Source organism: Lonchura striata, chromosome 6 (genome assembly GCF_046129695.1).
Source record: "Lonchura striata isolate bLonStr1 chromosome 6, bLonStr1.mat, whole genome shotgun sequence".
Lineage (NCBI taxonomy): Eukaryota > Metazoa > Chordata > Aves > Passeriformes > Estrildidae > Lonchura > Lonchura striata.
The window spans coordinates 46,869,584-46,939,719 of NC_134608.1; the positions used below are offsets into that span (position 1 = coordinate 46,869,584).

General features: G+C 48.2%; 3 protein-coding genes across 3 annotated transcripts; all 3 read right to left on the reverse strand.

Annotated features, from left to right (window-relative positions):
• Positions 1-205: 205 nt before the first annotated feature.
• On the reverse strand, positions 206-16,002 carry IGF2 (insulin like growth factor 2). The gene is made up of 4 exons (XM_021526741.2): positions 15,489-16,002; positions 7,831-7,993; positions 1,014-1,180; positions 206-567 (listed from the first exon to the last, which is right to left on the reverse strand). The coding sequence occupies exons 1-4, from the start codon at positions 15,591-15,593 to the stop codon at positions 325-327; spliced, it is 678 nt and encodes a 225-aa protein (XP_021382416.1). The 5' UTR covers positions 15,594-16,002; the 3' UTR covers positions 206-324.
• Positions 16,003-35,366: 19,364 nt separating this feature from the next.
• On the reverse strand, positions 35,367-38,511 carry INS (insulin). Its single transcript, XM_021526777.3, has 3 exons — positions 38,460-38,511; positions 37,733-37,936; positions 35,367-35,503 (listed from the first exon to the last, which is right to left on the reverse strand). The coding sequence occupies exons 2-3, from the start codon at positions 37,917-37,919 to the stop codon at positions 35,367-35,369; spliced, it is 324 nt and encodes a 107-aa protein (XP_021382452.1). The 5' UTR covers positions 37,920-37,936; positions 38,460-38,511.
• An 8,485-nt stretch (positions 38,512-46,996) lies between these two features.
• On the reverse strand, positions 46,997-69,661 carry TH (tyrosine hydroxylase). Its single transcript, XM_021526742.2, has 13 exons — positions 69,534-69,661; positions 64,924-65,127; positions 61,947-62,121; positions 61,043-61,131; positions 60,761-60,828; positions 58,932-58,982; positions 58,001-58,146; positions 57,533-57,668; positions 57,329-57,398; positions 56,983-57,039; positions 56,310-56,405; positions 56,013-56,146; positions 46,997-53,795 (listed from the first exon to the last, which is right to left on the reverse strand). The coding sequence occupies exons 1-13, from the start codon at positions 69,621-69,623 to the stop codon at positions 53,636-53,638; spliced, it is 1,476 nt and encodes a 491-aa protein (XP_021382417.1). The 5' UTR covers positions 69,624-69,661; the 3' UTR covers positions 46,997-53,635.
• Between the last annotated feature and the right edge of the window lie 475 nt (positions 69,662-70,136).

Consider the following 70,136-nt stretch of genomic DNA (forward strand, 5'->3'; position numbering starts at 1 on the left):
AGTTCAAGTGCCAGACTGTCCCTTCGCAAGTACAGGTTTGGAAATACCGGGGGCGCGGGGAAACGAAACAGGTGTGGGAAACGAAACAACCCTCCCCCCCACCCCAAAAGGAAGATGCCGTGGGAGCGGTGCTACTCGCCACCGCCGCCGCCATCCCCTCCTTGCTGTGTCAGTTGTTTGGTTGGGGCCGGAGCGGCGTGAGGGTGCCCCGCCGCCCTGCTCCTCGGCTCAGCGGCCCTGGGGACGGAGGGGCTTGGGGGTCGGGAATCGCCAGTCCTCCCGCCCTCCCCCAGGAGATCAAAAATCGAGACAGCTGGTCAGGGTTCATTTCTGGGGGCCAGCCGCTTCCGGGGAGGCTCGCGCCGCCGGGGGCCTCTGGCTGGGCAGGGAGATGAGGGGACGGTGCAGCGCCTTGGCTTCCTCGGCCGCCTGCAGCCCCTCCGCCTGCCACCGGTACCGGCGAGCCCGCAGGATGTTGGGCGCATCCCGCTGCCGCCGCTGGGAGCTCTTCTTCTGCCACACGTCGTACTTGGAGTACTTGCCGTGCGAGGGCTTCTGGAAGCTCTCCTGCAAGGAGAGGGATAGCAGTGTTAGCCTCCACTCAAGCCTGCCCGCTCTCCAGATGGGGATTCCCTTCTTGGACCTCCATCCCTCCCATGGAAATATTGCCTCATCCCTGGAAACAGTCACAGAGAGGTTGGACAGGGCTCTGAGCAACCTGATCCAGTAGATGCTTATTGCAGGGCAGTTGCACTAGATGACCTTTAAAGGTCACTTCCAACCCAAACCATGCTATGACTCTGTGACTCAGCCCACCTCTGGTTCCCCACCTTACTAAGAGCTGACTTTTGGCAGGCTATTTGGCATGACTTGCCAGTGGTGGCTGTTTCTCAAAAGCTCTGCAGAAACATCAGACCCTGCAGCTGGGGTTTGTTCTCTCCACCCATGGCCTTCCCGTCTTTTCTCTCTCTGTTTATTTCAGAGGAGGGCCACCATCCTTGCAGCCTCCTCACCTTGCTGAGTGCTGGCAGGCCCGCCAGGGAGGTGGCAGAGAGGTCACGCTCCGACTTGACGGATTTGGCACAGTACGTTTCCAGCAGAGCCAGGTCGCAGCTCCGAAAGCAGCACTCCTCCACGATGCCCCGGTTGAACCGCCGGTTATTTCGTCCCACTGGTCTACCTGCAACAGCAGAGACCCTGGCATTAGTCACCAACCTGGGCTGGACCCTCTCCCCAGTTCTTTGTAGGCATCCCTCCACCACCAGCAACCAGAGACTGGTGGGCTCCACATCCTTCAAACACAGCAGCGCTTCTCCCAGACCAGCTGACACACGCCCGCCAACCAGCCAAGTCTCACGTTAAGACTTTCCCAGACAAATGCTACTGATGCCAACACGTGCCTCCAGCAGCAGTTTAAAGGCACTTTAAATGAGGGGGGTTTATCTCCCTCCTCTATCTCTGGCACAGGTGGCCTTCTTGGGCCCAGCTGAGGTGAGGAAGCTCAAGCCCAGCCTGACCGCCAGCGCTGTGCCAATTACTGCGACCGTCTCCGATGCTGATCCTGGCAAGCAAATTTTATTAGAAAGAAGCAGCACAGCATTGTGGCTGCCAACCTCCCTCCGCTGGATCAACACTCAGGCAGGTGAAGCGAACCAAGGCGGCTAAATTTTACCAGATGGGACAGCTCTGAGACAGCTGCAGAAAGAATACAGGCTTCCACACCCGCCAAGAATAGCTATTAAACTTAATCTTTTAATAAGGGTTCCTCTCCCATTTCTGCCTGCGGAAGGATGCAAAAGCCCATGTCTGGTGCAGCAATGACCAAGTGCATTTCATATCAATGCTTAATGATGGCCAAACTGCTCCAGAGGAAAAGCTTACATCAGTTTTACCATATTTCCTCTCCCTGTCAAAATAAAAGAGACGGGTAAAGTTGAATTTCTGATGCAAAGCAAGTTTTCTTGGGAATTGTGCCTTCCAGAATGTAAACTGGCCCAAAACAAAAGGATTTTCTCCATGCTTTTGCATGTAGCATGTTATGCTCTTGTGCTGTTGTGGGGTTTGCAGCCAGGCTTCTGCACACTGCCACGAGCACCTCTTCCCAGTGCAAGGTGCTCCGAGGGAAGGAAGCAGAGGCCAGCAACAGTAGGGCTTTCAAACAGGATCCAGTACCACATCTCAGCCAGGAGATGTTGGGCACAGGGGGAATTGAGAGCGAGTGATGTAAGCACAATGCCTGGCACTGCTCACTGTGGCATGCTGAGCCCTCACCTCCCAGCTGGCCTGCAGGAACACACATCATTGTCCACACCAGCCCTGTGTATGACACATGATCCACACCCCTTGCACTCCTGATGAAGCAGGCACTCGAGTCTTAGGCCTTGGCAAAGACCTAAGCCTAGCTTACATGGAGCTGACCACATTCCCTGGAGGGTGTCCCACCCTGGATGCCCACCCCAAGTGCCTTAGGACAAAGGCTGTAAAGCACAGTTCTCTATGCATACAGTGCAAACCCACATATGAGAAGCAGCCCCAGATGTGCAACACAGATGTGCTTGTGGGATGGGGTTTTGTGCATTCAATGCAGCCCCACATGTGCAAGGCAGACATGCATATTCAATACAGTTCTCCATGCACAACAGAGCCCTATGTGTACAATGCTGGCATGAAAACACTGCAAAAACACCTTGCTGCTGCATCTGTAATAACCTGGCAGCAGAGCACCTGTTCTCTGTTAAAATCAATCATGTTCCCATAGGCCAGGAGCCCTCTGGTCCATGCTGGTGCATTTCCACCATGCTCAGAGGTCACACAAACAAACACAACATCAGTGTGCTGGTTGATGGGGCAGCTGACCCATACCATGAGACCTGCCTGTGGGAGTCACTCCAAATGCTTTGTTGTCCACATTCATCCCCCTTGTGCCACCACCTTCCTTTTCTTTTTCTCTAGAAGAACTTTGGCATGACCTTTAACCAGCCCCACAGGGAGATGACAAGATTGGTTCACCCTTGGCAAAGGTTCATTGAAGGGATCACTTTTAGGAGTTTAATTTTCTCTCTTGTGGTCAATAAATACTGGATTGGGCTCTCCCTTGAAAGGTAGGGCAGATGTGTTGGGTGCCCACAGCTCAAGTGATGCCAGAGTAGCAGTCTGGGTTGTGATAGCCAACGGAGAAAGGGATAGGAGCCAGTTTAGGGACAGCTGCATGTTTTCTTCTCTGTGCATGCAATACCTAGTGAGCTACATGGGACAGGTGCACTCCAGCAACACCCCACACCACACTTAGCCCCTGCTTAGGTCCTATCAATTCCAGTGCCCAGCTCAATCCATGGCAGGCTGCTGAAGCATTAAAGCTGCTCCACAAAGGCATCCTGATATGGGCAGAAGGAGAGAGTTCAGAAGGGAAAGAGAAAAAATTAAAGTCACCCCCTCTTGCTAGCACATTCCCTAAGGGCTACATTCACACTCCCGCTGAACAGAAGGTTGCACAAGTGATGACACACATGGTTTGAGGAGAAGTTGAGGTTTTCAAAGGTTACATATCTCCTCTCAAAAACAGAAGTTTCCCACTTGCAGCTATGTGTTTGTTTGGAAAGAAGAGGAGAGGAGAAAAACAGTAAGGAAAGCGGGATTATATTCACCACTGCGCCTTCAAGGGCAATTTCTGGTGTAGGTACACATGGGAAGATCACGACAGCGTGTGTTTGCAAATGCCCAGGTGTGCCACCACCAGGGTGAGCTCCCAGCAGGGACCACCACAGTGACAAAGCCTCTTCCTCCTTGATTGCTGCCCCTGCCTGCAGCTCCAATGTGCTACCCTTTCTCTCCTGCACAAAACTGCTGCAAGCGGCTCCCCTTGCCGGCACCACTGCCAGCTCCACCGTGACTCTCCGATAGGGCACGTTTCCATTACATAATTGTCCGTGTGGACCTTGCCAAACGCCACTACAATCCTCCAGGGGAGAGTTACTTTAGGAAAAAAAAATAAGCAAACATAACAAACAGGGATTTAGTCTCAGAAAGTACCTGGAGACAACAGGACATTGCTGGCTAACAGCAATATTGCTGCTGACCTGGATTGGGAAGAGCGCTTGTTCTGTAACACAATTTACACAGGGACTAAAGGTTGAATTTCCTGGCTTTTGCCCATGGGTGGCATCTCACTGTACCACCACTGCCAAACTCAGGGAGGGTTTTGCCACTCTGTCTCTTGCCCGCAAGGGCTGTGTGGGCAGCAGGCTGCGGCATTGCTGGGGCACGCGAACCACTTCCTATCACAGCAACGACCTCCTCCTGCTGAGGAAATGCGCTTCCTCTCGGCCTTCAATGAATGGCTAGGCTCCCTTTTTCCCAAAACTGTGCTTCGCCGAAACCTTCTACAGCACTGCTGAGGGGACAAGCCCTGAGATGCAAAGTCCTGTGATGCAAACCCTGGCAGCGTGAAGCCCTCCAGCTGCCTGGGGTTATTCCTGCCTAGGTACAGGCTCTCTTGACAGGGCATCCCAGGAGTGGCACAAAGCCAAACCCATTCCTGGGAAAACCCAGAGGCCGTGTACCTGCAGCTCAGCTACGCCAGAGGAGGCACAGTGCCCGCTGCCATGGGGAACAGGAGGGTCCCTTCCCTGGCATGAGCACCCCACTGCTCCTGGTTCCCCACCCTCAGCGCGGTTGCACAGATGCTGCGGGGAGGGTGCACGGTGCTGGTGCCACCCTGGCTGGGTCCCCTCTCCTCCGGTCAATCAGGCGGTCAGCCGAGTGGAAGGGGACTTTGGGTGTAAACAGTCCCCGTGCCCCTGTCGCAGGAATGTTGGGAGCAACAAGGGGGCCTTTGTGCAGCACCAGGCCCCGTCCCAGTGCCCCCGGCCTGGCCCTCCCCCACCCCGGCTCCGCACTTTCCCCCCTGCTTTTTCCTAGTATTATTCGGAGGAGCGGCGGGTGCGCAAGAATGTGCCCCGTCAGCACAAGCGGCTGCAAAGAGCTAAATTCTTATCAGCTGTTGGAAAGGAGGAAACAGGAGCTGTTGTTTACAGAGAAGTCGGCCGCCTCTCCCCCTGCAGCCCCTTCTCCCTCCCTGCCAGCTCTTCATGACAGCAACTTCAGGGCTGAGGCTTCCTCTTGACCTGCCCTGCTTTTCACTCCAGGCTGGACTCAGCATCCCTCCGTGGGCTGTGCCGCTGTCCCCGGGTGGGTGCTGGGGTGCAGGGGTACCAACCAGTGTCGTGGCAGGAAGCCACCACCTTGAGAGCAGCTGCCAGCCAAGCCAAAAGACTTAAAAGTCACAGGGAGGAAGCATCACCAGTGCAGAGCAAAGTGTGCTCAGATTCAGCTCTAGCTTGCCCATGCATGCCTGGGCTAGATACAGAGCTGGCATCACCATGTCCACCATGTCCCACTGCTAGATAACCTCAGTGCTGATGGCCCTGCTCCTGTTAGTGCAGCTCTTCTTCAGCCCCAGCTCCTGAAGGCAGCCTCAACACTCTCAGCCCCAAGAACCTGCCAGCCGTGGTGCCTCCCAGGACACTATCCATGCGTGCATCCCCCTTGCACTGATGCAAAGATCACTGTATTCCACAGCCAGTTTCACTAGCTAAGTGCTCTCTTGCAAGAATGCAGAGCATCACAAGATCTTAAATAATTGCTTCAGCAAAAAAAAGCAATAATGGATTTTCATACCATTTTTGGTTTTTTTCAGTATTACCAGCCTGTCCAGCAAGGGGACCCTCAGATACGCACAGGATGAGGTTCCCCAAGTCATTCCTTTCCTGTGTGAACAACTGGTTTAGCACAGGCTGCTCATCAGGTCACACATCCCAAGCTGTGAGATGCTCAATACAAACCCAAGGCCCAGTTTTAAGATGTAAGCCCACAATGGTGCAACACAATTGTGCCCTGGTGACAATAGTGTGGTTTAGGAGTGAAGATGAACAGGGTCAGAAATAACCACTAATGAGACCAACTGATGGAGGTAGAGAGGAAAAAAATAAGTGAAATGGGGATGTCCAAAACCTTCATCAAGTAGAGGCATTGCCCAAACATCTTCAGCCATGCATGGCACAGGCTGGTCAGATCCTGAAAAGGTTAAAATATTGGACTGCGTTTCACCCCCAGTACCTGGTCTCACCAGAAATATTCAAAAAGGTGAGGACTAGAGAGGACAAAAATAAATAAAGTAAGAACCCCCTTGCAAGCACCCAACTGGCTACTTGGCACCAAGAGACTTGTCTGCCTTCAAAAGTGTTTTTATTTTGGCCTGGGCAGCTGGGTTATTTGAGGTGAAAGGAGGTCAGTTTGACCTTAAAACAAAAGCCCCATTCCCTTTCATCCCCAGAGAGAGGGAGGAGGGAAGAGAAAGCAGGGAGGGAGACAGATGCTCCTCTACATATAGAGGGAGAAGGAGAGCTGTGAGAGCAGGAGAGGCACTTGCCTCCTTGCCATGCTGGTAAGGGAAGGGGAGATGAAGAGAGGAAGGGCAGCTGCCACGCAAACCCTCGCTGCTTGGCTCCATCACAGCAAGGAAGTGCACCCAGAGCACCCAAAGGCACTGCCTGCCAACACCACCCAGAGAGCCATGAGAAGATCCCGCTGCTCAGCCGGGATGGGGCAGGGGGATTGCCCCCAGAGGGATGCAAAGCCACCTGCAGCCTGACCCACTGCCCAAAACTGAACCTGAAACCCTTCCCAACCTGAACCCTGCTGTGCCTGGGTGTGGGATCCCTGCGCCTCTCTCTACTCAATATCAGCAGGCAGCAGGAGACAAGTCTAGTGAAGCATCCAGGTTGGGAAGGGACATCCAAGTTGGAGAAGGACGTCCAAAATCATTCCCTGCACAATCAGACTGTAACAAGAGGGAGGCTGGCTCTCAACCCTACTCCTCCAAAAAACCACCCTGTTTACTTGAAAGTGACTTTTAAATTCCTTTTCCCAAGGCAGAGACAAGACTGCCAAAAGCATCATGTGCATCTGGTATCTCCATCCTCTTCCCCTCCATTTAGCTTTGCAACTTTCCTGTAGTCAGTCACCCTGTGGCTCAGTCCTAAGTGGGGAGCAAGATACAGTGTCTTCCCACTCCCAAGCAGAGCAGGGCACCGAAACACCAAAACAAGGTTTTCACACTTTAGCCACCTTTGCCTGTAGATTACTGAGCATCCATTGTCACTGGTTTACTCCTCACCCTCCCTGTTTACCAGCCAATCCATTGTACTACCAATGGTCCAAAGACCCAAAGCACCCTGGTGGAAAGCCCGCTGCAGTCAGCTGGTCTGAAGCCATCTGCACGATGCACACAACAGCTGTGCTGCATTTTTTTGCATTAGCTGCCCTGCAAAGGTGTAAGACATCACTCTTCAACAACAACTTCACCAGTGGTAGCTGGGAAGCCACAAAGCATTGTCACAAAGTTTTGGGAACAGCCTAGAATGTACTGCTATACCCAAGCAAAGCCTACCCGGGAGGGGAGAGTGCTCAGCTTCCTTCCTGCTATCAGGATGCAATGCTTAGGCAGCAAAGTTTCAAAATAAACCAGGACCCAAGCTCAGCAGAGCACTGGCTGCAGACATCCTCATTATTATAATGACTTGCCCTTATCTCACTGGGGAACCAGCCACATACGGTTCCCCAGAGACATTTGACTATCCCAAGCACCATATGCGGGACCCAGCTTCCCCGTGGTACCAGACAGTCCCCAAAACCAGTGCCAAGCGCATGTCCATTTTCTTGCTCCTCTCCAGGAAATCAGGAAAGGCATGGGGCTGGGAAACCCTTCCTTTCCCTCCCGGCCTGACTCTGCGGAGGCAAGGTGTGGGGTGGGGGCAGGTGCCCAGCACTTACTGAAGTAGAAGCCCCTGTCCCCGCAGACGAACTGCAGCGTGTCCACCAGCTCCCCGCCGCACAGGGTCTCCGCCGTGCCGTAGGCGGCGGCCGAGTCCAGCGCGTAGGCCAGGAAAGCCAGGAGCAGCAGCAGCATCCGCCTGGCCGCGCACATCCTCTGCACCTGGGGACAGAGGGACAGCGTTAGCACCGCGGGACAGACCCCTCCGCCACCTCCCCGGCCCTGCCCCTGCCCGCAGCGCGCCGCCGAGGTGATGCCCAGCCGTGTCGGGATGCTGCTGCTGCTGCAGGGAAGGAGCGGCAGCGCTGCGACAGCCGCGGGGTGAGCCCAGCTCCCTGCGCTCGGCCCTCCGGGCAGCAGCTCTGGGCACACAAGGTGTGCATTGAAGCGCTTTTTCCATTGGAAAATCCCGCTTCAGCCTACCTCTTAAAGGTTTTTATTTCCCCTGCTCTTTCAACAGTGTGATTTTTTTTTTTTCCTCCTTTTAAAAGGGAATTCATTCAAATACTATCAGTAGGTGGTTTTTTTTCCTCTTCTGATGACAAGTTTTTGTGTCCTGTCTGAAAACATGTCCATGCAAAGCGAAATCAAGTGAAGCTTCGACCTGTCCTAGAGCTGCTTTTGAGGAAAGCTGGGAAGAAGAGCTTTTATCCCGGGCATGAGAGAGATGAGGCTCAAGCAATCAAGAGGCTGATTGCACAAGCTGTGTTTGCTGACAAGAGGAGAAGACATCCCCCAGGAATAATATGGTCCCATGGGAAACACACCTGAGGCATCACTGGGGAGAGTAAAGGCAGTGTCAGACAGTGCACAGCGTTAAAAAAAAAAGCTCCCTGGATATTTGCTAACTAACCCAAAGACTCAGCTCCAGCAAGCAGCTTTACCTCCGTGTCAACCTCTGCAGGTGTAAAGCAAGAGTGCTATCGCCCCACTGGATGGGGCAAAACCCATGAATGGCTCAAGGCATAATGGTCCTTCAGTGATGAGCCTCACAGTTCACGTACAGCCAAATAACACTGGGTTTTGACCAGACATGTAAGCTCAAAATGAAGAGATGTACATCAAAATAGCAGACGGTGGGTGGCAACCCTAATCTCAAGCAGAGCACCCTCTCTCCTTGCTAATATTCAACCAAGACACTAGGTCTCACATCCACCTTTCATCACCATAGCATCTGAGCAACTCGAGAATAATATCAGTTAATGAATATTACCTCACCCCCCCGGGATGCTCGGAGATGGAGCCGAAGCCCAGGATAGATTAAATGACTCACCCAAGGTCACAGGGGAAGTCTGCAGCACAGCCAGGAAATTAGCCCAGGTCCCCCGAGGCCCCACTATGGTCCTGCCAGCAATAAAGACACCCTTGCTCCCGAATTTTTAGTAGCACGTAGCTCAAATTGTCACTGCTATAAATGCATCATGCTTACAAGTCATGAGCTCTTCTGAGCAGCAGGAGGACAGGGAGCAGCAGCAGGCAAAGCCAAAACAGAGGTTTCAAGGTCTGGGTGGGCTGTGGGGGACGTTCCTCCTACTTGAGTTTTGATGGCCATAGTATTGCTCAGCCTGCGCTGATTGAGATCAGCGCTGGCAGAAACTCTCCAAAGCTCTGGACAAGAGAGGCAGCAGCCCTGGGAACAAGCTGGTCTCAAATCAGCAACTGATGGGACCAGGACCAGGTTTTCCAGTCACAATGGTCCCTTCAGCACACTGCAGGGACTTTGTTCTGTATTACAGTAGGAGCAGAGGGATGGCACCAGCCTCTGACACCATGCTGCCAAGCTGCAGTGTTTTACCACCAGCACCTTTTCACCTCGATTTTTTTATCAAGTGGCCCACAGTTGTTTATTGGGCCTCTCCAACATGAACACAGCATCACTTTCACTGCTGGAGTCATGCCCCTGGTGCTGCAGCGTCAGGAATCAGACCTCCACCTGACAACAGACCAACCACCCTCCTGTCCCTTTTTCAGCCCCTTTTTTACATGCAATTGCTGGTGCCCCCAGGTCTCAGGTAGTGCCAGCACTCATTGCCGGGGTGACAGATCTGCCACCAGCCAGTGTTGCCATCAAAGGCATCATATGGGACTTCAGGACACCCAAACAATCCCATGCCCTCAGTTAGGCTCATGCTGGCTGTGGGCACTGTGGCTAATGAGCAGGCTGCATGCTGACCTCCCCAAGCCAGAGCCAGACCCGACACGAAGGAGTTGATTGGTGGCACAGGTGACAAATACCATTTTTCCTCCACATTCAGTCTGAAGTAAAGGGTGAGATGCTCTAAAGCAAGGGGAGAGAGAGATTTTGTCAGCAGGTGATATTTGATGCTGGGGAGACCTGATACCTTCTGTGGAAAAACACTTGTGCTCCTCAGAAAATACCTGCTCCTGCACAAGCCGCACTGCAAGCCCCTGGCAGCCTTCCCTGCCTCCACTACAAGCTCTTTCCAGGTGCCCACACACCCCTTAACTCCAGCCAGGAAATGCCCCTGAAGCAGCAGGAAAAGGGAGATCCCCAGTGCTATCATCCAGAGCATGGCAAACGTGGAGGTGTGAAATGCAACTAAGTCCACCTTTGCCCACACAGCAGCCACCAGCCCTTTCCCTCTGCTGTCACCTTGGAGTCTCCCTGCTCCTTCCAGTAGCTGTGTAATGAGAAACCAGGTGGCAAAGCAAAGAGCATCTTTGTTTACTACCCAGTGCTGCAGTTTCTCTCCAGTTTGATGGAGCTGCAGCCCAACTCAACCCCATAAACCCTTCCTTCTCCCTTTGGCCCTACTGACTTTGCAAATAAGAAGCCCCCAGACTTCTCACAAAGGCTATAGAAGCTCCCAGGGTGCCATCACTGGCTCAACATGTCCCAGTAATCTTTCAATTGATCCTTCACTCCCTCACAAGCAGGGATGAGCAGACCCATGCAGGAAAGCTTGCACCTGCCTTGCCATGTATACAAAAGAGGGTGTCATGGCACAGCTGGGTACCTGCAGCCCACCACCTGGTTAGTGCAAGCATCATGCCAGCTGCACTGGTGGCAGGAACTGAACGGCTGCTCAGCATGATGAGTCTAAGCCCTGTGAATACCTCCAAGACTTCATTCTCCACTGGAAACATGAGACAGCACAGCTTTCGGTTTCTAGTCCCACGCATCAGAATAGGCATGGTCTCCTCAGCTGCTGAACAGGAGCAAATTCAGCAAATTCACACCAATGGTTGGAAGAACCTTCATGTTTTATTAGAAAGCCTCTCTTAAAAGAAATGGAACAGGAATAAGGCAGCACAAGGGAAGTGGGACACTTCCCTAAAGGATAATGTCCTATCTCTGCTAGAAGAGAGGCTACAGCTACTACTGTCCCATTCTTGCCAAAGCAGGTTCAACCAGCCATGCTGACTGCTATTGCTCCTCATGTGCCCAGGTAGAGCTCAAAGGCTTTAGGATGAAGTGGGATGGCAGTGAGATGTGCCAGATGCCCAACAACCTGAGCACCAAATTCCTCCTGAAGAGGGCTTGGACCCCACACAGTGTGCAAGGGGATGATGCAGGAGGAATCTCTTGGTTGCACAGGTGACCTGTACCATCCTGGGAATCACACCTGAAGCTCCTCTGAGTAACTCACATCTGAAGCAGCATGATCAGTGCAGAAAGGCTCAGACAAGGTATCAGCACACACTGCTGGCCTCTCCCTCCCTGGAAAGGGTCTGCTTTGCTCTCCATCCTTCATGCCCCTCTCATGCCTTTCCTGGCATCCCCAGCACCACACACAAAGCCAGGCTGCCACTAGAACCAGTTCAGCTGCAGGCTGCCATGTGCAGGATGTTCCTATCTTGGAACTCCTGTGCCTTGTGGCACACGTCACTGCACCCATAGCCAGGGACCCCCAAAAACCTCTTGGCAGCCCCTAGCCAGCAGAGAGGGTTCTCTCTGAGTGGCTGTGGTGTGCTGGGAGTGAGCCCAAGGGCAGGTCTGCAGTGCAGTCACCCTCCCACCCGAGACTGTTAAAGGATTTTTTCAGGATCTGCTGCTGAATCAGCTGGATCGACAGTTTCTGTCCAGCTGCTGGGGAGTCAGGGGCCAAGAGGCCACAATGTGCTAAAAGGCCCAGTTGCCAAGTCTCAGAGTACAGCTCAGGCATCCCTCGCATCCAGGCTTGTGCTGAGCAAACCGAACCATGATGCCTCTTGGGCAACAAAAATCTCCCCAAAAACAGAGACAAAACCTCCTGTCTGACCTAATTCCTTCTTCAGTCTGGCCTTCATTGCAATTTAATATGAACAGAACAACGTAGGAGGGAATTGACAGATGGTCCAGTCTGTAAAATTTGGATTTGGACAGCAAAAAGAAAAAAAAAAAAATTTTGCTTCTTTATGGAGCAGTGCAATATTTAAAAGGGAGCATGGTAAAGGAAAAGTCATCAGCCCAAACCCAGTGGCACATGTCAGAGGGAAAAACCCCAGTTTACACATCCCAGCATCCCTCATACTCCACCCCTTAAAAAAAAAAAAAGGGCAGACTGATGTTTCACTACTCTGATGATTGCCTGTAAGAGATGCTGAACATCTGCCTCTCTGCACTATTCCTCTCCATGGACAGCCCCAGGAGAGTGGGCAGCTGACCCGGTTCTGAGTGTGGCAATCCCCAAGGAGCAGGACGTGGGCATGTGCCAGCCTCTCAAGCGCCAAGTGAGTGCTGCCCCTGCCCACGGGGCAGCCCAACCTCGCACAGGGCGCTGGGCATGATGCCCCAAAGTGCCAAGGAGCAAAGGCATAATGGAAGCCAGTGGGAGAGGCAGGTGCCTTGGCAGCTGAAAACCAGCCAGGAGCCGCATCTTGGGCAGAGGCACAGCAGCACCTGAAGGCAGAGGAATCACCTCATGCTGTGCCACAGAAGAGCCTCTCTTTTGATCTGAAAGAGAAACGGTATTTCCAACCACCCACAGCTTGGAAGAAGCAAGTTTCAAAACACAAAACATTTGACCACTGAGTTGTCAGGCAAATAAAAACTACTCAGGAGGACCAGGGGTTTTGTTATTTAGTTCAGGCTTTAAAAAAATAAAATACCTTCTGATTCTTGGCACCTGGCTTGCATGACATTCATATGGCTGAGGCTGGCAATACTACTGCTATTTTTAGCCCTCACTTTTTTTGTGTTCACTGCTCGTCCCCATCAGCAGCCCACTCTGCCTCACACTGGATGGGGGGGTCACCTTTTTGCCTTCCATCCTGTGAGCCCAGAGAGGTACCTGCCACCTCTGCCTGTGGGACAGGGGCCAGGGCAGGCAGGGAAGTGCCATGCCTATATGTGCTGCAGGAGAACTACTGTGCCTGTGGAAAAGTCAAGCTGAAAAAGGTGAATGGGGTATTCAGTACCATTTACTCACCCCACTGGGGAGCAAGAGTGTATTGCATAAATGTTGGTATGCAGCCCAGAAATATTTGATTTATTGTATTAAAAAAAAAAAAAAAAAAAAGGAAATGCAGTCTTGCTTAACTCTTCTAAAGACAGCTGGCAGGACCCAGTGAAGGGATTTAAGTCTGTTTTAGTAGCCTCACTTAACTTCTTTCTTTATTGTTCCTCTCTCCTTTCTGCATTCCCTTCCAAAACCTGGAGTATATCAGGGAAAGTTAACAGCAAGTTAAGCTGTTAAATCAGGAACTGTGGTGACTGGAGTCTACTGGCAAATGATATTCCCACAACACGTTGAACTTGCTTTATGTCTTGGCAGAGCAACTTTAACCCCTTCGGAGCCAGGCTGTAACGCCAAGGCAGACTTCCTCCCCTGGTGCCCCCCACCTCTCCTGACCCCTCACACAACCATGCCGAGGGAGGCCGATATCGCTTTCCCTGCTAACACACTCATCAGCTTTTAAAAGCAAAGACAATCCAAAGAAGGATCGGAGAGGTCAGCCCCAGGACACGAGCTGGGAGAGGGTGGGCCACTCACAGTGCTCGTATGCACTGCTGGAAACACACCAACTCCTCGGTCCCTCTAAAAATAAGACCTCACCTGCTGTGTTTGCTTTATTTAAAAAAAGAAAAGTACAGAAATGCTTTTCTCTGGCGCTCCGTGAGACAAGCTGGACTCGTGCTGAAGCCTATAGGAATCAAGGGGAAGACACACACTGATAACTCCAGGTTGACTGGTCGGAGCAGCAGCCCTCCAGCCAGGCTGAAAAAAAGATCACCTGTCAGAAAGAGCGCTGGGACACACACGCAGACACATTTTGGCTCTCAAATTTCATGCAGCGGTGGGAGGGGACCTGCGGTGTTAAATCTTTTATCCCTTAATGATTTTTCACAGGAGCTGGGATAGCCCCTTTGAAAGGCTGAGTGAACTTGTGTGGGTGTCAACAACACGGAACAAGATTTACAGCTCTGACCCATTCACCCCCACCAAAATTGTCAAGTTGGGTCCAAAACAGCACAGTGGAAGTCAAATCAGAAGTGTCAGTCAGTTTTATACCTCCAGATGTCCTTAGCACAAAGTCATCCTTAACAAAACCCCACGACCCAGGCTCCTCAACTCCACTCTAAATCAAGGCAAGAGGAGGAATAAAAATCCCAACACATTGAGCCCTGCAAAGTAAAAGGAAAAAAAAAAAAAAAAGCCTCCCACATACACACACAATCTGACAATAAACAAACCCAAAGAAAAACATGCCTCAGTCTTCCAAGCACATCCCAGCACTTGGAAGAAAACTACTGATTTTGTATAGGAAGCCTGGGTTGAAAGCAGAGGCTCTCCCGAGGTGTCTGTTTAAAACCACCCACACAAACCTTGTTTTTACACTTGATTGCTCCACACCACCCTAGTGAGACCTGGCGTATCAGCAACCCTGCTGAAGTACCCTTGGCTGGAGGGGAGGCAGCCACATCTGCTGGTACAGTTACGCTAAATCCGAGTTCCCTCATGTGCCCCAATTCCCTACTGCTCAACAGAGTGCTAAAACCTTTCCAAGTTGCGCTCTTAAAACAATTACTGTAGGGAAAAGCAACTGGGAAGGAAGAAGAAGAAAAAAAAATTTAAAAATCACAGAAAATCGAAGGCTGCACGCCAACCATTAACTCTCACTCCATTTTGGCTTCGCTTTCTTGTTTTTCCTCTCTGTATTTTTATCCCTCCCGAGACCAAACACACCGCAGTGTTTTGCAGAAGAGAGTTTAATAATCTCCCCGGTCTCCGGAGCCGGAGAAGCGCCGGTCGCCTCCCCGCGCGTCTCCGCGCTCCCGCAGCCGCCCCGCGCGGAGGGAGCGCCGCGGGCAGCCGGGGGCCGCGCAGCCCTGCGTGACCTCGCATAGCCCCGGCCCGGCCCCCGCACGGCCGCGGCCGCCCGCACACGCGCGCTGCCGCCGCTCCCCACGCGGGACCGCGCCGGCGGCATCCCCGCGGGCGGCATCCCCGCGGGCGGCATCCCCGCCGGGGGCGCGGGCGGCGGGAGGGACCCCGGGGATGCCCCGCGCACCCCACCGCAGCGGGGCCGCCCCGCCGGCCGCGGCTGGGCCGGCGCTCGGGGTCCCTCTAGTGACACGCGTGGGGACGGCGCGGCTCGGGATGGCTCGGGATGGCTCGGCGGTGCCCGGCACGGCGGCACGGCTCTGCCCGCCGCGGCGCGGGGAATCCCACCGTGCTCTGCCCGCGGAGGGCCAGCGCGGAGCGGCGCTTACCTGGGCACTGCCGCTGCTGCTCTCAACTTCTTGCGGCGGCGGCGGGCCGGGGAGGAAGGCGGGCTGCCGGCAGCGCTCATCCGTGTGTGCCCCGGTGCTTGACATGCTGCTCTCCTGCCCTGGCAGCGATCGCGGCTTTGGCTTGCCTTCCTCGCGCCCTGGCACGTTCTCCTCGCCTTGCCTTTTTGGTATGTCAAGTCCCTGCTGGATTTTGTCGGAAGGATGTTATTTTGTTACGATCAGGTATTCTATTATTCTAGAGAAAGAGCGAGCGAGCGCTTTCTTTTCCTCTCCTCTTTTTTTTTTTTTCTGGGTTGTTTTTCGCCCTTTTTTTTTTCCTTCCCTTCTTTTTCTCTCCTGCTTTAGCTGCCCCTTGGGTGGCTCTCACTTTTGTGTTTACTGAGTGCGTCTCCTTGATCCTTAATCGGGGCGAAGGGGCCGCCTGCCTCGCTGCCCGCTGCTACCGGCTGCTGCCCCACGAGCGAGGAGACGAGCGGGGCGCTCCGGCTTTTATACCTTTTATATCCCCCCCCAATGGGCATGCTCTCCCGGCGAGCACCAGCCCGGCCACGCAGCCAATAATGTTGCAGAGCGGTCTAACCCCCTCTCTTCCCTCCCTCCCTTCCTTTCTTCCCTCCTTCTCTCTCGTAACCCTCCGGAGTCCAGCTCGGGAGGGAAGAGGGGATAGAAAGTTTTTGCCGCACGGTTTCTTTGCGTGCTGCTACCCGGGATGGGAGCTTTACCCCTTCTGCCGGCCCCGGGTGGAAGGGGGGCTGCGCGCATCCGCGGCTGCCCCGCAGGTGAGGGGAAGAGCTGTGGGTCCGTACCCCCAGCCCCTGCCCAACATACCGGGGGAGGCACCCCTTGAGCACCTCTCGCTGCGAGGTGGCAAGCCCCGAGTCCCGGCCGGGTGGGAGAGGGGAGATCGCCCAGTCCGTCCTCTCTCGGGTCCCGCTCTAGGCGCACACGGGCGCAGGTGGCGGCGTCAGCCGCCGCTCGGCTCGGAGGAGCTCCCGGCAAAGGCACGGGCATTCCCGGCCGGCCGCCGCGCCTGCCCCGCTGCGGGCAGCGAGCCCCGCCTGGGCGGCAGCGAGACCCGCGGCCACCCTGCGTGTCCGTGCGGACAACATGGACGCTGCCCCTCCGCACCCGCATCGTGCACCTCGCACAGCACCTTTCCTCCGCGGCTCCCGCTTGCCGCCGGCTGCTGCAGGCGAGCACTGCCGCCTCTCAGCCAAAGGGACTTTTCCCAGGCTTTGCCGTGCGTGTGCAGCAGCGCGGGCAGAACGCGCTCCCGCTGCTCTGCGCTGCTGCCGGGCAGGCACACCGGGCTGCATCGGCTCCCCTGGATCTGCCTTCCAAGTCTGGCCCGGGGAGGATCCCCGCTGGCTTTCAAAGGCAGCCCCAGGCAGCCTCCGGTGCCCGCACTCAGCGCTGCCCCTCCGCAGGGGCACGCGTATCAGCCTGCGCCACGGCGCGCTCCCTTGTTGGGGCAGAGAGGAGCAGGGCTGCCTGAGACCTGAGCGGCAGGTTGGTAGCGCTTGCCGTAGCTAGTGGTGCGAAAGGGCAAAGATGCAGCAGTCCTCACCCCAGCATGCAATAAAAAAACCATGGTTTTGTTTGTTTGTTTTTCGCTTTTTTCAAGTTTGTACCTTATTTTTCCCTCCAAGGATGGGAGGTTTGCTGCATCTCTCAATGGTCAGAATTTCCCTAAACGTGCTCAATAAAACACGGGCGGGATTATCCTTTCTCACTAGGCTTTGGGGCATCCCTTCCTTTCCTCCCTAGCATCCTTCTGTTTGCTGTGCTGCTCTCTGGGATGTGTCGCTGCACATCACACCCAGCAGTCCTGGTGTCAGGGCTGTAGGCTGCAACCGAAACATCGGCACATCTGGGAGGTGCTGAGGAAGCACTTCCGTGCACATCAGACCACAGGCACCAATTCTCAGCTTCTACACTGATATTTAAACATGTAAATAAATGACCTGACCGTCAACGAGACGGAGCATCTGCCAGCGTGTGCCAGGGCTATGGATTTCTCCTTACCTTGGGCTGTGGGAGTTTCTCCTAGATGGCCAGGACTTAGTAAATCCGAACTGTGGGTCCTCGCAAACTGCTCAGCAGAGGTGGTCTTAACAAAGATCAAACCACCTTTCCTCCCTGCAAAAGCAGAACCCCATCAAAGGACCGGACCCAACCTTGGCAGGGGGGTCAGCGGGGCTGTAAGCTACTGTTAATAGCTGAAGGAGCCCAGCTCCCTTCCCCCAGCTCACCACAAGGACCTCCTGAGAGTAGACAAAAGAAAGCTTGGAGGGTTAATCTCCCTGCAAGAGAAAAACAAGTGATTTTCCAGTAAACAACTGCAATAGCAAACAATGGGGGTGAAAAATAGGGATCATAAAAAAGTCGGTTTGGAGGAAGAGGCGACCCAGTAAGAGAGGTGTCCTTTGGCTGGGGGAAAAACACGGCAGCAGTTTGATGGAGATTCAGCAGCAGCAGCCACAGCAAAATAAACCCCACAAGTTGCCACTGGATCTACTTGTGTTTGTGCCTTTTGATCTTTTAATTGCTTCTTAGTTATCCTTCAGTGCAAATAAATAGTGCATTGTGTCAAGAAAGAGGAGGGGGGCGGGGAAGGGAAGAAAGAGACACAAAAGAAAGAGCTGTCTCCCAGAAGAGAAAAGGAACAGGTTCTTTTCCCCCACCTTTAAAGGAGTGAATATATCTGTACTGGGGGGGAGGAAGGGGATAGGATTAGAAATCAAAGCGAAATTGGAGAAAAGCACATTAAGCCTCGGGCATCCTTACAGTAGGAAGGAAAGAGTGAGGTGGTAAAACCCTCGGGGAGTTTATTCGGTGAGTTATGAGAGGATCCACGAGTGTAATATTGTTAAAGGTCAGTCGAAACCTAATTTAAACTAGGGATGTGTGACCTCCGCCCTTCATTTAATACAGTCATAAGGAACATTACACTGCAGATAGCTGGAACAATAGCTGCCTCCACCCCAAACTCCAGCCCTTGGCATTGCCTGCGAGGAGGGCCAGCAAGGGGGAGCAGAAGGACCAATAAAGCCAAGGACACAGCAAACCTCTAGACAGGGAGGCAGAAAGAGAGGGATAGGAAGGCCTCCAGAGCACGGTACTGACCACCAAGGGTCTTGCAAAATCCCAGGAAGCATTTTGGTTTGAAAGTGGATGGGGCTGCACCAAAGCATCATCTGAAAACGTTGAAAATATAGTAAAAATAAACCGCTGCCTCTTGCATTTGTCTGACCTCTGTGGTCATCAGCGCAGCTCAGGAGAGAAATTACAGTTGTGGATTCCCATTAAATTTTCAAGGAGTGAGGATGGTGTTTACAAAGCAAAGTCAACTGAAGTAAGCTGAAACTAAGTGAAGCTAAAGACGGAGCTGAAATAAAAGCAATATCTGAAAGCTGCCCTGAAACAACCAGGGGATGTCAGGGACTCAGAGGGAAAACCTCTGCTGCTGCAGCAGCTCGGAAGCATTGGGGCAGACTGCAAAGCCTCCTGGCGGCACTGCCCATCTGAGCTGATCAAAGCATCTCGTGGGTGGCCACCAACACGTGGCGTTGGGCCGGAAAGCTTTCCAGGGAAAGGGGGAAAAACCGGAAAGCTTGGGCCAAGCCTGGACCTCGCAGACAGGGATGTGTGCTTCTGCAAAGGCAGAGGAATGTAAATAACTGCAAAAATGCAGTGGTCCAGGGCCAGGATGGATGTTAGAGATGCTGCTAGGGAGGTGAGCCAAGCAGATACCTTCAGGAAAAGGAGCATTTACATGACTTTTCCCTTCTTCTCCCACCTGGAATCCAAAGAGAGGAAAGGTCACCTAATCCCAGCCCATCCAAGACACTCTGTGATGCTAGTTTGATTTATTTCACAATTACAGCCCAAATGACAAGGTGGGCAGAGCGGGGACTTGCAGTAAGTGCTTCAGGTGCTGTGCCTGCAGCACTACAGAGGTACCCCTGTTTGTGTTCTCATATGGCCTCCTAAATTCTCCCATGTCAAGAGTGAGGACAGCCAGGAGGAACCAGACTGCTTTACTGACATGCCCCACAGGTCTGGGCTGAGATGTCCAAGATGAGCCAAAAGGAAGGTGAGGGTGGGCTGTGGGTCACTTCTTCACTGGAAGAAGTCGTCCATAGTGAGAGTGGAGAGAGATTAGCCAGAGTCCTATATGCAGCTGCTTAATGGCTGAGGAGTAACCGTGCTTGGCCCAGGATATCTTTCAGTGGCTTTAAGAAAGTGATACCTTTTGCTTTGTACAACCCAGGAACCTGACAATAACACCGTGTCCTTGCATGCTGAGATATATTGATCCCAGGGCACACTAAACTGTTGGAACAGGAAAGATTCACTGGCAAAGAGGGATGTGATATATGAAAGGTCCCTGCAAAAAAATTGAAGTCAAAGAACTAAGAGTGAGAGAAATAATTCATCTGGGACCTCTGGTCAACAAGGAACAAACAAAAGCAGAAGCTGGGCAGATCTCTTTTAGGACTCCTGGCACCCCTGGGTAGCAAGAACATTTTGAGGCCATGCTCCCAGCCCAGAGGGTTTTTGCTGCAGGATTGTTTTATGGGCAGTAAAAAATCCAGTTGCCCTTAGGCATCAGCAGGGTGCATTTTTTGGCATGTTCAGAGAAAAAGTGGGACTCTTATATCAACTCCTGCCCAGACCTACCAATGTCTTGGAGCACTTACTGGACTAAGGTGTTCAGGAGAGGTGTTGGCATTTGCCTCCTAAGGACCTGGAGGTTGCTGAGCAAAACAAAAATGAAGTTATTCCACTGTAAGTTATTGCACCGTGCCAGAGGAATTTGTGACAGTGGTAAGAGGCACTTTCAGTGAAAACAGGGTAGTGTTTTCACCCCTCTTTATGTGGAGGACAAACTATGCATTTTTTTTATGGGCTGGACAGACTTGATATTCCTGTAATGTCTTTTAAGATTCAATGTCCCCAGTGACTAGAGAAAAGTTCCAGTGCGAGCAGCCTCACATGGCTCAAGAGGCTGTGGGAAGGAGAATGAGGGGTAGAGAGGTGTCCCTGTGGCCAGTTGTGAGGGAGGAATTGAAAAAGCACAAAGGATGTTCAGCGAGTGAAGCTCAGCAGGTCTGTTTGTTGCGATGCTGTCTGCAGCATGGCCCAAAAGGAGGAGGACAGGGGGTGCCAGAGTCAGATGATCCCAGAAAGGGAGAAAAGTGTCTCCCTTCTCCCCATCATCTGTGGAACAGCAAACATCTCCTGGTTATCCTTGGTTGCCAAGGAGGACTCCAGCTCAGCTAACAGCTTCCCAAAAGGAATTTCCAAGAAGGATAGAATAAGGTAAAAAAGAAGAAATGCCTGCCCTCACCCCAGCTTCTTTTCATTGCAGAGGGAACCCAGAATGTTCCAAGTTTTGTCTGATTATTTATGTCAAAAATGTGCAACAAACAGAGCAAAAGAGAAGTAAGATGTGTCTGTGCCTATATTAACAGCTAAGCACATCACCATTTCCTGTTTTCCTTTTTTTAAAATATTGCCATCAAAATACCCATTGGAATGTCATGGGGAAGAAGTAATCCAAGATTGTTTAATGACCAATAAAAGCTCCAGCAGGTACAATTAGTTCCTCCAAGTACCAGGGGATGAAGTTGGCTCTTTACAGCATTGTACAAATATGGGTCTGTCTACAGAGCAAGCTCAGAGTCAAAACATCCTGCGAGTGAAACATCTTACAGGAGACAGCAGGAAACCCTTTGGACCAGGAGTTCTTTGGGGTGAAGACTGTGACCCATCACTGTGTCCCTGCAGGGATGGCCCGATGAGAATGTTCTGGGAAGGCAGCTCCAGTGGGAGGCATCCCTGTGCTTCCCAGGGAGGAGCTGAGCAGTGAGAAGGTCATGTGCAGGGTTGCCACCTACCTCTGAGCAGGAGCACACCATGTCCTTTCAGGGTGTTGGTGTCTTATCTTCCAGCAGGGCAGCCTCACACACACCACTTTGCTCTGTCTGCACTTGGAAAACTCAGGGATCACCCTTAAAAATGTTTTATCCTGCTCACAGGAGTATCAGCATGAACTGGTCAGTCTGGCTGCATATTGCTGGATTCATGAAAGAAAACAAGTGAGCTTTTAGTAAGGTCTTTCCCAGAAAATGAGACACAGCAGCTGTTTCTGAGATCCTCTCCAGCAGCTCCAACAGAACATCCATCTCTGGGTGGCTGGTGGCAATGCCAGTGATGGGCCATGCCAGAGGTGATCGCAGTCCTTAAGTGCACCACTATTGCCTTGGTGCAGCTTCTTGAAGACCTTTCCCTTGGCCTCATTGTGCAACTGGCTCAGAAATCTGCCCAGGTGCTCAGGGTGGGATTTCCAACCCTCTGTCCCCATGGATGCAGCTCATGCATTTCAGATGCACACTTGGGGGGTTTGTGGCTTGAGCATCCTTTCAATACTCTGCAAAAAATCAGACACAAGAGCCAGCTGCAAATATTACCATGAAATGGGTTCTTTTTCCAAGTGCCCAAGGGAGCTGATGGCATGGAGCACGAGGGTGACTCATTTTAGACAATATATGTGGGGCCCTTATTTGCCACAGAGAGGTGGAGTGGTGCAGATATGTCTCTGTTGTGTAATTAATGGCTTTGAAAAAAAAAACCCCGAGCCTGTTGGCTAAGCCCAAATACCTCTGAGGGGTTCTGGAATCCCAGCTATGTATCTTTCAGGCGTTTCTTCCTCTTTTTTTTTTTTTTTTTTTTTTCCTTGTCTTTTTTTTTTTTCTTTTTTCTTTTTTTTTTTTTTCCTTTCTTTTTGCATTGCTGCTGTGCTTCAGTGCTGGTCTTTGTTTGCAGCATTCATTGTCTTCAGTCAGAGGGTTGGGTGGCAGCATCTCCTCCAGGCCTGGGCTTCACACCTTATCAGGGATCACTTCTTCAGTCTGGGGCTTTTGGGGCAGGAAAAATGTGCTGTCAGGCCTAACAACTGTCTGAGCTGAGCAGTGAAGACCCCAAAGTAGGATGTGGGGCTGGGGTCCCATGGGCAGGTGGCTGTGGGCATGGGAACAAGGGGCAGCATGGGGCTCATAAAAAGCCTTCTGCTGCCACAGCATCCACACATCACCTTGGGCAAGACACTTATTTTCCCTCTGGTTTTCAACCCCATGCACCAGTTCATGACAGGGATAAGTCTGTCCCCTGTTGCCTCACTGCCTTTGAGGCTGGGACTTCCAGCACCTACAGCTGTCAGGGGCTGTAGGGGAGTTTGCAATAACTTAGACCCTCACCTCATCCCCATTCCCAATGGAGATGACACAGGGACACCCTGTGCCCACCCATGCTGCCAGTGTCCCCTCCAGACCACACTGCCCTTGCCCTGGGTGATGGATGCCCAGTCGGGAGGGAGGAGGTGTGGACAATTTGTTTTCTCACTTAAACAGAACTCTCTCTCTCATAATCATAGTGAAGGAGGGGAGGCAACAGCTCTTGGCAAAGCAGCTCACACTAAGTGCACTTCACTAGAAATGTTTATATTCTGCTGCTGAAAAATTCACTGAGCGTGGCTATAGTGTGGTGGGGTGCTGGCAGAGCCAAGCTGGGTATTGTGCCCTGAGCTAGGTCCCAGCCAGGGTGGGCCTGGGGATGTCACCAGCTCCTAGCTATTTCACCTTCCAGGACAGGTGTACAGCTGGGCTTGGCATCTCTGATTAGTGTCTCGGGGCAAGTAGGTAAAACACAGTCCTGTGTGATGGGGAGGAGGGCTTTTTATGGTGCCAGCTGTGTTTCAGAAAAGCTCTGGTGAGAGAAGCAAGGATTTTCCTGAGATCCCAGCACTGCTGGAGCAGGAGACCTCACACAGGGTAGGACCCTTGAAACCCCTGAGCTAATTACTAATTGCTTGGGAGGTGACTTTCCCCAAAAACCCATGCACGCAAGCTTTTCAAAACAGCAGGTGGTATGCTTGCGTAGCACGTGCAGGCGTGCAGGCGTGTGTGTGTGTGTGTGTGTGTCTGTGTGTGTGTGTGTGTGTGTCCAAATGTATTTTTGGGCTGAGGGGGAAGCGACTGCTTGTCTGAGTAGGTAGAGCCAAATGGCAGGTGATTCAGATGCTACCCCCTGTTTCCAGCACCACTCCAGGGGTGTCACTTGAGTCCCCGGCTCTTCATCAACCAGAGGTAACGGGCTCCAGAGAGGCCCTCTGAGAAGCCAGCCTGCAAAGGGTTAACTGGATTCCCAAGGCAGGTGGGAGCTCAAGTCAGACTGGGTGATATCGCAGACATGTTATTTGAAAAGCTAAGAAATTGTGGAATTCCTCACCTAATCCAACTTCCCCACAGTTTAAAGAAAAGTGCAGTGAAAGATATCAGCACAGCCAAGGGAGACCCCCCACGAACGTTTCCCTGCATAATCCAAGTGTGGTACAGGCTCCGTGGTGCTGGAATCCTAACCTCAGTGCCTGTGTTCCCGGGATGCCTCGACCCATATGAGCTGGAGGTGACTGCCTGCCTGTGACACTGCTGCTGTGCAAGGCCCTCCCTAGCCCTGGCACACCCCTCTGCCTTTATCTGAGCCCCTTGCAAGGGCGTGCTGATGAGGCAGTGGTAGCAGAGAGTAATTAAAACCCCTCCATCAGCAAATGTTCAATGAGGCAACACAAAATGTATTGGAAATTATGCTTTTGACTTCAGCTGCTCCCAGTTTAGGGCATCCCCAATTATGAGAGGTGGCTGTAGTGAGCCCTTGTTGCTTTGCAAATACCTGGACGCATCTTATGATCAGCAAGTGTAATGGCAGTGATGGAAATCATCTCCCTGTTCCAAATCTGCCCATCTCTCCTCCCTTCATTTCTCCAGGTGGGTCTCTTGCTGAGCCATCTCAGTCCACCAGGTAGATCTTCTTGCCAAAGAAATTTTTGTTTTGCCTGAAAGTAATTTGCAGAGATTTTTGTTTAGATTTTTTTTTTTTTTTTTTTTTTTTTGCATTAAAGGCAACCATTTCAAATATGTAGAGATCACACGGATGTTTTTTAGTCAAAACAAGCACAGTAACCACAAGAGGTGCCAGACTGGAACAATCTCTTCTCCATGAACCTAATCCAAAGCAAAAAAAAAATGAAAATATGTTTTCCAGAGATAGAATGAATTCCTTTGTCTCTACATGTGATACAAGGAGAGAGAAAAATCCTGCAATGGATAGCAGGCATCCCCTTTCCTTTTAGAGGAAAGTTGCTCTCCCTCCAAGAAATCCCAGTGACCGAGGTGGGGAATTATTTCAGGCCAGATCTGCTTGGTCCCACTTGGGGTTCCTGTCATTGGAGATGATGAGTGCCTGCAACTGCTGATTCCTATGAGCTACTTCCATATCCCTTTCTGGGGGAACCTCGCTGTTTCCAGTGAGTCAGCCCAGGGGCTTTGGGCTCATTTGGGCAGGCTGAGTACTACCCTCGCTCACAAATTTACTTACATGAGCATCATCTCATATTTGAGTCACTGGGGTGTCTCAACAGCTCCCATGCCAATCCACGGAGACCCCACTCACGTAGGGCATCCTGCTTGCTCTAAGCCAGAACTGTCTTTGGGAGGGTGATATCTCTGGGGGTGCCTCACTGATCCCCCCACATGCAGCAGTGCAGCTGGGGTGCAAACCCACTCCGGGCTGATGCTTCGTGGCCGCTTTGTGCCACCCACGGCCACCCTCGCCGTTCCCAGAGACCCACATGAGAGCAGTAATAGCACTGCCGGGGTATACAAGTAAAAGATGACTCACTGCTAAGCCTTTGCTCCCACCTTCGGGAGGCAACCAGATAGGGAGTAATCTCCTGGGGAAGGGGGGTGGAATTTAAGTCAGACTGATTTTTTTTTCCTGAAAACCTTTCATTTAGTCTAAACAACCAGCTTGGGATGTTGGCACTTGACTTTTAAATGAAGCATGCTTTTCTGGGCATGATTCTGCCAGGATATCCACGGCTGAAGCCAGGTTCTGGTCATCAGAGTGGGAACAACCCCAGATCCCTGCAATAAAATGGAAAACAGCCCTTGAGCTTCAGAAACTGCTTTGAAACCTCTGCCCTAGCTGATGGGTAACCCATGGGGGGTGAGATCCAGGGAATGGTGATAGTTTGCAAGTGGGCTACGTGACCTGCACAAGGCCACCGAGAAAGCTGTGGCTGAGGAAGGCACTTACACCATGCTTGGAGGGTTTTGGTGGTGGTTCCCATCTTGTGGGCTGCTCTTATCCCTGCCACTACCACATGGCCTCTGGTTACCAACATGCCAGCTTCTGTGTCCTACCTCTCTCTACCCACCAGTTTCCAGCACCAGGATTGATCCTGTGGTGCTTTTTGCAAGACCATCTGATGGGGGCAAGAATCTCCTGAGGTGGATGGAGCTCCCTTGCAGTCTGCAGCATCTCTGCATCCCAAATCCTGCTGCTCCAGGTATAGAGTTAGGCATGGGGTGGGAGGTGGAGGTACAGGAGGCTGAAAGAGCCACTCAGACTAAACACAGAGGGCCACAGAGTGTGGGCACTTCACTTGGTTCAACCTGGCTGTGCTCTACCTGGCTCCAAAGTTCAACACCTGCCTGAGAAGATACTGCTGACACAGATTTACCCAAACAGCATCTGCTTCCCCACCTGCCTCTTCTCTGGCGTGGCCACAGCAGAGGCTGTGGGGAGCCAACCTCCCAGACACAGCCTTTTTTCATAATGCAAGCTGCTCCAGGGCTCTCTGACAGACAACTCTCACCCCTACAGGCTGTTCCTGAACTCTGCCACCCTGCTGCCCTTTGTAATTTTGTCAGGAAGGTAAAGCAAAGCATGCAAGCCCCAACTCCCAGATGGAGTGGGGAAGAACAGCTCTGCTATGAATCTGGGAGACCTGTGGCCCTGATGAGAAGTTCCTGCCAGGAAAGCCCCAGTGAGTGCCCAAGATGGAGCCCACATCTCTGCTGGGCTGCCCGGAGGATGCTCTCTTTGGCATCCAGCTATAAAATCTGAATGAAATGGTTTGCAGCACAGGTTGCAGGGTTGGGGTGTGGCAGTCAAGGGGAAAGATCCCACATCAGAGTTCCCACCACTCTGCAGGATGGAGTTTTCTCCTGCTTCTGCACTGGCCATCAGCTGCTGTCAGAAAGGGAATTTGCAGTAGCGCATGTAGAGGATGTTACCATCTCAGACTGATTTTAGAGGGCTGTTCATATATAAAATGGATTTGCTGACAAAACCTTGATGATTTCGAGTTAACAATAATAATAAAAGTCCAAGTGAATCACTGCTTGAGCCATTTTGCATTCCCTTTTTTCCTACTCCTTCACTGAACCTATCACAGGACTGGCCTTTATATCTTCATGAAGGCTTCCCAGTCCCAGTTTGCTGTGAATGAGCCAGGCTCAGCTTTTGTAGGAGTTGTCCACATCACAAGCAAGTGCTGTCTTTCCTCTCAGACTTATTTTGAGTAACTATAACCTGGATATACCAGGCTGTCTTTGGTCAAGGCATCTCCACCTAAAAGCTGGGACCAACTCACAGCACATGACAGAGTTTGTGGGACAGACAGTGTCTTCTGCTGCAGAGCTGCATGAGATTTCTCCTGACCAGGGAGGAAGATTGAATTGGAAAGCAACTGCAGGTAGGAGGAAGCATTTCCTTCCTATGGATTTATTCTCCTCATTTGATCCTGGCTTTGAGAAGGGAACAGTAAGATCAACAGGCTGTCTGGGCTGGTGGCAGGGCTCACTGCCACATCTCAGCTGTAGTGGGGTATGGCTGCAAAAGGGGAGGGTTTCAAGCAGAGATGTTCTCTGGCCTTGGATCTGTTCCACTGAACATGTGTCATCTTGCATTGATTCAAACCCTACAAATCTTCCTGTTGATAGCTGGACTAATCCTCTGAGTAATTGCCTCTTGCCCACCAAACATCACTCCAGACCAGATGGGCTTAACTTCACCTTCTAGACATTAAATCTCAGAAGGCATTTGGCCACTGTGCACCATCAGGACTCTCTCAGAACCACCATCTTGGTTGCCACGAAGTCTCTCTCAACTTTTTTTTTTTTTTTCTCTTTTTTTTTTTCAGCTTCCTTGCTCTTCAGTAGAAAGGCAGGTTTCAGGCAGATCAGGACATTCCTGGTGCTCTTTTCTGCTTCTCCCCCCAGCTCCCAGGTCCCATTCATCCCTGATGTATTTAGTGGTGAAAATGTGTCCCATTGTCTCTTATCAGGCTTGCAATGGGGTTTGCATGCAGCGTTAATCAGCCCGCGGTGGTGCTCGCCGTGCACAACACCTTCCCAACACTCACTGCAAAGCTTTCCCCACTTAAACCTCACCCTGCAAGTGATTTAATGGCATTTATCTCATCCACATCAGAATCCTCTCATGGACTTGTCCTAACACAATCCAGAGACACCTGACTTCGTTACCTTGCTTTTAGTTATTGATCTGCTTAGAGATGAGTTGCAAAATTGCCCATTGGTGCTTGAAAGGGTTTCATTTAAAAATCTGGGGAATCCACATGGTTAGGAAAAGAGCAGGCATGAGTCTTTGATGATGTGCATTTGGGAAACTGATTCTATTTCTAACATTGTGTGTGAGTGGAGAGCCCCCGCCACCACTGAGGCATTTCCTGGAGAATAATTTAAGAGACTGTTACAGATATTGCTAGATGTTAAGTCTTTAATTCTGCTCTGTTTGGCCTAAAATCAAATGAAGATCTACTTTAAATATTTGTTTGGTGGGCAGAGCCAAGTCTAAGATTTCCACAACTCCCAGCCCACAGACTACCTCCTGATTCCAGCACCTATGTGAGGCACAAGGACAATTGCTTTGGAAAGGAAATGCTGTAGGAGTGGCTCCTTACTAATTGAGATGTAGCAACGACTTTGTTTGGAAAGGCCAGAGCCCAAAGTTAAGAGCCCAAAGCCAGAACTGAATGAATGTGGGGATTTCACTTGGCAGCTTAGAACAGGCTCTGTAAAATTCCTCAAGTCTAAGAGGCTCAAGCATGTCTCTCATTGTGGATTCTCATCTCTGGCTCATCCAATACCCAAGGTTTCCAGGAGGGTTCATGGTAGATCCATTTCCCTATCCTGAACCTCACCAGGCTGGCAGCTGAGCCAGGGAGAGCCTCTGTTTCAGCACCCCATCACTCCTGCTTTGGGTTTAGTACATTTTCTCGGCACTTCCCAAGGTGTTCCTGTGCATCCTGAAGCTCTGAGCACTCCCTCTGCTGGCTGTAGCATCATTTCATAGCCCTCATTAGGACCTCATCCCCATGAGGAGGTGCTGGCTGGGGTAATGCTGTCCCCAGTAGCTGAGTAGCTGGTCAAAGCTGTGTCACGGCCGAGGATGAGGACCATGATCCCATAAAATGTGATGTGTGGGAGTGACGGTTTGAGAACCAGCCCTGTGGCAAAGCTGGGTGGGGAGATGTCCCAGTTTGAATCTGTAATATTTCATTCAGGATAGGTATCTATGCTCTGGCAGCCCTTCAGTGCCAGGGTGAGCCACAAGAGCCCAGGGTGTTGCTGCACAGCACAGGTTCTCTGCAGCTGGAGTTTATTGCAAACCTAAACCTTGGTCTGCTCAAAAAGGTGATTTTTGACTTGAAAACACGGGCCCACACAACCCAAAACGGGTCATAGGTCTCTGCTACATCAGAGGAAATACTGGGCAGAGTGCACAGAAAGGAGGTGGGCTCCAGGGGGACAATGAGCTGCTGCTGAGGATGCCCTGGACTGTGAGAGCCAGGCTGGCAGCCCCAGCTCCAAGGAGGCTCAGAAAGGCAATCAAAATCTTCCTTGAAGGAAAACAACCTTTGAACAAAGAGAAGAGCAGGAGCAGCATTGGTGACCCAGCCTGGCCTCACTGCAGGTCTCTGGCCATGCAGGAGCAGCCCGTGGGCTGACAGGCAGTTCGTTCCCATCGCTCCAGCCATCGCCTTGCTGCCCCAGCTCTGCTGCTCCCCCGGCCTCGGTGCAAAGCCTTACTCCAGCATCACATCTCCAGGGAGTTCCTCTCCAACACGGTCTGTATTTCTCAGTTTTTCTCCCCTGTTTTTGCGGCTGGGGTGCGGATCCAGCTGTAGGCTGAGCTGCGCTCCATCCCCTGGCAGCAGCTGGGACTGCAGAAGAAGGGAAAGCCCGCGCAGGAATCTGCCTTTAACAGATTCCCAACATTTTTGTGTCGCCCTATATCAGTGACAGAGCCACGGATAATTGCTTTGCTCTGAACAGATATGTGAAACCTCGGGATCTTTTCCAGATTGTGAGGACTGTGAAGTTCAACAGGAGAGGATGAATTCATCAGGAAAGGTTCCAGAAACTAAAACTGCACACAGGCTAAAGGGAGAAATTGGGATGTTAAAATCTTTTTGGAAATGAAGAGAGCAGTGATGTGAGGTTAGCAAGGTACAAGGCAACTGGCTTGGAAGTTGCTCCCAGTTCTGTGTTCTTAAATGGGATGTACAGAGAAACGGGGCAGTCAAAGCAACAGCTCCACCGGGTGAGGAAGGGCAAGCATCCTGAGAATGACATGCAGGCTCTGTAGTCAAAACCATAAAGGAAAAATGGGCATGATGTCAGTGCTCAGTGCTGCTCACTGTTCCTGAGGTGAGGTCAGGGATCTTTCAGGGCAAAGGAGCTGCTGCTGGAGGAGTGATTAACAAGAGGGACTTCAGCCTTTGGTGGTCCTCCCACAGGTTTATGGCATAAGCCAGGCTGTGCCAGATGACCCCTCTGCACCCTGGATGCAGGGACTGAAGGGTGACCTCATCCCCTCCCTGTCACAGCTCCCACACCTAGAGAAGCACCCACGGTTTGGTCAGCCAAAATGCTGTGGGAGCACAGCTTTGCACATTGAACACCTGCCTCAGAACATCTGCACCAGGACTAGAACTGAAAAATAACCTCTCCAATTTCATCAGGATTTCATGGCGGCAGGGTTTTTTCCCTAATTTGGAGTTGAAATTCATTATTTTGATACAAGTTGGCAGCTTTTGGAAAAAAAGTGACCAGGTTTAGGCTGCAGATGTACTGAAAAAAAATAACACCAGAAACAGGAGAGGAGCAGGCTGTGCTGTGCAAGCTGGATGTGCTTTGACTAGGTCTTTTTCACTTGGTGATTTTTTTTATTTTGCCACTGAAATCAGTAGAAGCCCAAGGGCCAAGACAGCATTTATTTAGGATAAGTTTCAAAAAATCTCCCAAAACACATAAGAAAAGCTTGAAACTTGGGTGTGCAAGACCCATGGCAGGCAAATCTGCAGAGACAGGACCCTGCTGGGTCTCAGTCTCCAAAGTGGAGGAGGTTTCTGATAAGGGGAAAAAAGGGTAGAATTTTTTCCATTGAAACTTCCACAGAATGCTTTATCGTCAGTATAGGGTGGGTGGTGTCATTTATACTTGATTTTCCGTTTTCTGATTAAGAAAGAGGAAGCTGCATTATTTTCTGACAAAAAGTTACATTTCAGAAGCTGGCAGTTATGTAAAACATCCTCACTGCCAAAATCCAGCATTACAAAGCCCAACGACAACAAACGACAACAACCTGGAAATCAAAAACCAAATTTATTTCTGTTATCCATTTTCTTCCAAAATCTGAAAACATTTGTGGGAAATTTTACTGTGAGCAATGACATGAATTCTGGAGATCCTGGCACTCTTGGAATGTACCAGACATGAAACAAAAAAAAAAAAAAAAAAAAAAAAAAAAAAAAAAAAGTGGTCTTTTGGCTGTCTCTTTTCAGCAACAGAAAGGAGGTTGGAGGAATTCAACAGGTTTGTCCACCTTTTCTTGACAGTCCTGAAGATGACTGAGAATGGAGGGAAAGGATTAAGGGATGGAGGGAAATGATTGAGGCTCAGATCATTTCCTTGTGTGCTCCTATGGGCTTGCTTTGCTTCCCGCTATTGTCCTGGATCTGCTCCTGCCTGCTCTGCCCAACAGGACTGGGGGGCATGTGAGAGCCAGCCTGGCATTGGGCTTGGAAAAAAACAGCCTCCTTCCTCCCCACAGCATGCAGGAATAATTCAGCCAGCTACAATGCACTGGCAGTGACTTTCCAGATCAATTTATAGCCTGACCTAAAGTTTTCTTCCTGCCCAGAGTGAAAGGATATGGAAGAAAGCCTATTTTTTGTCCAGGATGGGTGTCTTTGGTGAAATTGGTCTAAACCAGAGTGAATTTGAGGTCTTAACACTGAATCTGCTCAGTGCATGCTTTCCAACTCAAGTCATTGCTACAAATCTGTTATTAGGAATCACTCAGATAAGGAGAGAGGCTGTAAGCAGGTTTAAAATTTCCTAAAATGCTGATAAGATGGTTAAAAATAAATAAATCCCAAAATATAGTCTGACTATTTCTTACAGTGGATCTCTTAAATTCCCAGAGTAACAGAGAGCTCTCTATCTGTGGTTTCCTGGAAAGGAAATAATACAGTCGGATTAGTCGGATTAGTGGCACCTTCTCTTCCTCTCCAGACAAGCTGGAGCAGCAGAGCCCATCCAGCAACCTGGAGGACATGATCTGATCCCCAACCACCAGAGACCCCAATGGCCAGTGCCCTGTAGAGGCTCCCCTCATTCCCATTTCTGTGCATATCACCCCCTTTTCCTCAAAACCGCTGTGCTGCCCTTTTGGATGAGGGTTCGTGCACGTGGCAGACAGGGGACACTTCGGTCCTTTCTTTTCTAGGCAGCATTAACAACTCAGCAGCCCAAAGAATTTGCCTTGCAATACCCTCTGCGGCTCAGCTTTCTATTCTCTATTCAAGAAGCATGAATGAACCAAAGCCTTTATTTGCATTCTCTTCAAATTGCCCTCCACCACGAGCATGAGACCTTTGGAAGTTTGCTGCAAGAGTAGCAGAGCCAAGATATTTTAGTCAGGCATGATGCCCCACCGCTACCGCAAAAATCACTTCAGAGCAACTGCTGAGTCAGAATAAAGGGACTGGATGCATTTGCTTCCCAAAGATCACAATGCAAAGCCTGGCAAGAGGAGAAGCAGGGAGGGAGGTCAATGGATGAGGCATTCCCTATCCTTGAATCATTTATCCTGCAATTCATAAGATCTGACATGTCCCAAGCACATCTGAGAACAGGGAATGGCTGGATGAGGGTAGAAGGATTTGAGGGAGGCTTTATAAAGCAATTATATCCTGGACACCATTAAAGGTGTTGGGAAGGACATCTTTAGGACACCCACTCTTGGGTTTGTTTGGGATAGGGTGCTAAAGCTGCCTGTCCTGCCACAACACAGGGTCAGCAAGTCAACAGCAGCACGTTTGCGAGCCAGGGAGCCATGTGTTCCATTGTGGAAAATGCATTGGGCTGCCTTCAGGGTTTCTTCCCTGGAGTTCTAGAAAAAGGGGAAAAAAGTACCTTTGTTCTCCTTTGGCCTTCACCTTACTGAAGCTTTTAAAATGTGACGAGCTGGCCCTTTATGTTATTTTCAGTTCTGGAAAGCAAAAGTGTATAACTTTTTTTTCTTAGGCTTTCTACAGTTTTGAAATTGATGCATTACTTTCTCCTGCACCTTCTGGAGAGCAGTGTAGCTCACCATAGGCCACTTATGCCCAGGACAGCTCTTGCTTTGGGGAGGAAGGAAGCAACAGCACCTTCATGTGCTCTGCAGAGAGCTCAGATAGCTTGGACATGGGGTCATCTGTCCCTCCCTGACCTGGCTGTCACCTTCTGAAATCCTTCAGCAGAAGCAAAAGCTTCCCTTGGGTAGCCCAGAGCCTGGTGATGGTCTTGGGTTTCAGGCAACTGGATGCAGAGGATGAAGAGCAGCACCTAAACCTTCTATGTCCCTTCATTCTGTCAAATCCTGCCTTGCTAAAACCAGTCCGGTCCTGCGGGGTGTGCTGATCTTGATGAATCAACATTTTCCAGCAGAAAAAGTGGCATTTGCAATTTCCCAACAAGTTCTAATTGGGAGCATTCAGAAAAAGCAAACAAACAAAGGATCAGACCAAACAATGGCAGAGGGCAGGAAATGAGTTGGGCATCTCTGAAGAGCTGTCCTCACCCGAGCAGAGCATCACTGCCAGGGCAGGAGTGCCAGCAGATAAACAGGGCTGTGCCAGATGGAAGAACCACCATGGCTGGTTGTCCTTTCCCTCAAGAATGTCCAAGCAGAACTGAGCATCTGCCTTTTGGATCAGGGTGGTATCTCCTAGATCTCCTAGATGGATGGTATTGCTGATGCTTGGCTGCATGCCTGAATATGTTGGTGGCCTTAAAATGAGCAATAGCTCTGCTTTCTTTTTTTTTTTTTTCTCTTTTTTTTTTTTTTTTTTCTTCTTCAGTAACACTTGTCTTGATCTCATGGTTCACCAGGACAGGTAGGTGAATTGCTTCTAGGGAGTCCTCTCTAGAAACCACTGGAGCTATACACCGTGAGATTTGGTGGGAGCCAAAGTAGCTCAGAAACAGAATCTATCTTGCTGTGCTTTCATAACCACATGATTTTGGCCTGAAGCTGCTTGTCAGAGTTGAAAGCTGCTGGGAATATTCAGTGGGGCCCAACAGAAAGGATAAGGGAGAGGGATGAAAAGGTGGTCAGGGAGAGCAGGACTGGCTGAGTAGCACTGCAGCACTGGTGTGGCACCTGCAGGAGGAGGCCCCTCTCTTGGGCTTTTGGCTGCATCAAGGGAATTTGTATGGGAAGTCACCACGGGGTATAATGAGTGCTTTCTGTTTCCATTTTTTATGTCTGTATCTTCTCAGCAGCTCATCCAGCTGCTCTTCCAGCCTTTCAGTTTGTAGTGGTTTGGCCAGTTTTGTGTTTGTGATAGGATTGGGAGTAATGCATCCTGGCAGGCATGAGATGGCAGCTTCCATCTGTGCAGCTCCACTGGAGGCAGTTGGAACTGGTTTGGGAAATGAGGCTGTTAAAACCACAGGCTCCGCTCAGACCAACTTTCAAAGTCTGTCACCAGCAAAATGCAGCCCTGGCTGCTACTGCCACCTCTGCCAGGCTGAGCCCATCCCACAGAACCCCTCTGCATGGCTTTCAGTAGACTGCCACGGGAGTCCCTTGGCAGAGGGAACACAGCCCTTCCCTTCTCTCTGGGACACTCTGGCCAACTGGCACTGCTGGGCAGATATTCCTCACAGAAAGGGGCAATTTTGGGACCAGATGCTTGAAAGAGGTTTGCAGCACCAGGAGCAAGGATACTGCTTGCTTGCAAGGACCAGCACGTGACCAATAGATTCAAAACTGCTTCTTGGATTAAATCTACTTTCAGTACATGGCTTGTGATATCCTTGTGAACAAGCACATCCCACAGCAGACACTCTCCCTGGGCTTCCCACAAGCACAAGTAGGAACTAGACACACTTTCTGAATTGGCCATGGTGGTCATCCATGATTTTCCTGAGTACAGTGAATAGGTGACATAATTCTTTGCCTAATCTTTACTGTTTCCATTATGTAGCTGAGGAAGTTCAGTCTCCAGCTGCCTGGCTATATTTGGGCTGTGAACTGCAGGAAGTTGATCAGCATGACATTGTTACAGATGTAATGTTTCCCTAGCAAGAGAAGTCTTGTTCAAACCTCTCCGCCTTCTCCTTCTGGTTTTCCAAGCACTGGGTGTGCCGGATGCTCCATATACCTGCTCCAAAGCTGTGTAATGCCCTTCCCCTCCCTTGCTCCCATGGAGTTCATTTGTGTGGCAGAAAGACAACGTGAAATGATGACTGAAAAGTGCTTTACCCAAGCATGGACACTGACACTCTAAAGCAGACAAAAAGATGTGGACACATAAACCAACACAGTCCTTCCAATAGATCCACAACATTTATTCAATTGCTTTGAAGGTGCAGTAGCATAAGTGCATGTTTCTGTCCGCGGCCCATGAGCTCCCCAGCGCCAGCCCTGCTGCTAGTTGCAGTAGTTTTCCAGCTGGTAGAGGGAGCAGGTGTTGTGGCAGCATTGCTCAACGATCCCTCGCTTCACCTTCTCAAACTCCTCCTGCTGGAAGGGCAGCTCTCCCAGCTCACCATGCAAGGGACCGCTCACTGCCAGGGGAGAAGAAGGGAAGTTGTGGCACATCACACAGCATCAAATCAACCCTGGCTCTTGAGCCCTTCAGACACCCCCTTAGCAGGTACCAGATTTGTAATCCAGAGTTGGCTGGAAAATGGGAAGGAAATTGCACAGGTTTCCCCAGGTTGATGCTGCTTGCAGCACCTTCAGGCTCCCTGTTTTCTCTCCCAAAATAATCCTGTGGTGTTCAGAAGATGCCAAGCTGAGTGACTATCGGCAGTGTGAGGGATAAAGGGATACAGGGGCTTTACTGGGGAAGCTGTGTGGAGAAGAAGAGAAATCCTGAGCCCTCCCTGGGGTGAGCAACTAGTAAATGAGATGTAAAAATGGGATTGTCTGCTCTATAGAGAAGAGTTTGGGACTAAAGAGCCCTTTAGGCAGTCACCCACTCTCCTGGGAGCCTGGGCAGACAACTGGGATGTTCACAGGATTGCAGGGACAGTCCAGTTCTGAGGCTGGGTGCATTTCCCAGCTGTTCCTGAACAGCCTGATTCAGTTGGCTGCCTAGAAATAGCCCCAAGCTGACAGCAAAAGCCTTTGTGTGTGTCTGTGTTCACAGCTGGGGGCAAGTTTTTAGAAGCAATGATAAATCAGGGTATTTGGACACAGATAACACTCAACAGAATGATTATTTGTTGGTGAGAACTTGAAAATTTGTGCACAGATCTGCTCAGGTTTTAGTAGCCCAATGAAAACATGGAAAATGGCAAATAAATCAGTGAGTTTTTCCTGCAGGAAGAAAGGTGCCCTTAACAGCAAAGAGAAAATGCCTGGAAAGTGAGAATGAGATGTGGTTTCTAGGGCAATACAAGAACAGTAGAAGATGCAAAATTCCCAAGCCCCCAAAGCATGAGGCAATGAATAAGGCACAAGAGTAACACAAAATCATTATGCTAGTGTGCTAGAAGGCAAATTTGGGGAAAATTTGGTCCAATGTTAAGTAGAAGAGGAAATAGCTAGTCAAATTTTTGTGATTTACTTGTCTTCATCCTTCAAGCCAGCTGTGAGCAGATTGTAAACATAACCAGATTGTGTGACAAAGAGGTGGTGGCTCAGGCAAAAGTCCTGAAAAAAAAAGGTAGAAAATCCTCAAATACTTGCATTCTTGTTGGCACAATTAAAATTCTCTCTACAGTATTTAGGTAGTTTGGTGAAGGAAACCTCCAATCCATTTGTGGTGGTCTCCAGAAAACAATAATCAGAGAATGGGCAAATGACATCCCAAACAATCCAGGGGCAAAGCCTCTGCTAGGGCATTATCTTGTTTCACCTTACAAAGACTATTTCACAGGATGGTTACATACACAAGAGAGGGATTGGATATGAATGAAAACAGTATGAGATGGGAAGACAGATGGTGGGAGAGATGTATCGTAGTCAGGGGATGTTAAGAGAAGGTCAATCTTGAACCGAGAGGATTGAAATGGATGCAATTTGGACAGGGGTCTTTTCTTCATCTATTCACAGTCTTGATTAGAAGCTTGGAAGACAGAACGTTCAATGTGCTTCTCCAGGCCTCACCAGACAGCAAGGATGTGGACAAATGCAGATTTGCATGTTTAGAGATCTAGCAAATACGACCTAGGAAGGCACTGGGGTTGTGTAGCTGAGGAGAGGTCAAAACTAGACATGGAAACAGTAATGAAATATTTTGAAAAGCAATCATAAAGATGAAAGGACTAGGCTCTTCCCCGTGTCCACTATTGAGAAGACAAGAAATAATTTACAGCAAGGGATGTTCAGGTTAGCTACTGGGAAGAAGCACTCAAGAAGAAGGTCAGTTAGGCTTGGGAATGGGCAGCTCCAGAAGGCAGAGGAAGCTCTCCCTCTGGAGGTTTTAATGAACTTACAAGACAAACATGGCTAAGAAATAGAATGGGGACAACTGATCCTGCCTTGGGCAGAAAGAGGCTTCTTGAGTTCCTCCCACCTTTATTTTGTATGAATACTCCCAGGCTGGTGTAACAACCATGCAAAGAAATAAACTAATTTGAGCTTCCAGGCACAACTCCTTTTGCCTCATAAATCCTCTCTCCCTGCCTGCCCTCTCGTCTGCCTTTTTAACCTGCAGAGCTTTTCACTGGCAATGTGATGCTGTCGGTATGCCAAAGGTATTCCTGGCATTCCCCAGGAAGGACATCCCAGTGTCACTGTCAGAGGTAGCTGGTTCCTGCATCTCTTGCATGGTCAGCCTGACTTACCTAGAGGCTGCTCAACATCCCGCCGGGCTTTGGGTTGGTAGAAGAAGCCCCGCTCCCCACACACCAGGTACAGAGCTTCCACCAAGTGGGAGCCGCAGAGGTGCTGGTTGACAGCCCCGTGGCTGCTCCCGGGGCTGGAGACGGCCAGGAGGGCCAGGAGAGGCAGTGATCGGATCCAGAGAGCCATGGTGGGCAGGCTGAGGCCTAGGGTTAAGAGGCAGAGGTGACACAGGAAAGTCTAGGAGGTAAAAATAGGTTGTAATCAAGCATCTTGCATCTTTCAGCTCCTCTGGCAAGGAAATGAGACCAAAGTAGGAGATGGACCTTCTAGTTTGAGACGGAAGGAGAGCTTTCTGCACCAGGATTTACAAGTGACAGTAAATGATTACTGACTATAACCATAAGTCCATCTCCATGCTCCAGCAGTCTCAGGCTCCCTGCTGTCTTGCCTCAAAAGGTTGGCAGAGCCATCCCACCAAGCCCTATAGTGCACATGTCCTGGAGAGCCAAGATCAGCAGACCCCTTCAGAGGAAAAACCCTTTCTGCCCATTCAGAAGGGGCTGTAATATGTGATGATGGCCCAAAACCAGCCCAATGTCCTCGAAGACCTGAGGAGGCCTCATTTTCTTAGGTCAACGAGCCACAATTGTCACTGCCTGCTTCATCAACTTAAGAAGACAGGTCTGCACAACAGGTAGAAAGTAAAAGGGAAGCAATCCAACTCACCCAAGAGGTGGCAGCAAGCGATGGAGAGAAGTTCACTCTGAGGGATGAAGATGGTTGGGTAGCAATATCCCCATTCTCTCTTTCCCATATTTATATGCTTTACGTTAGCCCAAGTGACACAAGAGCTAGCACAAGCTCCTCCTCCTTGATGACAGTCCAGCCAAAATTTTTGCTACTTGTGCAAATTAATTTCCCTTTGCGTAGCATCCACAGGTCTTTATGCAAGTTAAGATAGAAGCAACTGTTTGCAGTTTCCATCTCATTTAGTCTGGTCTTTTAGCTTCCCCAAGCTCTGTCCTAAGCCATCAGTGACCCTTTTAGCAGGAGATAATGGTGCTATTACAGCTGCAATTACTACTAATGACACTAATGCTGGCAATAGACACTGTTGGCATTGAGATGGTTCAACACCTGCTTCTAAAATGTAAAATTAAGAGCAAACATGTTAATCTGTTTGATTTATATCACCTTGGAAAGTATGCAGCAGTGGGACCAAGTGGTTGGTGAAATCATGCTACTGTCAGGTGTTAGGAGAAGGAAAACACATTATTGTGCTCAGGCTCACTGGCCACGCAGTGCACAGCGAGAGACACGCGTCCACAGCTTGGGCAGGGGGAGGAATAACATCTGCATTTTGCAGGAGACCTTGGGTGGTCATTTTGGCTCAGCACAGGACCAGAGTTTGAGCATTTGAAATTGTGTCTGTGAAAAAAAAATAAGCCTTTTCCCCTTCTCCCACTGAAAGGCAAGACCCCTCTTTCACCTGTCCCTTCAAATTCCTGTATAGGATTAAGCAGAGTAAAGGCTCAGTCTGCCATGTGCAGCTGAGAGCTTTGAATATCTCAGCTCTTCTCTCTGAGGCTTTCTCCAAAATGGTGTCTTCACCACCAAGAAACATTTCTGGTTAATTCCAGTGAAAACCAGAAGATACCTGATTATCGCCATTCTGGCTGGTAAGTTTGCTTTTAAAAGCAGATAGATGGTGGGTCAGCAGTGGTCCACTGGCTTTTATGAGTCTGATTTTGCCAATAGATCTAGCTCTTGTTCTTTTTCACAATATTATCCTATTTTTGAGTATCTTTGTGCTCAACTTTTCTGCCCCCAATAGCGAGCTTGTACTTTTTTCTGCTTAAAGTATACTTTCTTTTTCTTTTCTCCTTTTATTTTTTTTTTCCCTGCCTGAAAAGGCACATTTTAAATGCTAGGGATGAGATCATCTTCAAACTTCCCATTGCTCTGACTTTTGAGACTGCAAGTGCTCAGGGCCACTGAGTAGAAGACATTTTATCTGTTTGAACTCTCTTGCTTGTTTAACTTAGAATAAGCCCTGATTCTCTATACACAGGACAAATCAGAAGGAAGTTCACCAAAATCAGTGCAAGGCCTTGAGATTCGAACCAGGCCTTTGATTCCTTGAATAGTCAAAGCAATTCCATCCATCAACATTTAGGAGGTAGGAAGTGCCATATGCCCCTGTCATGGCTTTGAGTGTGAAGTATCATATGTTTGCTAAATGACTGTGATTGCAAAAAAGCTCGTGAGAAGTGCTAAATCTCTGATGAGCACACGGGGACAGGACCCATTTGCTCAAACAGATGCAAGACAAGGTTATCAGTTACATCCCCTGCCATGTAGGTCTTTCAGCCCCCTGCTAATAAATCCAAGTTGTGATGCTCAACTACAGCTAATAGCATTTCTGCACAATGTGTAACACTATCTCTGCCTCTCTTCCCCTCAAAAAAGATATTAGATGTACTTGAATGACCTAGTGGTATACCCATGGAGAGGGGCTCAGGTTTCAACAAGATAGGAGTTCAGGGAATTCACCTACTGAGACCTTCTTACTACTGGGTAATTTAGTGGGGAATTAGCAGCTGCATAGGATAAAACCTGGCATTTTACCCCAACTGAAGTAGGTTGCCAGAGTCAAGAGCAGAAGTCTTGTCTGACTCATGCTTCCTCCAGAGCAGGGACCTTGCAACTGGAATCTCACACAGACAGGACAACCCTCAGAATTGCCCTCCAGATCCCCTTGGCAATCATTTTCCTGCAGTCATCAGGCACTGCTGGCTGCAGTTTCAACTGCTCCAGGTTCAACAGACCTCAGTCAAGTGATTGCCTTGGAAAGGCTCCTGAGCAGGCTGTTCCCCAGGTTAATCACACTGAGATTTGCCATTTAGGGCTTTCCTGCTTGCACTTTTGAATGTTACCTGAGCTCACCTGAACTCAAATTTTATTGACAGAGGGACTTTGTAAGGAGACTCCTCCATCCACTATCCCTTCTAGGCATCTTCCCTGTTGGACTCTCCCCTTCCCTGAGGTTGCACCACTGATGTCATAAAAGAAGCTGCTTTCTTTTTTTCTTTGAAAGTGCCATGTTCTTAGCATCATGCTTCTCTTACTCTTGGCTAACCATATCCTGGAGGTAGCTTCAAAAAGCTCGTGGCATTCCGGCAGCATGCTGCAGCAGGGGAAGGGCTGACTGTACCCGAGCATTCAGGAATTCCTCTTGGCTCACAGTAGTTTGGGTACAGAAATAAGCCAGAAGATTTATTGGAAGGAAAAAAGATATCATGCTGGCTCGATGTTCAGCACAAGCCAAATTTTTTTTCCAAAGTTTCCTACTACAATCTTTTTCCCCTTCCAAAATATGATCACTTTGATTATTTATTGGAAAACGTATTTTCTTACCATAAATGGTCCTCTGGAATATGAAAAATGCTAGCAGTCATATAAATGGATATAAAACGGATACAAACTGTGGAAAGTTTTGTCTTAGAAGGAAAAGTCCCGTGTCAGCAGTGAATTGAGAGAGGGGGCCAACAGGGGAGCCTATTTCTACATGGAAAAGCTTTTTCTACAGAAAAATCTCCACTTACTCCTTCCAGGCTGGGCTTCCCCAAGATTTTCATGTCATTAGGCAGTGATGGGCCAAGCACTCATCCATTGTTTCAGCTACATGGCTCCTGTGATCCCCACAGATCCTCATGTCCACATTGGGCTCACTTGTCTGAAGGGTGGGAGCCTTCATGCTAAAGCACCTCCAGACGTGACTCAAAACCACCTCCCTTCCTCACATCCCCCCAAGTCTGAGCAGTTGCATCAGTGGGAACAAGGTTTAGGCAATCCCCAGTGTCATGTAATTGAGTTTTACAGTCCGCTGCCAGCACAATAAAATCTTTACTACTGTAGATGTCTCGCATTTTCAAACCCTGTCCTGAAAAAAATGACAAGCCCACTACAGGGGAACTAGTTAACAATTACAAGTTTGTGCAAGCCTTACTGACAGCAAAGGTCAGGGCTGGAGGCAAGCAAGTTCTCAGCACCCAGGGACCCCAAAATGTCACCCACATCCCCCTTGCTGCTCTGATGCTCTGTGGTCACTGCCACTGCCCTTCCCATGCCTGCGTGTGCACTGTCCTAGAGGAGCAGCAGGGATTCACACAGCAGTGACCACATGACTCCTCTTCCCTGTAGGGTGAATTCAGTGGCTTTTGAAGCAAATAGCCCCAGTGCTCATCTGTGCTGTGCCGGCAGCCTGCTGGAGCACAGCCCCAATTACCCTGACTGGTCTGCCCTCCCATGAGCAGGCTTTGGGGGTGGCCAGCATCCTTGGTGCTCCCATGTGGGAGCAAGCTTGTTTCCATGTGGCTTCCAGCTGCTTTGCTCCCAGGGATGTGTCCAAGCACACGTGCAGTGGCACGGGTGTGAGATGAAGGGCAGAGAGCTGAACCTGGCACTGAGAAGGGGGATTAATTCTGGGAATACTCGCAAAGATGCCTGCGAAGGTAAGTCGCCCTGGGGAGAGAAGGGGCTGCTGCAGCAAAGGGTGAGGCTTTGGCTTATCTGTTGTCACACAATGAGAGATACCCTTGCTTCAGAGGGGGCACTGTGCAAGCAGAGCTGAGGGGTGCTCGCTTCAATACAAGTAATCTCAGCTGCTTCCATAAACTAATCTGGGTGGCTGCCTGGCTGGTGGCCGTGTGAGCCACCCCCATTGCCCCACTGGCCACTAGGCTCAAGCAAAATGCTCCTGCTGGACAGTGGACTTCACAATTTTCCAGGCTCTTCCAGGCCAGGGACATTATCCTGCTGCTTAGAGCATAAATGATGGGTTTGTGAAACAGCAGGGGGTGTCCCAGAGCTCAGTGTAGCCAACCAGGTCTGACCCATCAGTTCCCATCAGCTCTGGGCTGGCTGTGAAGAGCAGAGAGGGCTGTGAGCACAGGCACAGCCCCGGAGATGCAGCTCACTAGCAGAAGATGCAATTGGCAATTCCAAAGAGCCAGTAGCTTTCCTTAGAGAACAAGGCAGGTTCCCAGGTGTGCTGTAGCTCTGAGAACAGCCTCCTGAGGCTCAAACCCTCTGGCCACCCCTCCTGAGTACATAATGCCTCTCACAGGGAAATGGTGACCTTTGGCAAGCCCAGCTCACCAGGGACCACTGAATTTGCAAATTAGTTTGGCTGCACCTTGTTCAAGTCCCTCTGGCCTCTGCAGGCTCAAACCTCTCCACAAGTGCAGCTACCCAAGTAAGCTCAACCAAATTTAATGATCTCCAGAGTAAAGCTCCCAAAATCTTTCCCATCCACTTTGGGAAGAGCATATGCAAGGTTATAAATAGAGACGGAAAAACCAGCTATGCTTCTTTTAACCCTGTAAAAATACTAGCAGCCACATGTTTTTTGAGAAGGTAAAGAAGAAAATAGCACCTAAGAGCTGTTATTAGTTCCTAGAAACAGCTATTAGCAGACACAGCAGAACAAATTAGTTTGTTTATCAATGAGGAGAAGATTAAATCTGTGGCTATTAATGGGCCAAAAGTAATCCTTGGTGGAGATGGAGAAACATTAGAAGGGGTGATGACACACTGCCAGAGGACAAGTACTGAGGAACAAAAGTAACAAATAATTTCCACTGAGTGGAGGAGCACTGGAAAAGTAGCCTGATCAGCACCAATCTAAAAATACCCATTTTCAGTACTGATACTACATCTGTCCTTTGTGTTGTCAAGTCCACAAGAACAAAGAGAGAGGATCTTGACCCAGTCCTCAGGAAACAGCCATAAGAGGGGACATTGAGTCTGCCAGGGAGTTTTCTCCAGTGTCCAAAATTGTAGGCACTGAAGTTTCATAGTGCCACCACCATGGCTTCCACAGCAGGTGACATCACAGGAACCCTTTGGACCTGGAGAAGCCTTTGGTGAAACAGAGGAGATGATGACCTGGTCCTTGGTCACGGTGCTGGAAAGGATGGGCAGAGACAGCAGAAAGTTCTGGGTGCTATAAGCAGTCAAAGCAGCAAGTAGGTAAGGAGGAAAATGCCAAAAAAACAAAGGAATGTGTTTTACTGGCTCAGACTGGATCTGTCCCAGCTGTAAAGTGGTCTCATGGATTGAAAATAAATCGTTATGTCACATCCATCTGTGGTTTTGGCCACTGCATATTGACCTAAACCCCCATTTTCCTCCATGGCTTCTGGAGGTGCTGCTTGCTCCTTCACCTTCACGGGGAGCTTCAGCACTCCAGGTTCCCCCAGCTGGGCTGGGACCTGAGACAGGAACTGTGATTTTTTTCCTCCTTTCCCCTCCCTCCAACAGCATCATCCATGCGGCATTTGGTGTTTTGCTGGCTGGCACAGCTCTGTGCAAAGCACCTTTCCCAACACTGCATCTGGCAGTGAAAAACACCTCAGCTCACCACTGCTCTTACGAATTGCTCCCAGGCACCCATCTTCCTGGCACTGTCATTCCTCACTCCCAGGATGCCCCACTGGGGCCAGGAGGTGCCGAGGACTTGCAGAAGGGCTGCCCCTTTTCCTGCTTGCTGTTGGTCCGGCCCCACTCTAGAGTGTTCTGATCTCACAGGAACTCCCAGGTCCATACCATTAATTATCGCTGGGTAAGTGGATTGTTTTGAGCACTTAAAGCTACTTTAGGGATTTGGATGCACATCGGTAACTAGTCCATAGGCTTTCCTATGGGTTCCTAGACAAGGAGGTGTAAATCCTGCTGATAAGGCTTGTTAGTGATAGGGGACTGGGGAGGGGAAGAAGGGGGGGCGTTTGGAGCCAGGCACAGGGATCTCCAGGGCCGGGAGGGTTAAGCCCACTGCCGCAGCCCCCTCCTGCTGCTGGAGAGCCCCTGGCTGGGGGGAGGCTCTGGGGTGCTGCGGGCAGTCGGGGTCAGGCTGATTTACAGCAGCACAGGAACCGGGGCTCTTAATTCAAAGTTGCCGCTTATCGGTGTTTAGAAAGCAAGCTCCGATCTGTTGGTTAGCGATTTGGCCTTTGCTGTAAATAGAGGGGCCCCGTGCTTTGCTCTGACATTTTTGTCTTATTATCTTGTCTCAGCCTCCGAGGGAGGTGGGAGAGTTATTTAAGGCTGACCTTAGTGGAAGGAAAATGAACAACTCCCTTACCCCACCCTGTTTTTCTCTCACAGTCCTTGGTAACAACTGTTGCATTGAAATATCTGTGCAAGATACTTAATCCTCCACCATCCCTGAAAATATTTTGTAGATCAATTCACCCTGCTGTGCCCAGAGAAAATAATCACCAAGATACCAAGTAGAACTAATGTCAGGAGTAAAAAAAAATATAGGATTTTTTGTCATTATTCCTCCAGAAAAATCAATGAGGACAGGCCTTGAATCCATCAGAGAATGGAGTTCACCACTTAGCCTGTTCAGTCTTGCATTGCTGTAGTTCAGGTTTAATTCAAATCTTTGTATCACGAGTTTGAAAAGCAGTTGCTTCATCCGAAGTAACTAAAGATAAACCTCTGAACATAAGATACAGAAACACATATGAAGTGGCTGGTTGGAGCTGCAGAGAGTGTTTTGGAGTTGGGAAAATTTAGATTTGAGACCCAAACCTTCTACAGCTCTGAGCAGAGTCTTCAGGGGATGCACAAGGAGTGTGTGTGGGTCCCATCCACCTTTGTTGGGATGTGCATGGGTTTTGGGAGGTTTGCTGTGTACAGAAGAAAACATGTGCATGTGCTACAGCTGCCCCTGCGTGATTCACACCTACACAAGATGCTCAAAGTGAATTGGTTAAGAGACACAGGAATAAATCCTCATCCATTTGGAGCATGGCACTTGCTAGACTGAAAAACATCTAATCTCCATACGTTTGTTTTATTGTCCTGTCACCACCAACCCCACCAGCTGCACGAGAGTACTGCAAGGCTACAGTAGCACATCTGGGGTGCAGACACGGGGGGTTTTCCAACCCCTTACCTAATCTTTGCAAACCTCTCTGTTCAGTTAAAAACAACAACAAAACAAAAAAGGAAATCACCATCCAAAATCCCCTCCTGATAAGTTTTCAAGGCATTTCAGACACTTTCTGCTTTCAGCCGTGCCAGAAAAATGTCAAAAGATCATCTCTCCACCTAGAAAACCTAGCATTCTTCCAAACAGTGTAATGAACAAGTGTCGGAAAACAAATTCCTTGCAGTGGAAAGTGCAGTACCCATTCTGGTCCCTGGGGAAAAAAAACCCAAGTCTGATTTGAGCTGGATTAGCAGCACGAATGACAGCTCAGGTCAGCCACAGCCTCATCCCTCCCTGGGGAGGCGGTGCGTGTGTGCGCGCATACCTGCGGCTATAGGATTGTAAATAATTGAGTTCTTCTGATCCCTACCACCACGGCACAAGAAGAAAGATTTGGTCCTGAGGGGGCTGACAGAGGTTCAAGCCCCAGATATGCCACTTAGACACTTCTTCCCAAAGCTGTTTAGGCATGTAATTACTTTTCCGGCTCTGTGCCTGGTCTGAGTCTCTGATTCCCTGCCTCCTTTTATCTGTCAGCTTTTTACAGGGACAAGGGTACTCCTCTACCTCCCAAGCATGTAATGAAGATGAATTCATTACAGCTGTAACACTTTAACGAGCACTGTGAAGATACAGGGTATCTTTACAAGTCCTAAATTAGGAAACTCCCTCTCAGAGTGTGCTGGGGTGCCTGGATGCATGGCCCAGCTCTGTGCTGGCAATATATTAATCCACCTCTGTGCATGATTCTGGGAGGGATTTTAACAAGAGAGAGGGTCTGGCTTTCATGTAGAAGCCAAGCTTGCAGTGGTGACTGGAATTAGTTTCCTTTAACATGAGGATAACTCCAGAGTAGGAAACAGTTACGTGATTGGGCATACCTTCTGGTCCCTGGACTTGCATCCCAATTCCTGGGCACCCTGCACCCCATCCATTTGGATGCAGCAGACACAGAAATAGTGAGAAACACAGGAACAAAATGTATTTGGTGAAGGCAAGTCCCCTGGTGTTTTACTGTTTAAAAAAGACCTCCCAACTACTGTTTCATGCATAATTGTGCAATTGGTAATATCCTGCCAAAGAAAGGCTTAGATCATCTCGTCTGCAAAGCATTTTCCACCTCCAAATAAACATTTTGCACGAGTGCAAGTTGCAGATCTTCCACCATAATGTGCCCCAGGCTGGATTTTGGATACTGCCCACAGGCAAGGCAGCCAACCTGAATCTGGACAGCAGAAGGATGCAAGAGTCAAACTCAGGATGCTAGACCAGAAATATATTTTTTTATTCTTAGTATCATGTGAGCAGCAGCACGATTCCAAAATGAAAAATAATTCTGTTTCATATTTCTTTACACAGAGAGACAGACAGACAGATCCACCCACAGCAGCAGCAGCAGCAGCGACAACAGTGAGACCGCTCAGCGAGGCACTGAGACAGGCACACACCAGAGGGGTGGTGGGGCCTGGCTCTGAGGAAGGCTTTTCCCCCTTCTTCCTCCCTTGCCAGCCCATGCTCCTTCTAGGGGAGGGTTTAACCTGGGCTGACCCATCATATTGGTTTTCCCCAGTCACTTCTGTAGAGCTCGCAGTCATGTTTGGTGAGGTCTGGGGGAGTGGTGTGAAGGATCCCATGACACACCCAAAGGACACGAGCTTGTGTTTAGCTCTAAGCACCACATAATCCCACAAATTTGCTCCACGGTTAGGAAAAGGGAATTCATAACATCTTTTGGTAAAGGGTGTGACTGGGAAGATCCTCAAAGTCTTTTTCTCTGAGTGATCTCGAGGCCAAGCTGCATGGAGCTCTGAGTAACCTGGTCTAGTGGAAGGCTCCCTGCCCATGGCAGGGGCTTGGAACCCAAACCATTCTGTGATTCTATCACCTCGTTCAAGGCAACTCTACAAACCTAACCAGCCTTGTGCACAATACTTGAGGGATAACTTAAGACAAAATTGAAAGCATGGGAAAAATCCATGACAACTCAGGAAAAAGCCAAAAAGCAGGAATACTGAGGGGCTGCAGGAAATCCCAACAATATCAGAGATTGCAGCAGGGGCTGTGGGCGCCTCTCTAGCCCACAGGAAGCTGATGGGTGATAGAGACCAAATGTTTCCTGATATGAGAGAGTGGATGAAAAGAGACTCAAGGATTCACTGCTTCTATAAACGGGACTGTTATGGAAAGCAGCAATAATCTATAGCAAGGCAACACCAGAACATCAGCTGCTTCAATGGGAAAATTGTGTTTTGAAAGGGTCTATCCAGTGACTTGAAATAAGCTTGTCTTTAGAAAAGGAATACCATCTAGTGGCCCAAAAAGGCAATAAGGATGTGCAATGGCAATTAGACAATCAGGTGAATTTAGAAAAAGAGAAGGAAAAACTACAGAAGTAAGGAGGGTGATTAACATATATAGTGCAGTGGTTTGCTCTGGAGCAAGGGAGAGCTCAAAAGGGACCTGATCATAGTAAATGCAAAACTAAAATTAGACACTTGCAAAAGCAAATTTGGATGCAAAAATTAAAAATAACTGCTGGAGTCCCAGGAAGTGGTGTAGAGAACTGAATTGGGAGCCATCACAGGAAGATTATTTCAAGGATGATATGGGCAAATTGGAAAAGAAAGAGAAGTTGAGAATAGCAGCCTATCCCACAAAGACTCCAAATGCTGTCCCGGGGTAGATGGGTATGGCAGATCAAACTGCTGTTGCTGTTAAAATGAAGAAAAAATAAAAATTACCCCAAGGAAGGTAGCTGCAGATATGAAGCCGCTGAAAGGAAGCACGACAGTGGATAAACTGTTTATATTTAGAAATAAATGGGGATTATGTGGTAAATTGGTTAGACTGTGTGCACCACCAGCTTTTATCCATTGTACATCGGGCACCACCTTGATAAACCTTTACTCTTGCCACCATGGGCATTTAATCAAATTGCCCAGTGGGATGGTAAGGCAAGGATCCAACTGGCACAATCACTACCAGTCCATAAGCTCGAGGAAGATGGAGAGCCTTTAGTAAACTGATAGGGAACCTGCTTGAATGTCATGGACATGAGCAGCAGGACAGGATACCATGCACCAACCAACCATGCCCAGCAGAGCACAGGTACCTCCACGGTCCCTGGCAGCCCGAGGCTGAGTCAGGCTCCTGGGACAGCAGGTGAATTAGGAGAGGTAGTGGCACAAATGCACCCCCACGATTCACACTAAGACTCCATATGGCAAAATGCAGGGGAAGAAGCAATTGACAGAGTTGCTTTCACATTAAGAGACAAACAATATACCTTTACTTGCATCCCACAGGGCTGAGCACCTGCCCTGCTGCACATGCTTCTGTGAGCAAAGGGTTTGAATGATTGTGGGGGACAAAGAAAAGAGACCGCCTTATGTGATGATGTCTGGGGAACTGCAGCTACAGAAGAAGAAGTGCAAGAGAGATACAGCTGAGTTTTAAAATTAATAGACCACACAGTATTTACTGTCAACTTGAATATAGCACAATTAAAACAACCTCAAATTAAATGCCTGGACTCTGAAACTGGTGAAACAAGAAGATGGATAAATGCTAGAAAGGTTAATCTTTCTGTGAAATAAATATTCACTAATCAATCCCAACTCTGAAGAGTGCTGAGAGAATTTAATTTCTTATGGCATCATATCTATAGCTGTGCCAGTATCTTATAGCAGTGCATCCATCTTTGCTAATAGCAGCAGAGTGTAATGGAAATGACAGGAAAAGAATCGGGGAGGGAGCTGGAGTAAAGACCAAGACAGTGCTTTATCTGACATGAAAGAAGCTGCTTGAAAAGCTTCTGCACTCAAATTCCCAGTTAAAGGAAAGTTATTCATAACAAGAATTTCAACACGAGCTGATACTGTGGGAGCAGTGCTGTTACAGAGAAATAGTGGAGAAAAATGGATACCAGTGGTTGGATCAAAATTTCCTTGGCCATGAGAAAACCTGGTTAGAGGCAGGAGTGATGGATTTTGAGGCTTTTCCCCTTGACAGTGCAGTCTGCTCCTACTCTGCTCTTACACACAAAGGAAAGAAATGGATATTAATGTGGATATCCTTTGAATGGAAACCAGGAATGAACCAAAGGTATTGCACACTCATTTGATCAAAGAGGAAAAATAACCCAAGACACTCCTATCAGTGGAATGAGGGAACAATTAGTGGGTAAATTAGAGAAAGGATCATGCCAAGAGACTTACAGGTTGTGAGTAGACAACAAAGACTTCTACCAACATCTCTCTACAGACAGCTACTCTCTGGTAGTAGAACAAAATGCTGGTTGAATAGTGGGGAGAAAAGCAATGGCAAGCACATGGTGGAATACCTATGAATAAAACAGGAGTTCTATTTCTTTTAAACAGGAGCTTAGATAGAGAGTGGGAATTAAATATCTGTAAAGGATGTTAAAGTAATGTGAAGACTACAAACTATACTGAGAAGTAATTTAGTGAGCAAGTAGATAAATTAACTCAGACTTTGTTTACTGCAGCCCCAACCAGGTGTCAGCTAAACAAAGATGGGATGAATAGCGTGGCCAGTTGAATAAGAGCATCCTACATTTCATTATATAGCTCATTATGACAGTCTAAGGTAATTATCATAATGAGCTACATAAAAAAGTGTAGGGTGCTCTGAAAAGAGTGCAAAGAGTTTATACTTGGCCTCAAATGAAGTAAGAAAATAGGACATAAATAAAAATTGCATAAGGTGTGCAAAAGTGGAGTAGTAAAAGAAAGCTGCCAACTCTACTGCACTGGCTAAACTAAAGACTGTGACAAATGCTGCCAAGGGATCACTCCAGTAAACTGTCACAAATCAGTATCTGTTTGCCACAATAAATACCTTTCCTGGGCAGGCTGAGGTTCTTCCACCTAAAAGGAATACAACTGCTGGGACTGTCATAATGCTGTTACCGAAAATGGTTCAGAGGTCTGGAACAGCACCTGAGACAGGATAAGATGAAGAGAGGGGAGGGTTGGGAACGGGGAGATTTTAAGTGAAGAATTCAAGTCTAAATAACTAGCCTGGGGATCAAGCAAGGACTGTATATACCCTATAACCTGCAATCACACAGAATGGTAGAAAGAAATTAGTGAGAATGTTAAAAAGAATCTAAAGACAATTGTAGGACAATATCCAAAATTATGGGTTAAAAAGTTCACCTCACTATCAGTAGCTTTAAAAGCAGTGATAGATCAGGACTGGTTTACAACTCTACTATATTTTGTTTGGATAGCCTGTCTCTTAGTGGCCCTATGTCTAAGAGTCTAAAATATAATGGCAAGATAAAGAAGAAAGCAATGCTCTGGTAGAAGAGGCAACATGAGAAAAATGTTTAAAATGAGAGAGCAAGGATCCAGTTACTATATGGCTTATGAAATAAAGAGCCAAGTAATGTATTTGAAAACAGATAAAAAGGAACAAGGCTTAGAAACAAAGTGAAAGGGGACCTATTAATTTACTAATAAGATAAATCCTCTAAGATATTAAATAGGTGAGGATAATAGTAAATACAAATGGGTTCATGTATTCAGATGTCTCCATAAGGGGCCAAAATATTCTGGAATTTGTCACGAATTTCTGAAGAACAGAAACACTGAAAATGGCCCAGAGAGGAATATCTGGGGCCTGTGCATCCCTAGCCCCTGCACTCAGAGCCTGCCTTAGCTCAGACTCGTGTCTCAAAAGCAAAGAAATGCAATTCTCCTGGTGCTCACCTTCCCCTGGCTGCAGCACATTTATTTGTATGCTTGCATACTAGTGGTGCAGGAAGTCTTGCCTATTTGCTATTTTTTTCAGGACAGATTTTACAGATTTTGCAGCAGATTTTACTACAGCTCCTCAAAAAAGCAGCAGCTGCCAGAGTCAGGGAGCAGCAATGCAAACTCCAAGGCAAGGCAGAGGAGTTGAGGTTTCCCACAGTTGCAAGGATTTCTAAATTGGCTTTTCACTTCATATTAATGAGTTTGATCTTTTTACAAATTGCATTAATTTTAGATATTTAAGAAGGTAGATGATGACTGTGAAGTGCTTTAGAGACCTGGAGATGATCCCCTTCAGACCTTTATGGTCCTGGAGGCCAGACCAGAGAGCAAATGCCTCTGCAGAGAGATTCCCTGCCCAGCCCTGATCAGGAGCCTGGCATTGCTGCAGGGTTTGAAGCACCCTTGCTGCTTTCATGGGCAGCAAGCCAGGAGCTGGACACTACCAAGGGAGAGGAGCAATAGCAACCTGAAGACCAGCAAAGTGGCACTGCTCTTGTTAACAAGAGCATAACCCATGCATTAACTATACAGACAAAATTGTTATAGCTTGCCTGCTTGTTTTCTCTTTTTTGTTTGTTTGTTTGGTTTTGGTTTTGTTTTTGTCTGTTTTACTGAAGTCACCAGTAAGATTTTCACGTCTAGATACTAAACTATGGCCTAGCCTGCGTTAGTCTTGCATAGCTTGCTCCAGCTACTTAATCTAATAGTAATATCTGAAGAACCCAAATGAAAAACTGTTACAGCACTTAAGGGAGCCTTGAGAGTTACAGCTCATGATCTGGATCCACCCAGATTGGGAAATCATAGCTGCAGCTTTGGAGAAAGGGCTCTTAAATGACAATAACTGAATTAATTCAGTAGTTTTATCGATTTACAGGAAAATCCAAAGAAAAGGAACAGATTGAGGAAAAGCAGCTAGTCCTGGTATCAGACTGCTGATTTCAGTAATGGCCTTTTAAGCAATTTAGGAGGAATTTAGGAGGAATTTAGGAGGAAGGGTCAAAAAAGAAAAGAAACAGAAAGGACACATTGAAGCAGGCAGGAGACTAAGTACCATCAGTACCTAAGGAGTTAAAATTTGAGAGAACTGGGGTTAAAGCATATATATGTGGAGGTCTGAAATGGGATAAAGAGTAATGGATTGTAAATTATTATGGCTGAGCCACAGTAGAAGTAACACTGGAGAACAATGTTAGCCGTGTTAATAGCCATAACTTCACTGCCAAGTCTTGCAGTTCTTTAAAGAGGAAATTATAAAAATCATATATCGTGGATAAGGACAGCAAAAGTCGACACAGAAATGTTATAAATGATCATGCAAACAACTCTGTGTAATTCTCCCCTTCACTGTCCCCCACAGCTGTTTAGCAGCCTCCACACATCCCAAGCCCAGCTCTGATACTGCACAGCTGCATAACCTTGGGCCAAACTTCTGAGCAAACCGCTAAGTTATGAGACAGCCTGCAAGAAGATAAGAAGGGCAAAAGCAGGGGGAGGAAAACCAAGAGCTTTGGGTCAGATCAAGCCATTAATATCTACACTGAAAACTGCATGAAACTGGGTTTGAGCATCCAAACCAGATGTTTACCTTCCTTGGAAATGGCCAGCAATAACATTAGTCACACACCTGAGCTACATCAGATGACAGTAATATTAGAATAACTAAGAACAAGACTCATGGAGTTGCTTTGGGGATTAAAAAAAAAGGCAAATTAAATTTTTCTCTCACAGTGCAATAAAAAAAATTATTGCTTCTCTCTTTTTTTTTTTCTTTTTAAATACAGTATATTTTCTCCTCTTCCTTGCACTCAGGATCATAGCCCAGGGCTCTTGTCTTCAACTTTTAAGCTTGGCCATGCTTTTTTGTATCTGCTAAGCCTCTTCCAGCAGTCAATAGAAAAGCTACCCAAAAAGCCAGCAGGCCTCGGGTGCGTCCCGCTGCCCTCCTCCGAGCTGGCCCTACATACAAAAGTGGAAAGCTGTTGGGGTCGCGTGGTGACAGGCAGCAGTGCCAGTGTTTGGAAAAGAACAGGTAGGAATTACCAGCTGGGAATTAGGTGAGGGCAGGGCGGGCACTTCGGGGGCTGGGAGGGGACGGAAATGGCTCAGTTCTTGTATTAACTGAGAACATTGAGCGCGTTAATCAGCGAGTGGAGCTCATCCCTTACGCTCTCCAGGGAGTGGCAGATCGTCTGGGGGCTGTCCAGGAGCTCGATGCTGTGGGTGTAGGGCTCGTATTTCACCGAGAAGGGCCGCTTGATGTGCGCCGCGTAGCTCCTGCAAGGGAAGGGGGCGGGAGATGGGTCCCGAGTCTCCCTCCTACTCATCACCATTTACCCAGGAAGATCACCACAGGTTAATGCCTCCTTTAGGCAGAATTTCCACCTTTCCAGCTCCACTGCAGCACTAGTTGAGATCCCTTCTGTTTGTCGAGGAACACCATGAGTTTGACTGTGGCTCTCTGTGGGCTGTACCAAACAGGAGGGTACATCAAACTGGTCATCTCCATGGCCACTGCCAGGCATCCTCTGCTGCCATTCCTTTTTCAGAAAGTCCAAGGAGATTTAGAAGCTAATTGCAGGGGAAACCCATGGTATTATCGTAGTATATTACTAAATCCTTTCTGACATGCATTTATTGACTAATCTCTGCTTGGGGAGGGGGAACTAGCTGTGTGGCATATTGAGGATAAACTTGGCAGGCAGTGGCTCAGACCTGAGCTAGAGGATGAGAATGGTGTCACCAGAGCCTTGTACTTCTGCAAAGCTGTACTGCTGTACCCAAAGCCAAATGCAGCCTGAATCTCAGTGGTGAGCCTGATATCTCTCAAGAGCAAGACCTTGTTGCTGCTTTTCTAATGGAGAAGTATGTGGTCAAGTGAAAGTAAATCAAGGGTAGGGTTTCCCCAGAGTTGCTCGCATTCACTTCCAGCACTAAGATTTGTATACTCGACAAGGTAGGGTTTTTTTTTCATCTGGGGGTTGTGTGACTATGGAGCTGAAAATCTGTTCTTAGGTGCTTATGGGTGCAGTCTCACGCTGGAAAGGCTCGGGAACACGAGGGGACGAGCAGCGCTAACAACAGGCATGCTCCTGTCCTCTGCTGAGGCTTCACCCTTTCGCTCCTGGATTGCTTAGCTTAGGCTACCCTCTTGTGGCTACCGCGGCTCTGCTCTGGCGCAGGGCTCGGGAAGCGCAGCCCTTCCCCAGATGGAGACAGATGTTCCTCCAGCTGGTCCTGCCTGGCTGGGCCGGAAATGGAGGGATCTGGAGGAAAACACAGCAGGCAGGGAGCTGCCATGCCATTGCAGGAAAACAACGGGGAAAAAAATCATAAACAAAGGAGGTTTCTGCATACTCACATTGTCTCCCTCCTAAAAGATGTGGTTCCTCTCAGTTCTATCAGGCAAAGTGTTGCTCGCCTCTCTTGTTAATGTTCAGCAGCCACAGCGATGGCTCGTAGCACAGCTGCTAATGGATAGAAACCTGCCCTCCCAAATGGGTGTGCTCACTTGACACCTTGTGAAGCAACTAGATACAGCAGGGCTGCTTGGAAGGGCACTGGGGGAGTGTGTCCTTTCTGAGGAAAGAGGCTTTTCTCCAGGTGTAACACTGATAGTCAGACCCGTGGTGGCAGCTGCCAGTAATGCAAAAGAGACGATGCTTTAATGTTAGCATCTGTGTGGTCTCTGAGCTCTTTAAAGAGGATAATTTACAGTGCTTGTCACAGTCAGGACCTTCTAGCCTAATCTTGAGTGTGTATGTGGTGCATTTTCCCTTTTTAAATGCAATGAAATGACTCGTTAGGCAGCAGTTGGGTTTTTTTTAAAGCAGCCTAGTGTGTGTGTGTGTGTGTGTGTGTGTGTGTGAGCGTGGGCTCCCCCGTGCTTGCTTTTGAGCAGCTGGACTCCAGGTTGTATGAACAAGTGCAAGTGAGGGTAATAAAAGCAGAAGTTGAAATATAGCAGTCCTCACCACGTTATTTATATTAAATGCCCCTCTTGCAGGAACTGTAAAGTCATGTATGTCATGTTTGCCTCATCCTTTCTCTTTCCTAAGTGAAGATAAAAGTGTTATAGGCAAAGTTTTCCTCTGTCACTCAAAGCAGTCCAAGGACTGAGCTTTCCTCCTGTGGGCAATTCTGGGTATGACCAAGAAAATGCTCTTCTGAACAGATGTCTGTGGGTAGAGCTGACCCTTACCATTCTGTTTGCAGTCCCGTGGGATGGGGAAACCCAATTACCATGGTGGGATGGTATCTGGGGTCCAGTAACAACCTAGGAGGCAAAAGTCCGTCTTTTCCCCTGGATAGATCTATTAATGTCAACCATGTTCCCAGTAGGAACTGGAGAACTGCTTTACTTTAGAAGACCTGATCAGTCTTCAGAACACTTCTGAGAACTCAGACTGAAAGCAGCCATAATGTCAAGCCCTATTTCAATAGATAACATCCTAATTTCCTATTGTTTGGGTCTCTCTCATTGCCCAGTCCTACCTCAATTTATTTTTGGCATCACTGAAGCTCTCAGACACAAAATAAACAGGTTGATAGTTCTGGTCCTGGTAGGGCTGAACAGCTGCAGCATCAGGGTCGAAGTCCCTCACCTCTGGTTCATCTGACAAGGAGTGCTGTGAACATGGCATAAAAAATCCCGTGTGAAAATAAGGGGATTGGAGAGCACATTTGGGGTATGCAAAGGTGGAGTACAGACTGAGGAAAGTCATTATGCAGAAGCAGGAGGTGTTTTTCTCTACAGGGTCTAGGGCAGAGGCAAGTTATGGTGGGACTTACTATGAGCTCGCCGTAGGAAGAGAGGAGCCCAGCTCCGTAGGCTTTGACTATTCCATTCTGTCTGCAGAGCCCAAACTCCACTGTAAACCAGTAAAGCTGTAAAAAGAAAAATAAAAATTCCTGAGGGACACAGCTCCTCATATTAATCCCTCTGTCACTTCTGAGCCTTTACATCATGGCCAGGGTCTGTAGTTGTTTGAAGGAATAGACACCTGCCTCTTTGTCCCCTCTCCACACTTTGCTTTTAGAGAAAAGTGCTAAACTAAGTTGCTGCTACACCAGGACAAAGTCTGTGTCCCTGGGCTTGTTCCATCTGCTGTGAGATGCTGCTGTTTGGTGTCCTTGGAGTAGGACAGGTCACCTTGCTGAGGGAGAGCCAAAGGAAGCAGATGTCATTTAATCCCATCCCAAAGAGTCCCAGCAGTGCTGCTGTTGGAAATACGATGCTTGGTAATACTACTGGTGCCCGAGAAAACTGGGTTAATGTGCAAGCAAGCTCTGCTGTTTAACTGATCTCTGCTCTGCACAGTCATCATGAAAAGAGCATGGGGCAGCTTGGGTGGGAGCTCTGAGCCTGCAAATCTTGGAATACCAGGCTGGACCAGTCTCCTTGATACCACAGAAGCACTGCTGGAGGTGTTCTGCCCCCCATCCAGCAAAGGGGAAAACTTACCGTTGCTAGTTTCTCAATTTCTTCATCAGTTGCTCCCAGAGATGCCAGTCCAATGTCCTAGGAAGAGAAGGGAAGGGACAAACATCAGGACTGAGGGCCTTAAACATTGACTGCTCTGATTTATTGGCTCAAGACCATACATATTGCTGCCCTGCAGTGCCAGGCATCTGCTGGGACATCACTGTGATCAGACTAAAACCACTTTGTTGCAGACCCAGTAGTGGGGTCTTGGTCCATCACTAGAACTCTGGAACATCATGGATAATAAGAGCAAGAAAGGTTTAGGTGGCAACCGTGGGGTTTGGATTCCCACCTCTCAGGGGAAGAAAGCAGATGACCACCTTACCTGAGAGAACTGGGCAAACGTCTTGTCGGCCAGCATCGGGACGTGCCCCAGCAGCTCATGACAGCAATCCCTGCCGACGGGAGAGGGGAAAGGAGAAAAACACAGTCAGCAGCAGACAGAGTGTGTCTGCTGGGGAAAAAAAGGCTGATTGCTGGCCAGCTGGGACTCTGTGGGCAGGAGGCCGCGGGGCCGGGCGGTACTCACGGCTCGGGGGAGTGCATGGGCGAGGACGCGTGGCGGATGTACTGCGTGCACTGGAAGACGCGGAAGGCCAGGCTGGCCAGGAAGTCCCGCGCTGACAGCAGGCCGGCCACCGGCCGGAGCTGGAAGCCAGTCCTCTCTGAAACAGCACACACCGACTGCCAGGCTGCAGGCTGCGCCACTGCCCCCAGCACTGGCAGCTAAAGGGTTGCACCAGCCTCATCTGGCTGCTCCTCCCAGGAACAACGCCTGCTCTGCAGGTGCCCAGTGGGATCATTAGCCACAGCCCGCTGTGTATGGCTGCAGGCCCCACCACTTGGGCTCTACCTCTGTCCTCTGTCAGCAATGCCCAAGGCGCCAGCTCTCCTCCTGAATCTCAGCTCACTCTCTACTCCTTTGGGTTCAGGCTTCCCATCTCCAGCTGCCCCCACTGGCAGACTCCAAACCTGGGTTCCCCAGGCTCGTGCTCACCTTTCAGGAAGCGGGAAACCTCCTCCAGCTGAGGGATGTTGTTCTCATTGTAGCCACAGAATTTCTCCAGTAGACTGAAAGCCTCAAGGTACTCCTTGCAGGCATGGGTGGGGTACAAGCTCTTCAGGGTGCTGTACACCTCCTTCCTTCAGGAGGAGAGGTGGCAGACATTCAGTGGTTAATGTGTCCAGTCCTCTCCTGCACTCTGGCTATGCACTATCAGGGACTCAAGTCTTTAGGCTCCGTGTCCTTTTGCCTTTCTCCACCTAAGTCTATGTGTCTGCACATCAATAGAGGTATGTAAACATACAGACACACGTTCAAATAAAGCTGCAAAGCCCCAGTTGTGTCTGCACAGACCTATTTCTGACCTGGAGGTCAGAAGACTGTATAAAAGGTATTAGCTGGAATTAAAATATTCCCAGTAGGTTAACTCCTGAAGCTGCACTGTGAAGACAGTCAATAGAACCAGGGGATGACCTTGCTGAGAAGCCTGTGTACTCAGCTCATGAGTTGAGCTTGTTTTCAGAAACACTCCTGCAGCAACACTCCTGGAAAAAAATCACGTTCAAAGGGAGTGTTTTCCTAAGTGAGGCCTGTGAGGAACCACACAGATATTCACCATGGGCCTCACACTTCTTCCTGCAGCTGTGATAACTGCTTTTTGTTTGGAGGCTGCTACTGAGTCAGGACCCTTAGAGAAGCTGACCTCCAAATTATCTACCTTGCTCTGTGAGGAGGCTCCTTTGGAGGAAACTCCTGGAGGCTGCATCATGAAAGTGTTTTTTATAACAAGCCATTAAGTAGGATTCTTGCACTCCTGACACATTTTTCAAGAGGTCGTGCCCTGAATGTTTGGGGTTTGATTCCCAGCTTCTAGTGGTGAAGCACTAATAGTGAAATCAGCCCTAATAATGAAATCAACACTCACCAGGTAGCTGTCTCCTCCGCCGTGTACTCTACATGAGGGATTGGGTCCCCACTGCAAGGCAAAGGCACCATTACTGAGCAGAGCCCCAGCCAGGCTCCTCTTCCCTATGAGAAGGAAGCACTTTGGAGGAGCTCTGCATGATGTTCATAAATCTTCCTTAAAAACCAAACAAGGGGTGACAGGAAAGACAAAGCTTTAGTACTGGGTCATTTGTACAGGTGCAACAAATACACAGATGCAAAGAAAAAGCATGGGTCTAGTCAGAGATTATGAATGAACAAGGGATGAGCAAGAGTTTAGCAGGTGTAATATTTACCGGGAGGAAAAAATGGGTTTCTCTGGAAAAAATTGAAAGACTTAATATGTGAAAATAAATTCATTTCATATGTCTGAATTTCAGGGAGTTGATGGCTCCAAGAATGAACTGGTGGCTGACAAATAAAAGTAGCTAATAAGGAAAACTAAACGCATTTGACCAAAATGCATTTTTGACCTTAAATATATTTTTTTGCAGAAAAATATATTGTCAATAAGGTTAAGGATGGCAGGAAAGGAAAATTTCAACATTGATATAAATGGGCATTGATGGAATTACAATTTTTCTTTTTCTCAACATAGTTAGCAATTGTATTTCCTAAATCTTTCTTTTCTATGTCTGGGCAAATGAGATGTTCATATATTGTAAAGCACAGTTCCTGAAGGGATGCCTGAAGGGATGCTACACAGTGGCTCGTAATTGTTAACCTGCAGGTGAGATGTTAGAGAAGACCTCTTAAATTGGTGCCTCATCTTTGGACGGTATTTAACCCTGTGTCACCTGGGAGCCTTCCTCTGGCACTGTGACTTTCTGTATGTACAGTATAAAAACATCAATATCCATATTCTGGACTTCAAATTGGCAAAGTGCATGAGAACAGCAGAAACCCTAGCTGGGATCACACCAGTTGCAGGGGTCGTTCAAACAGGTGACCCATATAATTTCTGTAGTCTGCTTTCAGCCCTTAAAGTCCTGCTCAGAGGGAGAATGCTATGGTGAAAGGCAGTATCACTGGATAGGATCTAGGGAATATTTTACAAACTGAACTGAATATCAGACTCTGTTTGATGTTGTAGTGAGCACACTGAGTGCTATCACTGCATGTATAAGAATAGAAGTATTAAGTAAGAGTACAAGACGTAGTCTTAAATCTATATAAGACAATGATGAGAACATTACTGGATTCTATTTAATTTAGCAGAGTTAGGAGGTGAATCATTTAGCCTATAAATACCCTCATAACAAAAGAAGAAAAAATCTGATAGCAGTATTTTATCTAGTAGATGAATGGCATGTGTGATCCATTGGTTTGGTAAAGCTATTGAAGTCCAGCTTAGAAATAAAACCCACATTTTTTCACAAGCAGAATAATGAATCTTTGCAACAAATTTTGTGGGCTCCATTTCTTTTTCAGTACTTGAAACACTGAAGTCAAAACTAAATGCTGTTCTAAAGAGATGCTACATTTCCAAATGAACTTTGAGGTCTGATGGATATATATATATATATATATATATATATATATATATATATATATATATATATAGCTTTTGTTATGCAGGAGGTTTATTCTTACTATACCTTTACCAATGTATGAATTAATGACAACAGATATTTTTCAATTAAAGAGAGACTGGAATGCAAAGAGAGAAGAGAGACACAAAAGGAGCTGGAAAGGCTGAATAGGGAGACAAAACATAAAGGAAGTGTCATACAGGTGACATACAATGACTTCCCAATAGGACAACTGACATGTCATTATCCCCACATGAATGTTAGGAAGGAGACTTACTGCTTATAGTGAAAAGCAATCTCTGCTATTGATTTCCTTCTCTGGCGATATACTTGGTCAGAGTAGCCCTGTGGTGACAAACAGGGACAGAGACAGGACTTTTAATCAGTTGCTAAAGTTTCTCACCCAGGAACATTCATCTCTGGCTGGAGACATATCTCTCAAGGTGGCAGTGGCACTCCAGCCCCCTGATCAGCTGCACTAAGGGGTGTTCTCAGCTCCTGCTCCTGTGGCACAGCTCAGGAGCTCAGCGTGATGGGCTGCGCACACAGGCGGACTCACCGGGTGATCCAGATCCAAGTCGGGGTCAAACTTAGTGACCAGATGGTGGCACTTGTCCAATTCGCAGATTTTTCTGGGAAACCAGTGAACTATGGGGAAAGAGAAAGTGACAGCCTGTCTGTGGAAGTGAAGATCCCCTAAAGAGAAGGGGCTCTGAAGCTGGATAAGATACACCTCATCTGGCGTACCAAATGCACACATACAACATGGCACAGCTACTTCTAGGCAGTAGTTTCACAATTCCAGCACTCTTTTCCTAGAGTCATGTCTAATGCCATGATCTGCATTTCATTACTTCCTTGTACATCTCTCAGCAGAGTATTTTGTGGCAAAATTAAAGAAGATGATGAAAATTGGATTTTACTAAATGATTCATGTTAAAAACACCCAGAGATCCTGCTGGTCATAGATCTCTAGGGATAGTCTCCCACAATATTATTCTATATTAATCATCCTATCTTTAAAACAGGATGGCACAGGAAGTGTCTCGTAGATTAGTGCTGGTATCTATACAGAGGACCTAACATGTAGGTAGGAAACTACTTTATATTATTTATAATACAAAATACAATACTAATGTATTTATAATACAAAATGCTGGAGTAGGGATGGAGAACTCATGAGGATAGGTGTGAGCAAAGTATGAATTTCAACCTCCTATTTCTATTTTTTTTCAATTTTTTACCAGAAGAAAGGGCTATGAACAATGGAGTCTGTTGAGAAAAGGACAAGGAAGGAAATTACTTTCAGAATTCAGGTACTCCAGAGGCAGTCCCTTCTAGTTTGCTCAAATTCAGCACACAATAGCCCTTTCCCTTTACTGGGAATAACAAAGCCTCCACCCTGTTTCTACAGGGAGAGCTTGGCCTCTCCACACAACTGAAAATGTTTTTAAGTTCCTTACATTTGTCTTCCTTAGTGGTCCTCACATCTTCTGCTACCCTCTTGATGGAGCTAATGAAAGTATTGAGGTCAGAGCTGTGGACCTCGCAGCGCACAAAATATTCCAGCTCAGAAATCCCTTCACGAGGTTTTCGGCTAAGCCTGGTCTCCAGGTGCTGAATTTTAGCTTCAAATGTCTTTTGAGACATGGAAAGGAAGGGGAAAAAAAAAAAAACATTAAGCAACATTTGAAATACCTTCTGTTACTACCCAAAGATGCCCATATGGACACAGAATTATAAAATGGTTTGGGTTGGAAGGGACCTTTAAACATCATTCCATTCCAGCCTCCCTGCTATGGACGGGGACAACTTTCACAGACCAGGTTGCTCAGAGCTCCAACCAACCAGACTTTTAACACTCACAGGCATCCACAACTCTGGGCAACCTATTTCAGTGCCTCATCACCCTCACAGTAAACATTTTTTTTTCCTACTATCCGACCTAAACCTACTCTCTTTTAGTTTGAATCCATCCCCCCTGTCCTGACCCTATGTGCTTTTGTAACAAGTCCCTCTCCATCTTTCCCCTAGACCCCCTTCAGTTATTAGAAGGCCACGATTAGGTCACCCAGAAGCCTTCTCTTTTCCAGCATGAACAACCCCAGTATGGGATGGATTCCTTCTTGTTGTTTTCTTCATGCCCCCACCCAAACACACTTACCCATTAATTCCACATTTTCTCCTTCTGCACAGAGGCCGTTCAATAACTACCAACAGAAGACTTCCACCACGGCAAAGAGGACCAAGAGAAGCAGTTTGATGTGGCAGAGTGCCACGTTGCATTTTTCCACCCCAGGCACTCCCGAGGCGTTTGTTGGCGGGGCTGCCGGGCGGGAGGGCGGCGCTGGCCGTGGTGCTGAACGCGCTGCTCTGGCTTCGCTACCAGCCCTGATGTCATTTGGGCTTGCTCCAGGAACTGACCTCCCCCATGGAATAAGGGGACAAAATGATGTCTGTAGCCTCGCAAGGGGCCCTGCTGGATTTGGGGGTATTTTCTTTAGCTCAGTGAAAACTGGCAGTAAAACCCTTAGGCAATGACACAACCTTCCCAAAGTTCCTGCAGGACCTTTGGTAGACGAAGGGACATGATTTCTTTTGTTAATCAGGGGCAAACAGATGAGAAGGAACAGATGTGATGCCACAGGTAAATTAAATTTAGGATGGTGTTTTTTAATGTACCTACTAAGTTCACTATTACATTGTCCCCTCAACAATCGATACCTTTGCATTAATCTGACAGCTGTGATTGCATTACCTATGCTTCAGCTGCATGTAACACATACAGAAGAGTGAAACCAGCTTCCCTGCAGCCTGGTTCATGATGAGGTAAATGTTATTATGCCCGTCTGCTTTCATATCTTGTACCTGCATTGCCAGAGGGATCTGGGAAATGAATCTTCCTCTGTTGGGACTTGACATGCTTGTCTTTTTATTATATTTAAAGCTCTTTCTGTGACAAGTTCAAAGAGCTTTTTTGCTCCAGGAAGAAACAAACAATATTTGAACATAAGCTGCTGCAGCTTCTTGCTTGATGTTTTAAAAATTGTTTAAATTACAGAGTTTAAATGCAGTATAACATAAAATATATGAAGTACAAAAGCTTACACATCTGTTTCATACCCACTGAGCAGCCTGTTAAATGTTACACTGATGGATTTGTCATGCTTTATCTGGCATCTGTGTGTTCTGGGAAGCAGACCCCAGTCATTGCAATACATGGGTTTTGTCTGAAAACTTTGTCATGAAGATTCTTTCAGTCTTGAGACAAGGACTATGTATTGCCCAGAAAACAGCTTTTCTTTCAACAGTCCTCATAGAGGAATTGTAATTGCTAAAGATCTAAATGTTTTTTATAAGATAACCAGAGGTAATACTAAATGGGCAATGAATAACTAGAATGCCCTACAGTTTCAGGGAAATACTTATCCCCCAAGCACACTTTTTGTACACTTCCAGTTTTTAAGTAGCAGGTTTACTCTATAGTGTACATGGCCCCAAATAAACTGCTGTGACTGGACATGCTCTGAGCAGAAGGTTGGACCAGAAACCTCCAGGGGCCCCTTACAAGCCACATGACTGATTAATAGGAACAAATTGTCCTCTCCTCTCACTGCTAAATTCAATGAAATTAAACTACCATAGATAAAATGCATCTCAGAACCTCAGTTTGCAAAACACTTTTGAATCATTCTGGATGAAAACACACTACATGAATGCAAGCTGTCATGCTTGGATTTCTGTTTAAATAGGCAGCACTTATCTCAGTCTTTCCATTCATGGCACTGAGATCCTATATAATTCAACATTACATTGCTGGCTCGGGGGGAAAAGCTCAGTTACCAGTTTTCCTTGGTATTAAAGGCATAGACAGGTTGCATCTTTTGAAAGAAACTAACAGAACCTTTAACATGTGAATCAGAATAGAGAAGGTAATTTTGAAATCAATATGCCAGTTTTACATCCAGGGCAAAGTTGTTTCTGTAACTATTTGACTGAGGACCAGTGTGGTAATGGTCCAGAAGCAAGGTGAGTTTGGTCTGTAGACAGGCAGGGCACACAGCTTGCTTTGAATGTAGGATCAGAGCCCTGTGCCTGACGTTGAAGTGCTGAGCAGTGGGAAGGGTTGTCAGAGTACACTACAAACTGTAAGGGCGTGACTGGAGCGTGAAACTGAAAATAATTAAGGAAAATTAAGACCAGAGCTTAACAGCACTGCAAAACAGAGCCTTGCAGCCTCCTTCTTAGTGATGGCAAGTGAGGACACACTGGGCCATGAGCAAAGCATGACTTAAGAGATATCAGGCAATTAACTGATAATTTGAAGGAGGCAGACCTAGTCTGAGGCTTCTTTATTACACTCAAGTGATGCTTGTCACAGCCCAGTCATGAAACCTGAAGTGTGTTCCTTGAGTACCACACAATAGGTTAGGTACTTACCTCAAACACCTTAAGGACACGGGACAGTGGTGAAGTCTTGGCTCCCTTGAGCATGAAGAAGAGGTTCAGCATGGCTCTCCCATCCTTCTCCTCGAATACAATGGTCTCTGTGGACTCTGCAGCATCAGTGGCTGCAGCCGCAGCCTCTCTTTCCTTCCTGGCATCTTCAATGAGGCTCTGACGTCTTCCAATGAACCGTGGAGACTGAAGGCAGAACAGAAATAAATAACACTGCTCACAGAGGTGTAGGAGATCAGAGGCATTCCCACTACCTGGAGGAGATGTGACTGGTATGTGTCAGCAGAGGAAGCAGGGAAACTTGGACTGACTTGCCTGGCTTTGTAGAGAAAGATCTGCTCATGAGGACTGAGGTTTTGGAATTGAACTTTCGGAAATGCGGAGCTTTGGGGGGGAAAAACCTATGTAAAATATCTTTTTAGCATAACTGGTGAGTGGGCTTCTCCTCTCACCACCCCCTCCCACCCCCCACCCAGCAACAGTTTTCAATATCCTCTGAAAAAAAACAAAACCCAGAAACAATCTTATGTGTTTTTCAGGTGTCTGATGAATTCAAGTGGAGAGACATCAGATAAACCTGAGGTCATCTGAGAAAATATACTTTGTGAGGGACTGGTGAAGCCCACAGCTGTGGCCTGGCCAGGAAACAGGAACTGTTTGCAGGTGTATTAGCAGGGCAGCTTAGCAAAACTGCTCCCAGGATTCAATATGACATTTACTTTTAACATTAAGTGGATGTTTATCCATTGAAGTGTAATTGAAACCACAACCATATACCCCAGAAAATAAATTCCTCCCACTTATCTGTAGATTTGTTTTGTCTCAACAAACTCCTGCAGATTTCTGTTACCTGGAATCGAACCCAAAATGCAACTCTGTGCCTGAGGTCATGTCAGGACACCTGATTATACTTATAGTAAACTACAAACTATTTCAATCACTGCTGTTTCTTTTGTTATACAAATAACTTACATACCAACTTGGTCTTTTTGCAACCTATTTTCTATTTGGAGGCAATGCATCTGGTTCCAGTTTTCTGTGTTCAAGACCCAAACCAGATGACAAACCTCCAGAGCTTGCTAAAAGAAACCTGGCACAGCACTGAAGAAGGACACAGACTGGGACTGGCTGCAGTTTTCCCTGTGATTACATTGAAAATATTTAGAACATGCTAACTAAGCCGTGCTTTCCCTACTTTGTGAAAATTAAGAGCGTTTTCCTTTTAACAGGACAGCCTGATTGACTATGAAGTTCATTTTCTCTCTGATTTTCAAAGCCCACTATCAGTAACTCATGTTTCTTGTGAGAATCCTCCTGGATGCTTTAGCAGTGTAAAGCTGACACTTTAAATGCAGCCTTAAAAACTCAGCACATCGAGGCACCAGCCCACACACCTCTATCTGGTCCTGTTTCAGTGAAGATACCCCTCCAAAACTGTATTTCCAGATCCACCCTTTATTCCTCAGGGCACAGAAAAACGCCTTCTAACAAATAAGTGCATGCTGCTGCTTGTCTGAATTGGTGGTATTCATGCCCAAAGAGAGCAGACATCTAACAGGTGACCTCAGTCATAACTTTAAAAATCTGGTGAGCATGTGCTTGGCTTTAAATGTGTGTTTTCCATCACTGCAGTGTTTTAAGCTAAGCTGGTGTTTACTTTAAAGTGCCTGCAATAAGCAGGGCAAAGTATGCCTGTGCCAGCCACAGAAAATGAGCTCCACAACCATCCCAAGCCAGGCACTGCTTTACCCAAGAGTGCTTTATACACACTCTGCCCCGAGGTGCAGCAGGATTTTACTTCTGGGCTGGGGAAAGGGAGAGGAGGGAAATTAGACCCTCATATTTAGGATGTAAACCAGGTTAAAATCCTGCTGGGTGGGGTTTAAAATGCGAGGGTTGGGTGACTGGAAAGCTGCACCAGGAGAAACAGACTCAACCAGTCCCACACGTGCTGGGGCTGGGTGGTCCCTGGCAGGGAGGAGTGGGGGCTTTGGTCCCTTCTAGGAGTCCTGGAAGTTTTGTAGCTGCACATAGAATAGTTTAAGTGGGTAGTTGGGAAAAAATATCAAAACAAAGCAAAAAAAGGCTGAACTTTTCTTGAGAGAAGAGGGTTGGGAGGGGTCTGCCTGCCTGCTGCCTCCTCTGCCAGCTGGAGGCTGCCTGGCTGCATGTTCCCCACCTCACTGTCCTCAATTCTGCCCCTCACATTTATGCTCATTGGGCTATTTTCTCCTTTTACTGGAAATTAGGAATGTAGCATGTATAATAACAAAACTGATCTCATGATAAATGCTTTCCTTTCTTCCAAAGGCACCATTATATGATATTTCTGAATTGCCTTGCAGACTCCCTCCCTGAGTGCATATCTGGCTACAGTGAGAACTGTAATTTGACTTTGCAAAGCATTTATTTGCCTTACTCATTCACCTCTCCTGAAGGTTAGTTTGCACCTCTTATGAAGGGTTTGTTCATTTTTCCTTCCCCAAATTTGCTGCAAGTCAGAGTGCCCAGCCTGCATATTGTCATTAAAAGTACTCTGTTCTGAGCTGTTTTGTTGCTTTCTCCCCTCCAGCTCATTATTTGCAGCAATCAGGAACGATTGTAAAGACTGGGCACAATAATTTCCTACCCCTGTTTCCTGGGTGCTTTTTCCTGCTTTTTACTACACATTTTGGCTCCAGTGGCTGTCTCCTGCCTGGCTCTGTAACCAAACTCTGCCCCAGCTACAGTCCCAGGGTCTCTTGCAAAAACTATTAGCAGCAGAAAAACTTGATACATAACCAAAGATTTTTCCATGGAGTTTGATGTCTGGCTGGCCCAGCTGACATGTAAAATACCTGCTGGTGTAGAGGAGTTCTGGGATTGCAAAGGTCTGGATTTTCCCCCCAGTTTGCAGCTCCCCTGGCAAGGGAACACCTCAGAGCTGTCGGAGGTGATGTGATGGTGGGTGATGGCTGTGGGTCAGATCACCCACAGTCACGGTGACAACATGAGGGCCAGGGACATGCCATGTCATATACAAATGCACAGTCAAGCCTCTTGCCTGATAGAAGGCAGGGTTGTGGAGATCTCCTGTGCTAGGCAAGAGCAAAGAGAAAAGCTTTTCATACCTCCAACTCTCAGAGCGATCCTCACGGGGCAAAGTTTTAATTTCATTTGTTTTCCCTTTTCTGAAAATTTTCATTCAAAAACAATCACAGGCTAAGGTTTTATGTACCCTCCAGGCTGGATGAGCCACTCACCCCATGCAGCTTGCCTCACTCTTGTCAGCCCACTTGTTGAACATGAACTACCCTGGCCTCTATGTTCAGTGGCCCATTTTTTAATAAAACGCAGAGTAGCACCCCTGAGGGTGTGATAACCAAACACTCTTCACTTCTCCAGACACTGAGCATCTCAAATACTGATTTTACAAGTTGCCTGGAAAATATCAGGTTTTCAAGGGCCACTCGAGTGTTCATTATTTTGCAGAATGAAAAGGACTGAGCAAGAGGGAAGCCTTCCCTAATTTCCATTTCTTAGAGGAAGCAAGCTTACCTTCCTGTTTCCTAGACATTTCCTTTCTTTTCCAGCAAACTCCACTGCCCAAAACACCTTTCTGCCAATGTAGTGGTTGCTTTTAGTGAGGCAGAGCATTGCACAGGGTTAAGAGGAGAGTGGGTGAAAAAGGCTACAGGTATAAGAGAGAGAAACGGGGAGCTCTAAAAGTGATCTGCTGGAGTCACACTGCAGACATCTGCCAAACATATCTGCCACCTAACCCATCTTTATTTCTAAGGTCCCCTCCTGGTGCATCCATTGCCACTGCTCTGGCCCCTGCATTGTCACCTGCTGCCTATCCACATCTTTGCCCCACAGGAACGTCTTCAAGCTCATTTGGGAGTCTTCAAGCTCATCCTGCCCTGCAAGTCTTTGAAGTTAAGAGCTGAAATGTCCCTGTCCCTACAGCAAGTCTGATGGGTTGGCTAGGCTTGGCTTTCTAAAGACACTTGACACTCCTTTCCCTTCCCTTAAACATTCAGATCTGGTGTGTGCAGGAGGTTTCCCTGGGGTAAACACAGGGCTGAGGACACATCAAGGAGGACTGGGAACAGAAATGGGGGAAGGATGTTCTGGGAGATAAACTGGATACAGCAGCCGTGAACAAACAAGTTAAACTGTCTGTGCCTTGTGTGCTGTCTGAAATGACAGCCCCACTTTTTTTATTATGCTAGAACAGGTGAAATCTCTGCAGTTTAATTAATGCCTTGAAACCTGGAAATCATTAAGATCTTCATATTGCCTTTCACAGGGGGATTCCTTGCTATTCTTGCTGTAGGTCTGTGGGTTATTCACCTTACTTTTGGTTGAGATGGTTTCATTATTTCAAGTTTTCACCCCCTTAAATGTCTTCATTTTACATGTATCAGTATGTAGAGAGAAGTGTTGGAGAAATTTCCCTTTGCCAGCCTGGATCCCGGAGGTGCCCATGTCGGGGAAGTCCCACAAACAAAGTGTTGGTCCATCTATCTTTGCCTGCCTCTGCCTATAGCTATGGAAGAGGCTGTGGTTTTTGGAGGGGGAGGGAAAGAAGTGGGGTAGGGTTGTCTTACCATGATGGCCTCGGCTTGCTTGGAGTCCAGCTCCGACACCGCCCTGCGGAAGCCTTTGGCTGCAGAGGTGGAGATGTTCGGGGTTGGCATCTTTGCTCTTCCACGAGCTCTGCTGTCTGCTTTCCAGCTCCTTGCCAGCTTTTTATAGGGCAGGGCTGACGTCAAAGACTCTTTCAAATCTTCTCTTCCCCTGCCACCTCCCCATCACCACCTCCCTCCTTTCTCCCCCTCGGGCTGAGAGGAGGAGGGGATGTGAAGGAGAGAAACGTGTCTGTCCCATTAAATCTAATCGCTACAAAGATTGCAGACACCCTGCCTTCACAGACCAGACAATCCCCCACCTGTTTGCCTGCATTCAAAAGATTTCTTCTCTAATTTACCCCTTCTCTCCTTTCCCCCCTCCCCCCCACTTCTTGATGGAGTTCATTCTCATTGCATGTTTCAGTCTGGCACATTTGCTTCCCCAGCCTGGGAGTTGCATGAAAGGATTTTGATCTGTGAAAGGATGAAATGAAAGGAAGGGAGAGATTTAGCCCTCTCCAGCCTTTTTCCCCCCATTGTTTGCCTTGTCATGGAGGCAGTAAAGTAATAGGAAAATAACAC

Bases quoted from the DNA above. Each gene is read 5' to 3' on its own strand.
- IGF2 (XM_021526741.2), bottom strand. From the start codon at position 15,593: ATGTCAAGCACCGGGGCACACACGGATGAGCGCTGCCGGCAGCCCGCC. The intron at 1,181-7,830 runs GTAAGTGCTGGG...CTGCTGTTGCAG, and splicing joins GGACAGGGGCTTCTACTTCA to GTAGACCAGTGGGACGAAAT. The intron at 568-1,013 runs GTGAGGAGGCTG...CTCTCCTTGCAG, and splicing joins GCCTGCCAGCACTCAGCAAG to GAGAGCTTCCAGAAGCCCTC.
- INS (XM_021526777.3), bottom strand. From the start codon at position 37,919: ATGGCTCTCTGGATCCGATCACTGCCTCTCCTGGCCCTCCTGGCCGTC. The intron at 35,504-37,732 runs GTAAGTCAGGCT...CTCCCCTGGCAG, and splicing joins GGATGTTGAGCAGCCTCTAG to TGAGCGGTCCCTTGCATGGT.
- TH (XM_021526742.2), bottom strand. From the start codon at position 69,623: ATGCCAACCCCGAACATCTCCACCTCTGCAGCCAAAGGCTTCCGCAGG. The intron at 62,122-64,923 runs GTAAGTACCTAA...ATGTCTCAAAAG, and splicing joins GTGTCCTTAAGGTGTTTGAG to ACATTTGAAGCTAAAATTCA. The intron at 56,406-56,982 runs GTAAGTTTTCCC...TTCTTTTTACAG, and splicing joins AAATTGAGAAACTAGCAACG to CTTTACTGGTTTACAGTGGA.